Genomic DNA, 72,089 nt, shown 5'->3' with positions numbered 1-72,089 from the left:
TGTACATCTTGCTCACTAGTCTCTATAGCATATGCATTTTGGCATAAGTTCCCCATTTCGTTAACAAGGAATATGACGTGTATCACACAAAAAGGGAATCCTCAACTTTTTCTCTAAAAGAAAAAACGTTGTGGCTAACAAGACACATCAAAACGTCATTATTTATAACAAGACTAACTGATTAAACATCACCCATTATGTACGCTGATCGCGGAGCAGAAAATTATAACGAGCAATTAACATTAAAGGATTGGCTTTGCTAGGAATAATATAGTAGTTTTGCAGTTTCCCCTAGCATAACAAGATAGGATTAATACGAATATTAGTGGAGCAGTTGGCGTATGTGGGCTTGATAATCTGCTTTGTGTACGTAGTGGGGATTGATATGATATATCGAAGAAAAACTACATTATTTTGCAGATTAAAAGTAGTGAAGTAGCAAGTCTAGCCTCAGAAATCACAATCACGAAGACAAGGATGCTTTTAGAACATCTATCCTTATCCCAAAAGGAAGAAAGGAAAAAAGCAAACTAAGGCGTCATCACCAACTTTCTTTTACTCATGCATGCATCCAAATGAACAGTCATATTCATAAGTCATAGCCTAATGAGTTTAAGTTATATCCTCCGTCACTATAAAAAAAAGAGATTATAATAGATTATTACTCTATTTTTCACATAGCCAAATCAAGTTTAACGTAAAGAGTTATACTTGATATTATAGGGTAATTAGTACAATGATTCTTTATATTGTAGTTGTAAACTATGTACGTGGAATCTCCAAAAAAATATTATCGCATCCGTGTTGGATCCTCCAAAAATACACTATTTTTGGAGGACCCCGACAATATTTTTGCAGAGTCCGAGCAACATAAGCCGTAAGTGCAAAAAAACATAAAAATCATAGTACTCCCTCTGTCTCATTTTATATAGTAAATTTCATGGGCGGTCATTCAGCTTTGTGTTCATTACCCAAAAATTACTTTTCTTTTTTTTTGTTACGTAAAAGTTATTCAACTTTGTGTTTGTTACATAAAAGTCACTTTTCTTTCTTTGTTGCGCAAAAATTATTGTACTTTGTTCTAATTATCATAAAAGTGATTATAAATTATCTCATTAAAAATAAAATAAAAAATTTAAAGTTAAATTATTTTCAAATATAAAAATATAACCATTATTTTTTGTAATAAACTAAAAAGGAAAATGTTTCACCCATTGAATGAATATATAGAAGTCTTGAATGGGAAATGAGAGTACATAGGTGATTCTTTTTTCTTTTTCACCAATTGATGAAGTACATTCATTTTGTTGTTCTGTCCTCTCACTCTTTTGTGGATATATAATTCTAGCCAGTGAGAAAGTTTTTTGTAGAAAGCAAATTAAGCTTTTGAATAACTGCTTAATTCTCGTATGTCCTTAATTATTCTTGACTTTTGGTGGTTTTGCATGAGTTTGTGAATTGTGATGCACCGCGTGCCTGTCACCCAAATCATTTTGTCTTCCATTCAACTTTGTCTCCGTACCCAGTTAGTTAGCACGGAAAGAACGAGTAAAGCGGCTCTTTGCTTTTAGTGCAATAATACTACCTACATAGGTCGGGTTGATTCAAATTTTTCAATTATCAAATCAAATTAATGGTGTCGAATTTTTATATTTATAAACCAAACCAACAAAGTCGGGTTTTTCAATCTCGGATTTTTGGGTTGTTTTCCGGTAAAATCGTCATAGCATAAAATATGTAATTTCTGCTTCAAATATCTCTTAAGTGTTAGTAAAATACAACTATATAATGTGTTTTCCAAGAAACTAACACAATAAGTCGTAGCATTATACTAAAATATTCAATAACAAAGATAAAATAATAAAATTACATAAAACAAATATTGCTAATTAATAAGTCATAATGAAAATTAACATAATCTAAAAATATTATATATGTCATGCTAAAATAAGTATAGCTAATAAGTACTAATATTAATTATGTAACTAAGCACTAAAGAAAAAGATAAACTAAGTTATGCATTTCATTATAAACCAATATAAAACTAAAATAATTATCCAATATTATCGTCATTCCTAGTATCGCAAAAGGTTTAAGAAATATTTATAAATTACATTACAATAAATATTTATATGTATAAAATATTTTTAAAAATTATATAAATGTACTATCGGGTTGGTTTGGTTTCGGATTGACTTTTTTTAGTTAAAACCAAATTATACCAATTATGGTCGGGTTTTATTTTTTAATACCAAACCACATCGATTTTTTTTTTGATTTGACTCAGATTATCGATTTGTTACGATTTATCGATTTTGTTTGTAGGTCCCTAAATAGTACTATATCTAGCTAAGCAAATTGATATCTTCAAAAAAAAAAACTATTTTGACGTATTAGATCGAAAAGCTAGCTACGTTATGCTATGGTGGAGTGGCCGAAAGTTCTTATTCCTTTTTCCTTCCCTAGTAAAAGGAAAATTTTACTATTCTATGGGTAGCAGACTGTCGGCAGCAATTGCAACTGTAGCACTACTATTTACTTTAAAATGCATCATTTGACTAGGGCATCAACCAACAGTGAATGGTGCTTTTGTAACTAATCATTTATTCTGAAGTATAAACGATTTCTGTCTATCGTAATGGCAGAGAAGTAATTAGCATCAATGCAAAGCAAATTTGCATGTTTTTGTTGATGCTAATAATATCTAAATGGAGATCTTTTGCGTTGGCTTTTTGCATAGTGGTGATGAATTTTGTGAATCGTCTTATCTAAGAATTTTGATTATTAGAGACAAGATAATTTAATATATAGAATGGGTCTGCGGAAATTGCATTGTAAAACCTATTAGTGATGCCAAGGATGGTGGAGGCCACTCTAGGATTCACGCTTCTTAGGTTTGGACGGTTAGGTGCATTGCATTGGCATGGCGATATTGGTAAAACGTTCAATAAGATGATCACTTTTTTTTATTTATCGAAATGTTAAATTATATAAGGACAAAAAAATGTTAAAATTATTATAAGGATGTAACCTCACAAGTCGGGCCTGAAGAAAATAGTGCGTAAGCAACCTTACCCCTACCCTATGAAGGTAAAGAGTACCAAATTATTATAAGGATCAAATTGTTAAATTATTACTTCAATATTTTTTTCCCACTATCAGTAATAAAATATATGCACCAATTAAACATCCTAAACTTCATATTCAGCTCAAATATCATTATATAATTAAAAGCAGAAAACAGAGGTAGAGTCGTAGCTCATTATAGGAGTACATGAGTAAAATCTTGACTGTGGGAAGAACTTCCGCTTTTGATTCCTAATCTTGATCATATGTTATTAGGGCTCACTACTTTGAATAGAAGAATATCATACTCTATTTTTCACATGTTGAGTTTTGGTCCTACCACATATAATATTTATCCTTTTAGCAATGTTGAAAATATTTCCTGGCTTACGCAGACTTTGTGTTTAATACTATTACCTTTCACTGCCTCCATCTCTCTCCCCGTGTAAGCCACTATCATCCTAGGGGCGTGGGTGAAAAGCTCCCAATTAATTTGAGTTTTGCACACATTAAGGATGGGGTGAGGGTAAAGGGGTGAGGGAAACCAATAACCTTCTGAAATTTCACTTGATTTTGTTGGATAACACCAAAGACTGAACTGATTTGTTTTGGATAAGACATCACTGTCTCTCTATTCTCTCTCCCTAATGCCTATACCATTCACCAGCCTACTGCTGAGATGAACACCTCATCGCCAACAACAAAAAACATAGTGTAATTTCACAACTCATGAGATCTGGGAGGGGAATGTGTAAGTAGACCTTACTCCGCCATCAATCAAATAAGAACACATAGTACCTTGACTAAAGTGCAAAAAAAAAAAAAAAAAGGGAAGCGCAGGCAGCTAACATTGGCAGTTGACTGTACCTTTTGCACTTTTGAGTACTCGAAATAACTCGCTTATCAATATTCTCAACCTAAAGGGTGGCACGCAAATCTTAATGCAACTAATACACGACTTTAAACCATAAAACAATGACCTGCCCCATGGATCTTAATGCAATTAATAAATCACTGATCTATGACCTGCCCATATAGGCGCAGGAGTCACTGGGTCACCAGACAAGACACTTTCCCCCATGGAGCAATTAGAAAACAGGTCGCACATATTACAGTACAGATGGAATAAATCAGGAATAACATCTGCAGGATTCTTAATCATTTGAACAAATAAAAGTGTCCACAAAATTTAAACCACAAGTTTCTTTATTAATCACTTTTTAAGATGTGCATAGTTCAAAATTTTCCATGCGACAACCAAGTTGATTGAAGATTGCAAGTCACCAGCACAGGCAGGATAAATGGTAATGCCTTGTTTAACAACGAAAAAACAAGATAAAATCGTAATGGTTCAACAAATTATATCCTTGTTACTTGAGTTTCTCAAATAGCTTCGGGGCAACCTGGGTGAACAGTTCATGAAAAGATTAGAAAACAACAAACAAACAAAAACGACCACAAAACTTAAAAAATGCTTAAAACAGAGAGGAGAGAAGAAACAAGAGGCAGCACATCCCCACCCCCACCCCCCAACCCCAACAAAACCCCCCCAATAAAAAACTAGTCAAAGAAAATGCTAAACAGACCGACAATGGAGAATATAGAAATAGAGCTTACGCATTTGTCAATGCATTGCCAATAATCAAAATACTGTCCAGTGCAATGCTTGTGCCCTGATTCATCACCTTCTACCCTTCTACTACATGCCTGTAGGATGCAGATTCCCAATTAGAGCCAAGAAGAAGAAAACAACTATAAATTTTGAAGGCATTTGCAAAAAAATCAGGCAACTGAAAAAGCTGGTCTGCTTCAGACTTTATCATAACCTAAACCCCACACCCCCCAAAGGAAAGGAAGGAATGGGGGAGAAAGGGTTATAGCAAACAGAGAAAATTGTGGTTATGGATTATAGGGTAGCAAAAACAATCAAATATTGCAAGCTATATTGACCACAACTAATGACAATTATATATCCAATATCGTAAACATTAATGTGACAATTTGCCCAAAAGAATTGCCATATCAGATAAATAAAACAGATCAATAGATAACCATCACAGAGCAGTGAGAACGATGTCCACCGCCAAATAACCCTAACCAGTTGAAAACTGGAGTGCCAATATGGGTGGGGGTGGAGGGTGGGGGGCATAAACATGCTTTTTTGGCTACTTTGAAAGACCAAACAGTTACGGATTAAGTCCCTTAACATTAATCATATGTTGCTTCATCTATTCTGAGTAACATACAAAGAAAAACTTCCTGACTTACCATATTACTAGTTGATTTGGTATTGAGGGTAGTTGATCATTGAATTGATTGATATGTCAACGATAATATTTGATATTTTCAAAATACAAAATTTTCAGGTCTAACATAACATAATCCAAGATATTTTTGTGTCACTCTGAGTTCTTGTGGAGACCGTAGATCTTATAGTATTGAAAATATTAAAAATCGAACTAAACCAAATTCATGACAAATAGAGAAGGTAATAGCTTTCTTAATTTCATATTGGTGTTTGTGTTTGAAAACAATTTTTTTATTTGTTTTTTGGGAGAATTGTTTTAAGTCTGAGTTTTGGAAATTAATGTATTTGGGATTCTTATAAGAAATATATACTTATGTGTGTGTTTCGATTTAGTTCTGGAAGAATTGGTTTTAAGGGGGAAAAAAGTGAACTAAGACATTAATTAAAAAAAAATTGAGGCAGAAAAGGATTGAACAAGTTTGCTGTTTTGCACCAAAAAACTAATGGATAGTTAACAAAGACAGGCCCACTTCTGACAGTGAGGCCAGAGCTGTCCAAATTGAAGTTTGTTTCAGAACCTTGAAAACCATTGTTGTCAAAAACAGATACAGTGGTAACAAACATACTAAGGTTCCATTTAAAAGAACTTATCAACACTAGAATGCTTCAAATTCTCAAACTAAAACAAAATTCAACTACCATACCCATCTAGAAAATAAACATGATAAAGTTAAAATTTATATAAGTTAGACTTCCACTAACATAAACAATCAAGACCAGGTTATAGCTCATTCCACTAATTATCTTAATCAGCAGAAAACCCCCAAAAAAAAGGAATATTTAAGTAATTTTTTCCAATAATTATATAAGAATAAAAAAGGCCTCTGAAATAACTGAAAGCCTGTTTCACTTTGGTGGGAATCACCTGATACTCCTTTAGCTGCCTTACACACTTAGGCTTGCAAGTTACTTCCAGTGTCGCCTTTGGGTCAACAACTTCCTCGTCCGACCTGAACAAACGAAACCATCAGCAATGTTTTTCCTTAGAGATGAAAATATAAGCAAGATCCCACACTTGGAAGGATAAATCTTGCATGTAAAAGTCAAAATATAAACCGGGACTAAAAGAGTGAAGCAGACTTCAAAAAGTTCTTACGCATACAAAAGTACAAAACAACTAGAGAAGTGGTATTAGGGAATTGTGGACTAGCCAAAATAGCATTCCGGCCTTTTTCATGTATCTCAACGAAACAAACCTAATAGACTCAGAGTTGCCACTAGTCATTAATTACTGCGGTCTAACTCCATGCTTGTAATATGAGCTTAATATTTGTATATCATTGAGATAATTATCGTCTGAGAATAACAATAAGATGCTTCTGACATAAATTAGTTATTACGAAAGTCAGCATGAAAATGTCTATCTGGCTACCATTCTTCAACAAATACAAGTTTATGCCTTATGAAGAGGGCCGACACAGGGCCGACACACTGATCACAAACATCCCATTGTGGTGCTTCTTTGGTTAATCTAAATGTAAGCTAAGTAAAAAAATGGACATCCTTAGTGTTTTTCGCCAGCTAGAGAACGTCAACAGACACACTGCATGAATAAAGAAGAATAGGGGAGATCAACAGCAAATGTTTGTGCACTGAAAAACACCAATCGAAGTTGAGCATTTGACCAAGCACCACTAGGACTTATTTAAAGTTTGAATAGGGAATGTACACTCAAGAACGTTGCTTCTCACTAAAACCCAATCTATAATACTACCCTCTACGGGCCAATAAATGGACAGGAGAATAGAGATAGTTTAAGCTTTACTTTTCCTCATTAAAAAATAGGATATAGCAGGCTAGCATGGTTGAAATATTTTAGCCCCATGACATTGAAGTTGGTTGTTGAAATTTGGAAAAGATTTGAGTTTAAATGTAACAGATAACACCAAGTTAGTTACGCGATGAAGCTGGGGCTTTATTCGTAGTTTAGATATACAGTCAACTAAATGTAACTGGTAATATTAGATTATGGTGAGTAAGCTAAGCTTCTAACTGTTAAAGGCTAAAGTGAAGCCCCAAAACTAGTAACCGAATAAAATATAACAGGATATGTTTGGTTCTAGGACACTCACTCCCACTCTCCACTAAAACCCTGTGAAGGTATTTCCGGCCAAGACACAGCGCTTCTCCAAGAGATACATAATTCATCATGTCTACTTAGAAACTATTAGGTCGCCAGTAAATGTGTTTTGTACAGGTGTGTTAAATTGATATTATTTGCATATCAGAAGACTAATATGATATTGTAGGTAATCAAACTATTGGTTTTTCTATACCAAATAAACAAAAGAAAATTGCGGGGAAATTATTTTACAACAGGATTATCAAATTTACTTCTCAACATAGGTTCCAATTAAAAAACCAACCTCAGATCGGGATAGTCAAACACTTGGCTCTTTTGTTAGGTTTAGGGCAAAAGACCAAATATGTTATCTTTTGATATACATTAAGGACCATATCTGTTAAGGGTAATACAGTAAGGACCAAGATAAAGCAGCCTCCATACATTAAGGACCATTTTGATCATTTCCTCCACATAAATCACATCAAAAGTAAACCTAAAATTAAATTACTAAAGAAGAGAGAATAGTTTCATTATCAATAGATCAACAGGACTCACATGGAAAATAGATATTTGGAGACGAAGACTTCGATACAGCAAATTCACCTGCAAATGCAACTTTTACACTAATCAATACAAAATTAGCCAGCTAATAAGTAGAAAAGGATACAAAATTGCTCAAATTTCTCCATACATAAAACCAAAATTTGCAGATCGGAAAAAACGCGAAAGAGGAAACAGATCAAATGCGAAGAACAGGAGCAAAGGCTAAACCTGAGTCTTGTAGAATCAATGATGAGCTGCGGATGGGAAAGAGGAGACAGAATAGGAAGTCTTAAAAGGGCTTTTATTGGGCTGTTATGCTAATTGGGCTTTTTTGGCGCGTATGTAGGCCAATTGGGGAATTACTAACAAAAAATTTAAAATTCTTTTTACTGAAATGTAACTAGAGAATATTTGTCAAGAAGACCTCCTCAACACTTCAATTGGTCAAGTGACCTCCCATTTTCTTTCTCAATTTTTTTTGGGTTGAAAAATGGTTAAATGAGTAAGTTAGGGTGGATGGGATCTTTTTAACATTTTAAAAACTTGTGGGTCACCTATAAGGTTTGAAAAACATTACCTCTCTCTCATTTTTTCGCCCAATTTCTCTCTCTACTCTCTCTTCTCTCTATCACTCAACCCCATCTACCACGGTGGTTTCCGGCAGGAAGGGACAAGAATCAAGCTCCGATTTTGGGTGTAATCGTCTCTATAGACCCATCAGGCACTGTATTAAAGCTCAGAACGCGTCAACTTTGGTAAATCCTAAATTCTTCGTTTTTCATTTTTTATATTTTAAATTTTGGGTTTTGTAGGTGATTCGTCCATGTGCATGTTCAAGACCGATTGGGTTGTGTATAACCATATCTTATATGGCGTGGGTGGTTATATTTGCTTCTTGGATGTGCGCTGTATTTTAGAATTTCGTCATAACTGGCGACCTAATGTTTATTGATAAACATATGGTCAATTATTTTCTGATCATAGATGGTTGTTGGAATTGGGGCTTATTTTTCTTATTCTGATCATAAGTTTAAAATTATTAAATATGATATTGCATATTTGCATATAGGTAACATGAGGAGGAAATCAGCTGCTGAGAAGAATATTCCTCTGACAAAGAAGGCAATTGCACAGCCTTCAAACAGGAAAGAAAATGCAGAAAAAGAAACATCGCCAAGTAAAGCAATTGATGAGCCTTCAAAAATTGCTATTAGAAAACTAAATGTATATACTTCTAAAGCTTCCCCTAGTAAAGAAAATGCTGAGATTTCTAAGCGTGATAGGAGAAAAATTAACAAAGAGCCATCAAAGTCTATCGATAAAAAAAGAATAAGATCAAGGTCTAGATTAGTTGACGAGGACATACATGTTAGTAAAAAATCTGTTTCAAGGAGGTTAGCATTAGAGGGTGTTGATGAGGAAGAGGAAGAAGACTTGGACATAAATGCATCACAAACGCAAATGGAAGAATAGGTTTCTAAAAAAATAATTGTCAAAGAAGAAAATGACATTGATAATGAAGCTTTAGGTGGGGAGGATGATGAAAATGGTGATGTTGCTGCTCAGGAGGTTGATAAAGATGTTGAAGAAGAAGAAGAAGAAGAAGAAGAAGAAGAAGAAGAAGAAGAAGAAGAAGAAGAAGAAGAAGATGATGATGATGATGATGAAGAAGAAGATTATGAAGATGATGAACAACTTGAAGATTGACTGAAAAGTGAAACACATGCAGCAGTTGAAGGTGACCAGGTTGCTCTGTCAATTCATGTATTTGTAAGGGCGATCGAAGCATCCAAATATAAATTCAGAACTTTTCCAAGAAATCATAGGCATTTCCTAGGCAAGATTAATGTGAGGTCTAGGATCAATGTATTCCATGAGTCCAAGGATAAACTTAGAATAATCAAATTGATGAAAAAGTTTAATAGTAGTTGTTTTGGACAGTTTGCAAAACTTTGAGAGCACTAGACACAGTTCAATGGACAACTTGTCCATTCCCTGCTGATTCGCCAAATTTATTGCGCGAAGAAACGTGAGTTGTGGTTTTTAATTGGAGACAAGCCTGTTCACTTTGTATTGAAGGAGTTTGCTATGATTACTGGATTGAACTGTGGTGCCAAACCCAATAAAAAGTCTATGAAGAAAGTGATGGATAATGGCGAAACATTATGCGATAAAGTTTGCCAGTTTAGTAAGAAGGGGGTAGATGAAGAGCTGCTTTTGAAACAGTTGAAATCCAAGAGGTTTGACATGGTTGAGAGGTTTAAGATTACATTGGCGTGGTTTGTCCATTCAGTCTTGCTTGCAAGGGATAACATAGCGCGCTTCGATAAGAAGTGGATTCGTATGGCTAACAGTCTGGAAGTTTTCATGAAATATCCATTATTTCATGGGGCAAGGAGTGTTTTGAGACAATTGAGTACTTGAAGAAGAATATGTTGCCAATGTACAAATCATATGTGAGCAAGAGGAGGGAAAATAAAATCTCTGGTAAAAATTCCAAATCGTCTAGTTATGCTATGTACGGCTTCCCATGAGCATTCATGGTAAGTATTAAAACTACCTTCTTAAAATTTTTTTGCAGTTGAGTACTATCTATTATTTTATTTACTTCAAACAGAAATTAATACTTTTTGGTTCATGAAAAAATGTAGGCATGGGCGTACGAAACAATTCCGTTATTTGGTCGTAGTGTCGAGAAATCAAAGGTCGTACCATTGTCGCTGCCAAGGATGTTGAGATGGCACAACAAAAAAGTGATATATGACCCTGATTGGGATCCCTTTAAGCAGAGAGTTAATGACCCTTGTATGGTAAGATAGAGAGTGCAATAACCCTTCACCAGTAGATTAGAATTAACCAAAGTAGGAGATTATCATAGACCATGTGTCTATTATTTTGTATTGCTTGTCTATTGACTTCTATCTATGCTATATTTTAGGAGGTGCACCCTTACCTTATTCCTACCCTACGTGAGATGGATATGGACTACATAAAGAATTTGGTACCACACGGCGATGAGGTAGAGATTCTATAATCGACCAGCTAGCGATTGATTTGGAATGGGTGACTGTCATTAAAAAGGCACTTGGTGCAGTGAGCTTAGGGGCTAATGATGAAGCTGACATTGATGATGATGACCCTTTAGGCGGGAGTATTCTTGGTTCACCACTAGTTGGTAGTTTTTCAGCCACCTTCATCTGCAGAACGATCTTTTCGCGCTTAAGAACGTCCTTTTCACACTTCAAAATACTGATAAGGTCATAAATCATTGGATCTAGCAGATCATCGTCCCATACCCAAAATTGACATCTTTTACCCTATCGAATCAAATGGGAAAATAATTTATTTGTAAAATTAAATCCCTAAAATTAAAAAAGAGGTGAATCTATGGAATTTATCTTACCTTAATTTTGGAACATTTTGAGAAACGTCAACCAGCATTTACTGGAGTTGTAGCTGTAAATTGACCGGCAGCCTTGCCGCAGTGACAATTTTTTCTCAACCCAAATGATGCACTCGACCCTTGACTCATTTTTCTTCAATTGTTTGAGTAATGTTTTTCAGAAGTATAAATTGGATTGAAATATGATCAATTTTGTTTTGAGATGGCAGGTGAAATAGGTAATTTAAAATGGGTCAAATGGGTTAATTTGAACGGGATAAAAAAATATGGTTGAAATGTGATTAATTTTATTTTGATTACATGGCCAATCAAATGGGTAATTTTAAAAGGGTCAAATGGGTAATTTCAACTGGTCAAAAAAAGTATGGTTAGGGATAGGCCACGTGGACATATTTTAATTTAGCTGTATTCCATCAACCACTAGTCGCTGATAAACTTCTTTAATAGTCTATGAATCCCGAACCCTAACCCTAACCCTGAACCCCAACCCTGGACATTCAGCATAAATCAATAGACTTCTTTAATGGGGCAAGTGTCAACTTGAGGTTTTGTCCTCAACTCTTATTGCGGTCGAGGGTAACTAATGGTCGAGAATTCACTAAAATAAGGATTACACCACGTTCGACCTTGGAATTTTTTATTTTTAAACGTTTAAACATCTTATTAAACATCATGGAACAATTAAAGTTATTATACATGGCAATATATTTCATACCATTAAGAGTTGGTCATTCTAGAATATGTAATAACTCAAGAAGCAAGACCTCTAAGTATAAGAGTATTGTCTAGTGAAGTATTGTCAACAAGTAATGCCTCTAAGTATGAATATTGTATATTAAATATTGGGTTGTAATATCAACATGTGTTGATATTAAATAATGTTGTGATCGATTATAATAGGTAATTAGTCTTCAAATTGCATACATTGCCTTAATATTATGTTGTAATAATATTCATTGACTATGTAATGAATGTTATTTTCACCAATTATAGGCTTAGGTTGATACCGATATAATTGATATGTTATAGTAATCCATTTTATCCAATTTAAAGTTTGTAATTTGTTGAATTAGATGTTTACAACTTTAAGTTATTCACAAAGAATTGTCATTTTTTGATTTAAGGTAACTAAATTAATACTTTACACTAACGAACAACTAATAATCGAGGAATTACCCATATGCACGTCCAATTTATGACTGATACGCTGTTATTAATTCTTCACTATGAAATTCTATTGATTATATTTTACAATGGATTTATAGACCACCAATATGGTAGATGATATACTGTAGGTTTATTCAACAACTCTTGCGGAAAATTCAAATATTTGGAAGACTGAAATTTATATCCCCTGAGTTTTATGTTTCTATTGGAACCTCTTTATTTCGTTTTGGGACCTTTTTTCTCTTAAGTGTTGCCAAATAGAAAAAAAAAAAGCAAAAAAATAAAAAACAGGGCAACAAAATTTAAAAAATATGGCAGAAAATTAAATAGACAAAAACTTATGTTAAATATTTTTATTAAATAACTCCCGTCATGACAACATACATTTTTTCTCTATTAACTAAATAAAAAAAATAAACTGTATGGGGGGTGGGGAGGGGGGAAAGATCACGGGGAGGGAAATTTCTTGGGCTACCATAGTGGTGAATATTTGCATCAGCTCTACGAAGGAGAATCTGTAACTTACGTGTGATACGACAAATGTTCCTCCCTTGCCTCACATTGTCTTCTTAGATCTCTCGGATGAGCTTATTAGTGATTTCCTGATGAAAATGGCATCTGCTTGGCCTTGGCCTCGGAGGTATTTCTCTGTTAAGTGATTGGGCTATTTGGAAGAATGATGAATAAATATTTCCGTCAGATCTAATGTATTTATAGGCAGAATTTGACACTAAATGATGCATTTCCATATGACTTCTTGTAAATGACGTGACTATTAAGAGTTTTGAGAAACGAATTGATGCTTTGAATTAGACACCACCCATTTCTCTTATGTAGGGATTGTGTGAATGGTTCCTTCATATGCGGCCAAATATGTTGAAACCTTATAGAATGGAGAGGGGTGATCGTAAATTGAGGAACCATATCCATACCCAAAACTCAATCTCACAGCTACTATTGCATGTGGGCAGGGTATTTTTTTCAAATCAAACTGACAACAAGAACATGTGTTCAAATCCAGATCAACTACTGCATATGTGCCGTGCCCGACGGCGCTAAACCGGTTATTTTCTAATTGATACACCCGGAGCACGTCGTTGACAACCATATTATTCCTAATTTTCTTTTCAGCAGAAGGAACAAAGAAGGTCAAAATATTTTTCATTTCATTACGCTGCTCCTCGAATTTTTCTGCAAACTTTCAAATAATATGATTGAATATGCCAATGATCGGGAAGTCTCTTTGATCCTTAAGCATTGCGTTAAGCGATTCTGCAATGTTTGTTGTCAACGCACCGTATCAGTTTCCTAGAAAGAAAGCCCTGCTCCACTTTTCGAACCCAATTTCATTCACGAGGCAATTAGCTACTTCCCCCTTTTTCAGCAATGTGACGCGTGCAAAAATCATAATGAGTGACAGTAAAAACGTTTTTGAAGCCATTCCCAATAGATAGATGCTGATCAGAGATAATGCACAATTCATCATTGTCGTCAACAATGTGTTGCAATTGTTCAAAAAAATAGGTCCAAGAATCATCACACTCTTTATCGACTACACATAACGCAATTGAAAAAATGTGATTCTCTGTATCTTGTGCCATTAGAAAATAAGCAGCCTCCATACTTGCGACTCTGAAATGTCCCATCAATAACAATAACATTTCTCATATGCGCGAATCCCTTAATGAAAGCTCCAACAGATAAGAAAAAATATCTAAAATGCAATTTATCATCAACCTTCAAATCAACAATACTTCCTTCATTATAGGACAACATAACATGGTGATATGTTTCCAACAAAGCATACCTCTCTTCCCTAGTACCCCTGATCATAGCCTTAGCTATTTCACCTACCTTTCAGCTCCTCCAATAAGTAAGATTTTGATTACAATTTGCAAAAATAACATCCTTCGATTCTGACGAGGATGGACTTTGCCATTAACATACCGTTTCTCGTAATATGCACCCAAAGTCTTCGACGACGCGTTAGGATGATGACTTGATATGTGTCGTACCCTGCATGTGTGCTCGCCATGGTACTTGGTAATATAAAACCTATCAGAGTCTCATACTTTAAAGCGCGTAACTTCCACGGGCAACTCACATATCGGCATGCCACTGCAGATAATGTATTGCTACTCTTCCTCATACGAGACGTAAAATGCATTTTCACATAAGCAATCTCCAACTATTTCATTAGATCCAATTTGTTGTCAAAACATTTTCCAAGGAAAAAACCTGTACCATCAGGGTGGTTGTGTTGTGTAGCTAACGAGTCCACCAAGACTTCATCTCCAGCTACCCGACTGACAATATCAGGGAGCTCTTCCGCTCTATCTGCATCTTTCGGACCATACGAGTTCATTTCATTGTCATCAAAATCATGCAAGTCATCACTAAATCCACGGAAGCCATCTTTCACCATTCTTTCCTCCTCTACTTCTAAAATTGGTGGATGTGTTGGTGGTGGTGGCGATGCAGCTACGACATTTGAACCTTGATGAGACCTTTCAACAGGAACTTCAACCCCTTCTTCAAATTTATTTTCAGCCACAAATATATTTAAACAAGGCCTCATACCATCAATTGTAACATCAAGGAGGTACGATTGCAAATCATTGTCATTCTTAATGAAGGAAGGAGGAATCTTGTCCCTCTTCAGTCCAGAGCTAAGCATATATGTAATATTCAAATTCCTCAGAGAACATGTTAGTTTTTCACGTTTAATGATGACGTCAACAAATTTGCCAAATGTACAATTGTTATGTACACGAATAGGTATTGTAACCTTTGTATAAGAATTTCAATTCCAGCTAGTTAGCCCCTCAACCCGTTCACCAGAATATAGAACGCGTAATAATATATAATCTCCCATCAGTCTATTGTGAACTATTGATCTATTCTAACAGTGGTCTATTGTACATTAGTGATCGAGCACTGTGCAGAATGTTTTTGCAGAAACCCAAATTAACAATGACGAAGAAGATGAGATGAAAACACTTACCAGATGAAGGAGGTACACAATATACCACATGGAATGAATTATCAATCCAATGTATCACCAGTTTCTTCCCCAAATTCGATAGATTCAAAAAAACCCCAATTTTTTTGATTTCTTCAAAGTAAATGATAAATAAAAAGAATGAAGTTTTGAGAGGAATGAGGAAGATGAGAGATGATCTTTGTGTGTTGATTGCAAGAAAAACAAGCTGCAATGGAAGAATTAGCCGTGGGAAATGGGGATTGGGGAGGTAGACGAGGCGGAAAGGGATGGGATTTTTTTTTTAAATTTGGTAATATTACAATTATATAGGTTGGAGCCAAAGTGTAGTAACTGAAACTTTGGGGATTAAAACTGAACTTTTTCCCTTCACTTTATAATCCCACTTAACCATTAATTAAGGATGAAGGTCAATCCTATAATAATTAAAACCTGAAGGTCACTTGGCTAATTCAAGTTTAAAAAGAGGTCACCTCGCCAACTACCCCATGTAACTATGCCCGAATTAAAATGTAACAATTCTAATATGATTATCAATAATTATTTGGCTTCTTTGGTTTTTGGAATTGAATACTTCGTCATTTATAGTAAAATATAAATATGTCAAGACCCAAAATATAACTAGTCGTGATGGCACCTAACCTCACCCGCTAGGTAAGTCAAATAACAACAATCCAATTCAATTAATATTTAACTAAGTCTAATACACTCCCCGATGACTGGTAGTATAAATCATGAGCTTCTAAAAGTAAAATTTACAAAACTGGTATGAAATAAAAATAGTCATCTGTTTGAAAAATACATGAACAGATTTAAAAATTGTAAAGCTACCTAGAACGAGAGGCAGACGTGACTAGATCGCAGGTACATCTTCAATGCTAGCTCCCGCCATGTACAGCAGCATCAACATCCAAAATCTGCACGCAAGGTGCAAAAGTGTAGTATGAGTACAACTGACTCCATCTACTCAATAAGTAACAAACCTAACCTTAGGTTGAAAGTAGTGTTGAACTGGGACAAGGGTCAGAGTCCAACTCCAATAACTAATAACATCTCATAACAACACAATTTAAAGCAGCACAAATAATAACTCAATAATAAAATGCTCAGCTCGTATAAAATTCCAAAAAAATAAATATTTTCTTTTAAATATAACAGTAAAACTCAAATCTTTTACCGAAAATCACCAAAAATATGAGTAAGTCTGAAATCTGTGTTTTTTCTCAAAAAAACTTCAAACGACAGATAAGAAGTCTCATGATCAGATGGTATGAGGAAAAATGCTTCTCTATGCCTACATATCAAGTATACATGTCTAATGCAATGCACCACAGAAATGAACTCATGTACTCACACTCTCAAAGTACTCAATTACTAAGTACTGTGCGGGGCGGATCCAGCACAGAGAAGATCCATCACTCAATATAAAATGCAACTGACAGTCAGTGACTTAGTACTATATAGGGCCAATCCAGCCCAAGAAAATTCATCACAATTATAAATAAATAAGACAACCCCATGCCCAGGGAAGTCCATCCCAAATATAAATAATTAAGGCAACTCCATGCCATGGGAAGTCCATCCCAAATATAAATAAATAAGGCAACTCCATGCCTAGGAAGTCCATCCCATATATAAATAAATAAGGCAACTCCATGCCCTAGGAAATCCATCCCAAATATAATATCATCAGCGCTCCCAAATATAAGTCAATTTGGCCTGCTGCGGCGTGCAGCCCGATCCCATAATAATAAAACCTATAAAGTCTGTTGGGGCGTGTAACCTGATCCATAAATAATAAAGCTTATAAGGCCTACTGCGGCGTGCATCCCGATCCCATAAATATCCTCACAATCGGATGAACATGATTGAGTATGAAATTATAATTTAAACAAATAATTCAACACCAATACGACCTCTGCGGGTCTCAATAATACCAGCATATAGCCTCAACCTGATTTTTAACATGATTCTCATCTCAATTTCTTTAACACATGAAAGTACATGGACAATGCCAAGATTATTTGACTACACAATTCCACAGAATTAATTGCGTCACAGTTTCTACGGTGCACGCCCACACGCCCGTCACCTAGCATGTGCGTCACCCCCAAATAAATTATATAACACGTATTTTCGGTTTTATACCCTCAACTCCAAGTTTAGAAATGTTACTTACCTCGGACAAGCCGAGTCCATTATCGAGCAAGCTAACCAATGCTCCAGAAATTCTATTATGCGCGTATCAACCTCCGAACGACTCAAATCCCAATGATTTCCTTAAAAATCCCTCGAAAATAAGATCGCCACAAATCGAGCTTTCTTAATTCAGATTTTTAGTGATATTAAAACCTTCCACTACTCTTACAACTTCAATCTACATCAACATAATTCAATTGGACCAATATTAGTAAACAAATTTCCAGATTTTTGGTCATTTCGGCATTTTATCAAACACCTAGAGTACATAGCATTTTACTACCTCTAATAATGGTGTTTCTCCATCCAACAATCCCTCCTTACTACCAACAAGAGACACTAAACCATCCTTTGTCTACAAACAACCTTCTTTAGCACCATTAAAATCATCAATGAACTCACATCTACTCAATTGTTACTAATTAATTAATTACAAAATCTCTACAACACCCAATAATCTAGTTTAAGTATTTATAGATTCCAAGCACCATCCAATAAGTGCTAATACTTATTTCTTCCTCACATACTCATAATAAATCCATGCATATATGCCAAAGGGTGTAGGATTACCTTTTGAAAAAAATCTTGCCCAAAACCTCTTTTGAGTTCTTGAAGAAATTTCTTGAAGATCTAAGAATTTTATGGTGGATTGAGTTAGTTCTAGAGTGGAAATGATAGAATGAAACACCAAATTAGTAGAGATTTCTCACCTTGGAGATAGGGGAGTTGGAGGTCTTGAAAGAGTGGAGGAAACCCCCAAAATTCGGCCAAGAGGAATGGGAAAAAATGAACCCTGAAGTAAGTATTTAATATTTCGAGCACCACAGGTGGCGTGGGGTGCTACCTGTGGCCCTGTTTCCATAACCTCAAAAATCCCAACGCCAGGGCTAGCTCCCCATGCTACCCTGGGCGCTGGTGACGGGAAATTTTTTTTATTTCGCCCGGGTCAAGATTATTTCGGTAACCACCACTTTCACACAAGATTTATTCAAGAATTTCCCCGAGGTACCAAACCTCAAAATCACGCATCGATTCAAGCTTAAGAAACTTATGAACTTTCGAATTCCAAATTTTATATTCGATGCCGAAACCTATCAAATCAAGTCCGATTGACATCAAATTTTGCACACAAGTCATAAATAATATAACAGACCTATAAAAATTTCCAGAACTGGATTCTGACCCGATATCAATAAAGTTAATTCCCGGTCAAATTTCCATACCTTCAATTTTCAACTTTTGCCATTTCAAGCCAAAATCAACTCGGACTTCCAAATAAATATCCGGACACATTCCTAAGTCCAAAATTATCATACATAGCTATTGGAACCATCAAAACTCTATTCCGGAGTAGTTTGCACAAAAATAAACTCTGGTCAACCCTTTTCATTTAAGTTTCCAACATGAAATTTATTCCTCCGAACTAATCCCGAAACACCTGAAACATCAAAACCGACGATTCACGCACGTCATAATATATCATATGAAGCTATTCAAGACTTCAAATAGTGAAAGGAGCGTAAATGTTCAAAACGACAAGTCGGGTCGTTACATTCTCCCCCACTTAAACATGCGTTCGTCCTCGAACGTGCCAAAAGTTGTTCCTAAACCTTCAAATCTCTATTCCACCTTACCACGCACATACCCGAGGGTGATCCGACGCCACCCTATTCCATATAGGCCTGGCAACATAACAAAATTGAAGATCATTACTTTAACCTTAATCTGTAAATCTTAGAACCCAATTTTCAACATCCAGAATTTTCTTACAAGACCCGAGTCTCACATTTACATACTGTATAAGTTTGAACAAGTTGTATCAAGCCATAACCATAACCCCAAATATAATCACATAACATACTACACAACTCGCATACTCGCAGCACCATTCCCGACCACAGCAACTACTCAAAACCAACCCGGTACTAGTATTAAACCTCATATCAAATAAAACCTCGTTCCAAAAGCTCCGTACACTGTTGATAATGAAAGAAACACGCGGAATCTCATAACCCCTTATCAGATCAACAAGCCATAGAGCTCTCTTGCTCCAACCAGAATCATAATCACTTTTTAAGCCAACTTTCAATATTATCCTCCGAAATATACCGTAATCAAACATGATAGTAGCCATTCTAGGTCAAGGGACCTTATATTATTAAACACAACTATACCACAGACATGCCAAACCAAAATAAATCAAGCCACAACTGCACAATCCGTGTACCCAAAAATGGAAAATGTCTCAAATAAGAGAACCGTTTCGCAAGTTCAACAAGCACCACTACAACCACAATACTATGAGCTCATCATACATAGTAGAACCAAGACACCCGAATCTAATAATGGTAACAGGCTCTCATAGATCTCATATTAACATCAATCGCACGGACAACTCACGTGTTATAGTATCAATATCTGGACCCGCACAGACAACTCACGTGCCAATAAAATAAATGTCTGGATTCACACTGATAACTCACGTGCTAATAATATAAATAGTCTGGCATGGTCACAGGCCTCCAGTCCAAGCATATCATACAGGAGCAATCAAACAAGTACACATGTATATACTAAATAAAATAAGATTCTCATTCTCCTAGACTGGTATAAATAACACGTGATAGTGTAGGCGTGTGCAAATTGTGCTAATACTACTCAAATCGGCAAGTTAATGCAGAAATAGTAACTAGCAAGTTTATTCAGGGAATTAGACTCATTGTAACCTCAAATATAGCCCAGATAGTTCTCAACAAAGGTACGAATACGAGAAGGTTATAACTTTACACTTAGCAGTCATCTCTAGGCATATCATAGCCTAAGCATTTTTCCGAGCACGAATAATTGCCCTGGTGCTCGCACATGGGTTCAAACCCCATACATATGCGCATTCATAGTGCGTAGCTATCGCAAATAATTAACGCAATTAGTGCCTCCACTGAGTTTAAATAAAATACTCATCTCAAACAGGCCGCAACCCTGAAACAATATGCTTCTGAGAACTCCCAGTCTCCAAATTCATAGAATACATGAATCACCGTAATTGGTCCCAACTCCAGCACTCGAATGACTAACACATATTTCATGCACGATCATCCCACGAGGAATACTTCCATAATTCTTCCGTACCACATAGCAATAATTAGAATATGATAAGTCTATCAACCAAGTGAGTACTACAATACATATGAACATCCATAAGTAAAAACACAATGTGCCTTCTGAAATGCGCACCCTTCTCAGGGATTACCGAGCAGTTATAACATTCATCTAAATATCTGAAATTGACCATTCTGTCCAAAATTTGTGACCTTCCCTTCAAGACTGAACTACCACCTTGTACATGTAAATCTTAAACCCACATACCACACCACATCTATCATGCCATCATATGACAAGCACAAGAATCTCATTATCTACTCTAGGTAACCAGCAAATTACATACCCGGTCAGTTAGAAATATTTCTCTTACTTCCTTCCACGGGGAAATCACCATACACAACACGCTCCCCACACCGGTAGAAAATATCCGGTTCAAACCATGGTAGAAACCATCAAGAATACTTTGAAATCCATTTGCACATAACCTAGCTATAAGAACTAAATTCCTCTAACTCGACCAAGACACGCAGGTCACCAAACCCAAGAATATTGCCACCAAAATATCTGTAAAGTCTCACCACATCATAATTACCCCCCTCCCCATATAAATACCACAACCGAAATACCCACTCTGAAAATACCTTATGTGAATTTAAAATTGTTCTCTTTACCTTTCTTATACTAGAATGTAGAATCTATAGTCATACAGAATTACTGCAAATCCCGTCACCATCAAATGCAAATCTCAGATTCTATCCACACAAGTCTGAAAAAATTCTCAATTGCTATATATAATTCTCGAACCCATTAGAACCTACTCGGGAGTCACCCATTTTGCTCAAATCTAAATTGCACCGCCCAAACAGGCCGAAAGACACATGCCCCATTAGCACAACAACACTCAAAAAAGTAACCCTTCTTTAACACCACCGATCAAGTTCATACTTCGTGCACACTACATATTTCGCAAATAACGACTCACTCATCCCATGATTTTCATACACTCATAAAAGTGAAATGTAACCCGTTCTCAGGAATTTCCTTGCTTGATTCATCCCTGATCTCAACCTCTGCAGTCATAACTGATCCACAAGTATGTCTCAGACCAAAACTAAAATTTAACATATAACCATGAAATCAAACTGTCAATAGTAGGCTCCCCCACTTGGCTCAAAGCCATAGATCATGACATTCAATAACTCACAATACCCATACAGTATTACTGCCATGATACTGCAGTGAGATTCAACTAAATTCTTCACAAACTCATGCAACGCAACCCGTATAGTACCTCAATTCATCTACTAAGCTCGCCTTCATTCTCGTGACGGTCAGGTCAACTTCCTTGACCATTTCAAATTCAAATTTCAACACATACACCCGCTGGTAGAAAAGAAAGCCTCCACATAACATCATAATGATCGCACATCCATAGTTTACCCCCGCGTGTGATAATTCACCTGCTTAGCTTCAAACTGACATCTCTCCATAACCTTTCACAGCCACAACTACTACGCCATCACTTAATCTTTCCGGGTCTGAACTCACCACAAGACATGAAAAATCTACTTCGTTCCACAATTAAACAACATGAAATATCTTTCAACACACTCATAACTCGAGACTATACGTCACATCAAGACATAAATCAAGCACCCAATAGTCCTTTTCACATCCCAAATAAACCCTTCCCGTCATATTCAAACCATCTGGACACATCCCGGAGTCATCGATCCACAATTCCACTAGTAGGGACACTAACAGACTTATAAGTCCAAAAGCACGTGCTCCCACAACTGAAACTACCGAGCCTAAGTTGCGGTCCTAACCGAGCCCCAAGTCCTCCAGACTAGCCCATCATCAGCACACTAAAATTACATCCCGCACCTCATCCGTAGAATCACAAGATGTCGACGTACAACCAATACTGAGCGCTCACATGCGCATACGAATGCGTGGAAAGAATTTAAAGAGTTATGTTTCAAGCTGAATCAATGCCGCACGATAAGAAAAGAAAGATGGAAAAGTTATCCTAAATGCCATGTAGCCTCTCGAAGATAGGTATGGACATCATCATACCGATCCGCAAGACTTTACTAGACACTTGCTCATGACTCATAGAACCTAGAGCTCTGATACCAACTTGTCACGACCCAAAATTCAACTAGTCGTGATGGCACCTAACCTCACCCGCTAGGTAAGCCAAATAACAATAATCAAATTCAATTAATATTTAACTGACTCTAATATACTCCCCAAAAACTGGTAGTACAAATCATGAGCTTCTAAGATTAAAATTTACAAAACTGGTGTGAAATAAAACTACGTTATCCGTTTGAAATATACATGAACAGATTTAAAAATTGTAAAACTACCTAGAATAAGAAGCAGATGTGACTGGATCACAGGTACATATTCAATGCTAGCTCCCACCATGTACAACAACATCAACATCCAAAATCTGCACGCAAGGTGCAGAAGTGTAGTAAGAGTACAATCGACCCTATGTACTTAATAAGTAACAAACCTAACCTTAGGTTGAAAGTAGTGACGAGCTAGGACAAGGGTCAGAGTCCAACTCCAATAACTAATAACATCACATAACAGTACAATTTAAAGCAGCACAAGTAATAACTCAATAATAAAATGCTCAGCTCGTATAAAATTCCAAAAAAATAAACATTTTCTTTTCAATATAACAGTAAAACTCAAATCTTTTGCCGAAAATCACCGAAAATATGAGTAAGTCTGAAATCAATGATTTTTCTCAAAATAACTTTACCGATAGATAAGAAGTCTCATGATCAGATTGCATGAGGAAAAATGCTTCTCTATGCCTACATATCAAGTATACATGTCTAATGCAATGCACCACAGAGATAAACTCATGTACTCACACTCTCAGAGTACTCAATTACTCAGTACTGTGCGGGGCGGATCCAACACGGGGAAGATCCATCCCTCAATATAAAATGCAACTGATAGTCAGTCACTCAGCAACTGACAGTCAATCACTCAGCAACTGACAATCAGTCACTCAAAAATTTCTTGAAGATTGATCACGCCCAACTATGCCTTATAAAAAGGACTAAGCGGTCATTGCAAATATAATCCGGTTTACAAGTCCGAAGTCGAATCCCATAGAGAACTAAAGCTTAGCTACAACTATTCAATATTGTTAAGAAACACAAGTCCAAACAATTTCCTAATTATAGAGATTATAATATTTATTTCTAACTAATTAACTAACAACTATTATAAAGCAGTAAAATTATCAACTAACAAGGATAAAATTTGAAACAAGACTAAGGAGGTCGAGAGTTATGATTTCCCCAATTATCGGAATCCTTCCCGCTATGCCTTTTATAATTTTGCCTAAGTATTCTCTACCGATTGTGAGTACTTCGGGTGTCATAATTCTCTTTCGAGCAACTACCACAATTTACTAGATATATTCTTCCAAACTACGCTAGCTGGCACTAGTTTACTGCTCACTAAGATCGCACCAAGGTTTCATTATTCCTAATCCCACCTTTAAACTCTTCGTATTGATTACTCACATACGTCATGAATGATGTTGTTCAACAACTACCTAAATATGTACCATTTTCCAAGCAATACATACTAAATAGGCACAGTCAATTGATGGGCATTCAATCAACAACAATAAACACGTAGTTGAACAAGTAGAGAAATCCAATGACTCAATTATATAAAAACATAACAAGAATTTATCCTACAAAGGGTTCTATCAAAACTCTAGAATGAAGAGTTTAGCTACTCATAATTGTTTTAACAATCACAACATAAGAATTTATCATCAATGATAAAAAAGGGAGAAAGAAAGACAAAAACTCATTCCGAATCTTCCGTCTTGCTCCTTGCCTGTTCTTGCCTTCAAAATTCTTCTAAAAACCAAGATACCCTCTTTTTGGGCGAGCTGGGCTTCATATAGGTCAAGGACAGTCGCCTCTAAAATTATAATTTTAGCCATGGAATAATTTTTCTCGGAAGGACGTGCGCGGCCGCGCACCTGGGCAGGTGACCGCGCATCTGGCCGCGCACTTTGGCCAGTTTTTGCCTGACTTGCGCGGCCGCGCACCTAGGCAATTTTTTGTACTCTTATTTGTTCTTTTTTTTAAATGCGCTAACCTCCTTCGATCCTCGAACAAACTCCCAATTTACTCCATAAGCCTTTACTTGTCCTTCAACGCTCCATATTATCTCAAAACGCTCCTTAACCTCATTGTATCCCGGAATTGCTCCTGCAAAGCATAAAATACTCAATCAGAGCAATTTACTATTATTTAATGCTCAAACATCAGTGAAGTGCAGCCAATTTAGAGTGCAAATAGTGGCCAAACTACATAGTTATAACCTACTATCAATACGCCACACTTAAACCATTGCTCGTCCCCGAGCAAACAAACCACACTTTACATAGGCACAACCTCACTAAGCGACTTTCCTAACTCATGATACCAAGAATATTTCAAATAGACCCAGCACAGTAGTGTAATATCTTCACCTCAAGAATTGACTCACAAGCATCACGCATTATTCACAACTTACTCACTTACTCTAACACAGAGGTTAAGAATTACCTTTCCTTCATGAATCAAGTGCCCTCCCACAACAAAAGAGAATCGTTCCACAATTAATAAAATTCACGAACAATTAGGAACTTTAAGATAGACAGAATTCACTCACTCTCATAAACGACATTCATGCGCCACAAAAAAATGCACCATAGGCTTGCCCGTAGTGTACCACTCTACTAATTGAGTTTATTCAGTCAAGGATCAAGTAGGACTTTTAACTAGTTGTAATGTAGGCTGCGGGACGGGTATGATACATTTAGATATAAGAGTGACGACACCTCCTTAAGTACTTTAATACATACACTTTAGCAGTCGGAACCCCATACTTATGTCAAACCATACTCCGCCTTCAAATCAATATACATTAACTCCCAATTATTTAAGCACACTTACATCAAGCTTCACCACTTATCAAGGAATACTTTTTTTTCACAGCAATACAACTATTTTGTTTTCTTTTCTTTCTTTTTCAATTCAAGTGGCTCTTACTTTTTCAAAACAGTGCACCTTTCTCCTTATTTTATTAGTTCCACTCAAAATCCAAACCAACCACCCCACACTTTAACTTTTACAAAGTTCATAATAATTCAAGTGCTCATGAGAGGTTAAAAGATTCAAATAGATGGTTAACTCAAACAAAGGGGTAAGGCTTGTAATGTGGTTGTCAAAGAAACAAGATTACAGGCTCAAAGGGTTTAACTACGATACATAACAATTAGGCGGGTAAAATATACATATCTGGCTCAACAAAGAAACGCCTATATAACTTCCAAGACTGAACAAAACTACTATTTCGCTTTGCAAACACACGGGGCAAGTTCTAGACATCAAATGCAATGCACATAATATAACAAACCTCACACACACATGGCACATGACTCATCAAGATTGGATCATCAAAACACTCTAGTCAAAGCACTTAAGCCAAGTTAAGAACATATAATTTAAGGCATATATACAAGAGTCAACAACTGAGTCTAAGCGTCACACTACATCACTCGCTATTCCCAAGGCATAACGAAGTTGAGAGACCCTGTTTTCATTTTAGCCCATAGCCCACGGGTTCCTACTTCTAAAAAACAAAAAATTAACTACACCTGGTTCAAACGAAACCCTTGGAAAAGAACCACGACACAAAGAAAAACCAAGGGGAAACTACTACACAACCTATAAAGAAAATCTTTTTGTCCTTTTCTTTAGACTTAAATCCCTCAAGAAAACTGTCTAGGAGATCCATCGTCGGGAAAGGTCCAATTTTTTTCTACTTTTTTTTCAATTTTTCATAGCTACTAAAATACTACACAACTACAAAAATAAAAATAAGAAGTTAACATCTTTCTATATCCTACTACTAATTATCTAGAGAATTCTCCCACCCTACACTTAAAAGAGTGCAGTATGTCCAATGCACAAATAAAGCAAAACAATAATGAGGGTGGATAAGAAACTCCCTGAAAGGCCAAAGGCCGATGCAATAATGGCTCACGGGTACTCAGACTTCCCCCAAGCATGATCATTTGTGTGGGCACCCCACACTTAGTTCTCACCATCTAACTCGCTTTTGCACTCTTCCAATGGATTTGCCTCCTATGCTTACAATCCTACAAAACAAAAATAAACACTACAACAATAATAAGATAAAAAATAAAAATAAGAGAAAGCAGTAAAGATGGGTTGCCTCCCAACAAGCTCCCGATTTAACGTCGCGGCACGACTTGAACTACTTTTTGCCTCCACCTTGAACTTATGAATTGGACCCCAAGTTTTGATTCTTCTCTATGATCATGCTCTTGGGGCGATACAAATTGTTGCGATCCAAAAATCAAATGATTCTTTATGAACTTTTTGGCTTTCAACCGAGGGGTGTCACTTTGCCTAGACAGCCTTGAAAATTTCAGAATATAGAGCTCATCTACCTCTTCCTTTGACTCTTGCATTGGCTCATACAGATCAATTTCCATTTCACCATCCGAACATAATGTAGAGAAGTGTTTGGAATGAGGTCCAACGTGCTCAAATACATGAACTTCAAGATTTTTAACCTCTTCATCACCAATCACACTAGAGGCAACTAAATTTTTATCTTCAATGTCCCCGGTTGACTTTAGTAATACTTCTTCAACATCGACATCTTCAAATTCTAGTTGGTTAGATTGTTGGTTTTCTACTCTAACCTTCTCCATTTGCACCTCAATTTCAGCATCTAATTCATGCTCTTCTTGGCTACTATCCACAATATTGTCTTGTTGAGTATTAAATGCTTCAACTAGTTGACTTACTTGTGCCTCCAAGTTGCGAATAGCAGCATCTTGCCTTTGTATGTGCAGTTGTTTCTCATTATCTTGTTCCACAAGGCACCTTAGTATATCCTTGATCTCTTTTAGATCATCATCCCTGGGTTCTTTGTTCCTATTAACTTTACAAGAAAAAGAAGAACTTGCAAAGTAAGGGGTTGGGGGAAGATAAGAAATATAAGCACAATCATGAAACTGACCATCTTGACCACCACACATATCACACACATTCCACACATAAGATTTAGTGGGTGCACATTACTCGCTCTCGAAAATATTTTGATAATTTTGCAATGGGTGGTTTCCTCCACAATATGCATAAGGATCAATAGTAGAATTACCAACACCTAAACTCCCATAATTCCAAGATGTCATGTTTCTCAAATCAACAAGTAGAATAAAATAAAAAAATAAAAAAAATAAAATAAAAAATAAAACAAAATAAAGTTCAAACTTGAAACCTAGCAATATGTACACCTACAGCCATACCGTTAGCTCCCCGGCAACGGCGATAAAATTTGATCACGCCCAACTATGCCTTATAAAAAGGACTAAGCGGTTGTTGCAAATATAATCCAGTTTACAAGTCCGGAGTCGAATCCCACAGATAACTAAGGCTTAGCTACAGCTCTTCAATATTGCTAAGAAATACAAGTCCAAACAATTTTCTAATTATAGAGATTATAATATTTATTTCTAACTAATTAACTAACAACTATTATAAAGCAGTAAAATTATCAACTAACAAGGATGAAATTTGAGACAAGATTAAAGAGGTCAAGAGTTATGATTTCTCCAATTGTCGAAATCCTTCCCGCTATGCCTTCTATAATTTCACCTAAGTATTCTCTACGGATCGTGAGTACTTCGGGTGTCATAATTCTCTTCCGAGCAACTACCACAATTTACTAGATATATTCTTCAAACTACATTAGTTGGCACTAGTTTACTGGTCACTAAGATCGCACCAAGGTTTAGTCATTCCTATTCCTACCTTTAAACCCTTCGTATTGATTCCTCACATACGTTAGGAGTGATATTGTTCAACAACTACCTAAATATGTACCATTTTCCAAGCAATACATACTAAATAGGCACAGTCAATTGATGGACATTCAATCAACAACAATAAACACGTAGTTGAACAAGTAGAGAAATCCAATGACTCAATTATATAAAAACATAACAAGAATTTATCCTACAAAAGGTTCTATCAAAACTCTAGAATGAAGAGTTTAGCTACTCATAATTGTTTTAACAATCACAACATAAGAATTTATCATCAATGATAAAAAAGGGAGAAAGAAAGATAAAAACTCGTTTCCGAATCTTCCGTCTTGATCCTTGCCTGTTCTTGCCTTCAAAATTCTTCTAAAAACCAAGATACCCTCTTTTTGGGCGAGCTGGGCTTCATATAGATCAAGGACAGTCGCCTCTAAAATTATAATTTTAGCCCTGGAATAAATTTTCTCGGAAGGACATGCGCGGCTGCGCACCTGGGCAGGTGACCGCGCATCTAGCCGCGCACTTTGTCCAGTTTCTGCCTGACTTGCGCGGCCCAGTGCGCGGCCGCGTACCTGGGCGATTTTCTGCACTCTTCTTTGTTCTTCTTTTTAAATGCGCTAACCTCCTTCGATCCTCGAACAAACTCCCAATTTACTCCATAAGCCTTTACTTGGCCTTCAACGCTCCATATTATCTCAAAACGCTCCTTAACCTTATTGTAGCCCAGAATTGCTCTTGCAAAGCATAAAAAATACTCAATCAGAGCAATTTACTATCATTTAACGCTCAAACATCAGTGAAGTGCAGCCAATTTAGAGTGCAAATAGTGGCCAAACTACATAGTTATAGCCTACTATCAAAGATCTAAGGATTTCATGGTGGATTGTGTTAGTTCTTGAGTAGAAATGATAGAATGAAACACAAAATTAGTAGGGATTACTCACCTTGGAGATGTGAGGAGTTGGAGCATGGAGGTCTTAAGAGAGTGGAGGAAACTCCCAAAATTCGGCCAAGAGGAATGAGAAAAAATGAACCCCGAAGTGAGTATTTAATATTTCGAGCACCACAGATGGCGTAGGGCGCTACATGTGCCCCTGTTTCCAGAACCTCAAAAATCCCAGCGTTGGGGCTAGCGCCCCACGCTACCCTGGGCGCTGGTAACGGGAAATCTTTTCTATTTCACCTTGGTCAAGGTTATTTCGGCAACCACCACTTTCACACAAGATTTATTCAAGAATTACCCCAAGGTACCAAATCTCAAAATCATAAATCACGCATCTATTCAAGCCTAAGAAACTTATGAACTTCCGAATTTCAAATTCTACATTTGATGCCGAAACCTATCAAATCAAGTTCGATTGACCTCAAATTTTGTACACAAGTCATAAATAACATAACAGACTTATCAGAATTTTCAGAACTGTATTCCGACCCCGATATCAATAAAGTCAATTCCCGGTCAAACTTTCAAACCTTATATTTCCAACTTTCACCATTTCAAGCCAAAATTAACTACTGACTTCCAAATAAATATCCGGACACACTCCTAAGTCCAAAATCACTATACAGAGTAATTGGAACCATCAAAACTCCATTACGGAGTCGTTTGTATAAAAGTCAAACTTCGGTCAACCCTTTTCATTTAAGCTTCCAACATGAAATTTGTTCTTCCGAACTAATTCTGAAACACCTAAAACATCAAATCCGACGATTCACACACGTCATAATATATCATATGAAGCTATTCAAGACTTAAAATAGGTGAAAGGAGGGTAAATGTTCAAAACGACAAGTCGGGTCGTTACAAAATAGATGATGTATAATCTAAAATATATATTTAAATTTTAATAGGATAAATATATATTTTTCCAATAATACTTGTGATCGATACTAAAAGTTTATCCAGTCCAAGATTGATTTTGTTATTTCATGTGGTAAAAAATAATTAATGTAAGAAATAAATAAATTTTATAATCTTCTAGTTATAAGTATCAAGTAAGGAAATATTGTAGAGGAAAAAAATCAAAGCGAGAAAACTTAAATATGAGATGTACAAATGAAAATCTCAAAATTCATATTTTAAAAATCAAATATATAAAAACTCATCTTTTACCTAAATAAGTCTAAAGGATCATGTTATTCATTTAAATTAGTAGTCGTACCCGCGCGATGCACGAATAATATTAATTTAATTAAATTATGATCGGGCTTGTTTGAACATATTATATCGTATTGCTTTAATAAATTTTAATTGTCATCTTATTTGTCAATATGATATACCCAATAATAAAATCTCTATTAAATTAAAGGGACTTATATAGTCATTGAATAACCCTTTTGTTCTATATTTTTCTTTATTCTATTATCCAATGTTTAGTATTTTTACATTGTTAATAGAAATTTTTATTACCAAATTACTTTGTTTAATATTTTTGTCTGCTCGCTTTCTTTTTATAATATAAGAGAAGATATATATATATATATATATATATATATATATATATATATATATATATATATATATTTTATTAATATTGAAATATTTTTTATTTTAAATTTTATTATGTTGTTGTCAGTAATATTATCTGAATTTTAATGAATAAAATCTCTATTAAATTAAAGAGACTTATATAGTCATTGAATAACCTTTTTGTTCTATATTTTTCTTTATTATACTTATCCAATATTTAGTATTTTTACATTGTTAATAGAAATTTTTATTAGCATATTACTTTGTTTAATGTTTTTGTCTACGACTTTCTTTTTGTAATATAATAGAAGATATATATTTTATTACTCTTGAAATATTTTTTATTTTAAATTTCATCCTATTGTTCTCAATAATATTATTTGAATTTTAATGAATAAAATCTCTATTAAATTAAAAAGAGTTGTATAGTCATTGAATAGCTACTTTGTTCTGCATTTTTCTTTATTATATTATCCAATATTTAGTATTATTGCATTGTAAATAGAATATTATCATATTACTTAGTTTAATATTTTTGTCTACTACTTTCTTTTTATAATAAAATAGAAGATATATATTTTATTACTCTTGAAATATTTTTTTATTTTAAATTTTATCCTATTGTTCTCGATAAAATTATTTGAATTTTAATGAATAAATTTTCTATTAAATTAAAGAGACTTATATAGGCATCAAATAACTTTTTTGTTTTGTATTTTTTTTATTATATTATCCAATATTTAGTATTATTGCATTGTTAATAGAAACTTTTATTAGCATATTACTTTATTTAAATTTTTGTATGCTATTTTCTTTTTATAATATAATAGAAGATATATGTTTTTATATTTTATATTTTATTCTATTATTCTCAATAATAGATTTTAAATAAATAAACTTTATACATTTGAAAATAAAAACAAAAATTAATAAAAAACAAATAGATTTTGAATTGGCAATTTTTTATTTTTTGTAATTTTAATTTTTTATTTTAAAATAATCTAAAAACTCCAACTTGAAACTACTCTCTAATTTGAATGGACACTTTTTTTTAACTTTTGTTTTTTTATTATAAAATATTTTATTTTATTATTTTATAGATATTTAAATTCAAAAATAATAACCAATAACTAATTATTAACTACTTATGCCATGTGACTTTTTTTTAGGCTGCCACTTGGCTTAAGGAGATGACTTTTTCCTCTCTTTTTAATAATATATAGATATATATATTTTTATTATTCTCAATAATATTTTCCGAATAAATAAACTTTTTATTTTAAAAAAGAAAAAAAATTATTTAAAAAAAAAACAAAGAAATTTTGAATTGGCAGTTTTTTATTTTTTGTAATTTTAGTTTTTTATTTAAATTAATTTAAAAACTTCAAGTTGAAACTACTCTCCAATTTTATAAAATATTTTATTTTATTATTTTATAGATATTTAAATTCAAAAACAATAGCCAATAACTAATTATTATCTAAATAACTAATTATTAACTACTTATGCAATGTGGCTTTTTTCTAGGATGCCACTTGGCTTAAGGAGACAACTTTTTTCTCTCCTTTTAATAATATATATATATATATATATATATATATATATATATATATAGAATATAGATGATCCAATGCATATCTTGTTAATATATGTATCATTATTTGATATTAAATTGAGTGTAAAATAGAATAGAGATTACAACAAAATTCATACATAGTTATGGAGAAAACATTTGTATGGTGATTGTCTTTTAATTTTTAATTATAAACTTCCTTATATAAAAGTATTTAAATTAATTAAGTTCTCTACACTGAGGATACATAAAATTTTCACATCAGTTGAATCATAACAACTCTTTATAGCAAATATCATATAGTAACTTGAAAACTTGAGTAATAATTTATTATAATTAATTAAACTGAATTACGTAATATGTGTATAATCTAACACTTTGTTTGGATGGTTGTTACCTGTCGTATTGTATCGTATTGTTATTTTAAATATAATGTTTGTTTTGATTGTTACTTTAATTCTATTATATCGTATCGTTAAATCCATAATTATGTAACAACGAAAAATGTCACTTTATGAAACGACGGATTTGATATGGTGGCGTCGTTTCTTTACTTTTTTCCTCTCATCTTGCTCTTCTTTATTGTTAAATAATCATATTTTTATTCCTTATCCTACTTTTTATATAATAATTTTGCTCTGTATCCTATTTTTTCTTAGTAATGTTGCAAGTTTATTATTCATATTATTAGTGCGTGCCATCATGAAACGACGGCAAACGATACAATCTATTCAAATATTTTATTAATCAAACAATACAATATAATGCAATACAATACAATACTATATATTATAAAACGAAATATAAGTACCATACAAACAAGCTGTAAATTCATATTATAAACCCTTTTTATGAAAGCCACACGAAGTCCAGGCGTAGTGCGTATGGATAAACTGAGTCGTGGGCTGCTTATGCAATGAAATCTGGACATGGCCACTGCAACTCTTGCCTCTCACCACCTCCATTTCTGCTTTTCTTCATCTACCAAATTCTCAATTACTAACAGAAGAAGACAAGTATGGCTAAATTATCCTAACAGAAATAGTTTCTCACTAGTTTTTTGTTCTTCTCCTACTTCGCCCCCTCCGCCACCATCGTCGGCCCAAGTCAGCGAACCCAGTACTCCCACTGCTGAGTCTTGCGTCAACGTGGGCCTTGACCTGTTTTCGAGAGGACGGGTATTTTTCTACTTCTCTCTCATTTTCATGGCTGTAATTCGTCTAATTGTTTCATGGTTGCAGACATCAAATAACAGTTTCCTAACTGTTTTAAGTCTTATGATGCAATTCAATTTGATAGTAAATGTTTCAATTTCCAGTCATACTCTCCTCATTACTTGGTATGTGGAAAAGAAGAAGTACCGGCTTGTTGTAGACATAAAATAAATCGATATATCTAACAGCTTAAATTTTTAGAGTGGCGGTTCGCACCGTTCCGTACTCGTTACTTGTTGTATTTGTCTATCAATGTGTGACTCTTTTTGAGAGCCTCCTGAATTGGTTGGTCAAATTATTTTTGCTAACTCTACCCTATCTTAGCCAATTTTCATTGGTGGTATCTTTGTTTACCCGAAAAATCGGATAACGTTGAATTTGTATATGGTTCTAAGGGTACGTAAAATCTTTTGATACAAAGACAACAATACAAGAATTTTGGCTATGAGAGCAGAAAAGATGAACAGGAAAATTTTTGGTAGGATGCCGTGAACACAGGCTTAAGTATATCTCTTTTTTGTATGAGTCCCCAGTTGCTTTTTTGTCTACAAGGATGCCCTTTTTATAAGAGAGGGTCATTGCTCTATCTACAACAAAATATAAAATAATACATATAGTGGAGGACCCATGATGATTTGTCTCCTCCTTGATTCCCGTTAAGATTCTCTACCTTGGTGCGGTTGCAATGACTTTTGTCCGCGAGCTCGATACTGGTTCGAGCTCGATACTGGACCGAGCCATCGGCCTTGGTCGAGGCTCGATTCTGACCTGGGGATCTCGGTGTTTGGCGTGCAAGTTGGTCGGTCTCTGTATCCTCGATGATCTCTACCTTGCTTCGTAGTCTGATTTGGGTATGAGCTCGATAATGATATCGAGCTACCATAGGTCGTTCTCGATACTCAATAAAGATATCGAACAGGTCATTGACCGGTCTTGAAGTTCGGAGCTCGACGTCCCTATTTCGTACTTTGACCGGGCATGTTATGCAGATGTCCTTTGATCGATACACCATTATCTTCGACCAGCCCGTATGAATGACTAAAATCGGTTTTAACCGTATACAGATAGTCTCCTCGTTTCTCGGAGAAGAATTTAATGAGAAACTATATGATTTCCCAACATCTCGATTAAATATATACTGACGTTTTCATCGATATCGACCATGATGTAAATGATAGCTATCCCGTCAGTTTGGTTTTACCGAGGCATTTAATGTGTCAGGCGGCGGTCGGCCACATCTGATACTGAACTGTTATTGCTTCAATATATAAATGGCCTTTTCTTCCACCATTCGTTATTTTCATGTCTTCAAACTTCCCAATTTTTCAAGTTCCCCAGAATTCTTCCTTAGAGCACCAAAATACCCTCATTCTTTGTCTACGACATTTTCAAATGGCAAAAATGTCTAAGTTTGTTCCGCAAAAAGAGACCGCTTGTTCTTCTCGACCTTCTGGTGGTGAGGATGTGGGAGAGCCCCGCCTTGAGGAATTCGTTCCGATTGGGTGTTCGACTGTAGGTGATTTTAAGATTGAAAAACCTTCTCCGATACCGGGTCGGTGTGAGCCGATGTCGAGGTACCAATGTTTGATTACCGAAAAAGTTCTTGATAAAGTTATACATGAATGTAATTGGGATAATAAACTCGTGGTAATCCCATCGCCCGATGAATCAATTATTACCCACGTCGAAGGTTTCTTAAGTGTTTATACTTATCCTTTCACGTTGGGACCCCTGGACCCTGTCGTCGTTGCCTTTTGTAAGAGGTACGACGTGACACTCGGCCAAATTCACCCTTCCTTTTGGAGGATAGTGATTCTTCTTCGATTTTTTTCGAGCAAGATCGAGGGGCGTATCTTCACCCTCGACCATCTTATGCGCCTTTACAGTCCCCGACTTTATCGAGGAGGGTTGATCAAGCTTGCTCGCCGAGCAACCAAAGCGCCATTCTCGAGTATTGATGAGACTCGGGATCGGGGTTGGATGGGCCGCTTTGTTCAGGTCAGAACCTCGGACCTGATACCAGCCGATGACTTGCCGTTTCCTGAGAAATGGAATATGAGCCGTGAGCAAAAGTTTTCCTTTGCCTGTTTTGATTTCGCTGATTGCCTTCTATTTTGTTGATCCATTTTTCGTTCCTAATCGCAGCCATAGCTCGAGTGCCGGAACCGATCCCGGACCTTAGGCAATGGGTTGAAAGCCTGGTGTTGCAGAGACCATACTCCGAGCGTGCTTGGGTAGAATTATCAAAGGGTCGATGGGAGGGCCGTAGTCATGGTAAATCCTTTTTAGACTTGCTTTTCCATCGATTCGTATGGTAAATCCCCATTTTCCTTTTTGTAGGACTTGGGAAAGATGTAGTCATGAGAGCCCCATCTGGTGACGAAAACGTTCCTGTCTTGAAGCAGGTAAAGGAAAAGAAGAGAAAAGACGTACCTAGTCCCCCGATCTCGGAGAAGAGGAAACCGGCTAAAAGATCTCGAAATCCGAAGGGGGGCTCTGGTGTTGTGCTTCCGGAAGCGGTCCGCCATTCAAGGGGCGAACCCGAAAAAGGAGAGGAGAATTTAGCCTGCGTAAAGGCTAGTGTTGTGATTCAACAGTTTTCCGATTCGGTGGAAGCAAATCAGGGAAACTTGGCCATAATCCTCGAACAAAATGAAGCCGAGATTATTCCATCTCGAACCAAGCTGATAGAGAGGAAAGCCGAGGGTGGATCTTCTCGGGCAGCAGAGGATATTTTAAGAGAGGAATTCGGGACAGTTGACATTGGCGGATCCCCTCAGATTTCGGATGCCATGATTCGAGACGCCGTCTTGTTGGAGGATCGGTCCTATGAGGGTATTCAGGAGTCGACCTATATTCATGGTTTTCTGGAGGGGCTCGAATCAGGTGCCTCGGAGGAGGTTACTGGTATTGGTGGAATGGCGGTTCCCAAAAAGGCATCGTGGTCGGGTTCTAACGCCTCCGTTGGTTTATAAACTGGTGGACCGATTTCCAACCCCAAGTATTGATCCTGACCGGAGGCGGAAGATAGAGTTTTCCGTACCTGCGGATACCCGAATTTTTTCTTCCCCCGTGGGGGTCGCCAGTTACCTTCGGCCCATAATGACCGAAGAGGATCAATCAGTGATGAATGCGGTGGGGCCTGGTTGTCTCTTCAACGAGGCCCAACATGCTTTGAATCGGGTAAATCTAATGGTAATTAGGTTTACATTAGAGTTTGTTGGTAATTTTAATGCTTCTTCTTTTGTTCGCAGGCTTCAGTGTTGCATCACGAAGCCTTTCTTCGCATCCGGGAGGAGCATGATGCCGAGTTTCGGAGCCTTACTGAGAAAAGTGACTCGTACAGACACCTTAGTGAAAATCTTCGAGCGGACTTGTCAGCGGCTCGGGAAGGACATGAGGAAATGGCCGAGCAGGTATTCCGAATGTTCCATGATAGTGAAGATGAAGAAGAGATAACTACTAATGATCCGGTTCTGCAGGTTCGGCAGCGGATCGAGCAGGTTGGACGGCTTAACTCGCAGGTAGAAGCGCTACTGGCCGAGGCAGCTGAATTCAAAAAGTGTATGGATATACTTGCCTCGAAAAAGGAAGCCGTTGAAGCTCAGTTGGAGCTGTCCGATGCCCAACTTCGATCGGCGAAAGATAACGCCTCGGGGCTGATCGAAAAGATGAAAGATCTTCAGCACCGATTGGATTTGGCCACTTCCGACAAGGCAAATTCGGCCAAAGAACTTGAGGTGGCTAGATCTGAGGCGATCGAGGCCAATAAAAGAGCTGATGCCAAAGTGGCTCAGTTCCGGATTGATGTCGAGGTTAACCAAACCAAAGCTGAGAGCATGGTCGAACATGCAAGATGGCAAGCTCGAAGAGAGGCTCTCGAGGAGGTAAGAGTACAGGGCTTCGATGTTGGGATCGAGATTGAAGTTGCCAGGGCGGAAGAGAACAAAGCTCGGAGGTTGGCCTTTCCCGAAGAGGACTCCGATGATTCGGGGGAGTCTGAAGATGAGGACGGTGCTGCAAATACAACCTCCGGTGAAGATTGAGTCACTTAAGTGCTTAGGTCGTCTGCGTTCTTTTGGTATCGTTTTTTGGTTTTCGCATAAAGAACCTTTTGGCAGAGTAGATGTCTCTGTAAATATAAATTTCTCTTCTTTTGAAGCAAAATAGCCTCACGGGCTAAGTAGATAGCTTGAATTTTAATCTCTGTTGCCTTGTGGGTAGTCCCCTTTGTTTTGAAAGGCTCGAACATCCTTCAGTTTTAAATAGTCAGCTGTTCGTTTGAATTCGGAGATATGAGTATCTTCACTTGAAATAATGTGGCCCGTAGGTGTAATGGTCGAGTAAGTGCTGATCTTGAGGTAAAAGCAGCCCGTAGGCTTTGCAGTCGAGTGAAGGATTCGAACTTGATGCAATGTAGCCCATAGGCATAATAGTCGAGTGAGCGCTTTGCTTGAACTCGAAATAGAAAGAGCCCGTAGGCTTGGTGGTCGAGTGAATGCTTGTTCGAACTCGATACAAAATAGCCCGTAGGCATAATAGTCGAGTGAGCGCTTTGCTCGAACTCGAAATAGAAAGAGCCCGTAGGCTTGGTGGTCGAGTGAATGCTTGTTCGAACTCGATACAAAATAGCCCATAGGCATAATAGTCGAGTGAGCGCTTTGCTCGAACTCGAAATAGAAAGAGTCCGTAGGCTCGGTGGTCGAGTGAATGCTTGTTCAAACTCGATACAAAATAGCCCGTAGGCGTAATAGTCGAGTGAGCGCTTTGCTCGAACTCGAAATAAAAAGAGCCCGTAGGCTTGGTGGTCGAGTGAATGCTTGATCGAACTCGATACAAAATAGCCCGTAGGCGTAATAGTCGAGTGAGCGCTTTGCTCGAACTCGAAATAAAAAGAGCCCGTAGGCTCGGTGGTCGAGTGAATGCTTGTTCGAACTCGATGCTGTTTGCATAATTAATCGTAAAATATCGATAAAGAAGATTGATTACTCAAGTCATTATACATGTGTTCATGTTTTGCATCAGGCTCGGGCCAACTACATAAGCATTGTTTGTTTTGTTGAGACACTGTTTGTCGTGAAATAACGAAGTAACATCCTTTGCTCTGAACCTTGATAATCATCACAGATGTGTTCAGTGGTAAAGCCCCCCATGCGAGGTTGATTTTAAAGAGGCCTCGGATACTTAGCAATAGCATTGTTTCCGCTATATGGCTGGTATCGATCTCCGGCCGATTTTTGTTCGGTAGTTCTTTTTGTAGCTGACCTGGACATCGACTAGTCATCTTCGACTCTTATTTTGGCTTGATATCGATTGTGCACATCGGTCCAAGTAATAGCTGGGTACTCGATCAGACTTTGTTTCAGCCGTCGTGACGCCATCAAGCCCCGCTCGTTTAGACCTTGAGTGAAAGCTTGAACAACCCAATCGTCTGTGACCGGTGGCAGATCCATTCGTTCCCTTTGAAAACGAGATACGAACTCCCTTAGCAACTCGTTATCCTTTTGTGGGTTACCTTGAACAGGTCCGACTTTCTGGTTTCGACTTTAATGGCTCCGGCGTGCGCTTTTACGAAGCAATCCGCAAGCATAGCAAAAGAGTCAATAGAGTTAGATGGTAAATTATGATATCATACCATAGCCCCTTTTGACAGGGTTTCACCGAATTTTTCAATAACACTGATTCAATCTTATCATCTTCCAAATCATTGCCCTTGACGGCAAACATGTAAGAAGTGACGTGCTCGTTGGGGTCAGTCGTTCCGTTATATTTGGGTATTTCGGGCATACGAAATCTCTTGGGGATTGGGTTTGGGGCCGCACTCGAAGGGAAAGGCTTTTGAATGAATTTTTTCGAATCTAGCCCTTTTATCATTGGTGGAGCTCCCGGGATTTGATCGATCCTGGAATTGTACGTTTCTACGATTTTTTCGTTGGCCTCGACTCGTTTAGTGAGTTCCTCGAACATCTTGGTAATTTCGGGAGTAGTCCCCGATTCCTGTTCATTCGACTTCTCTACGGCTGGTTCCGTTCTCGGGGTGATTTCTCGAAGTGGGTTGGATTCCGGTGTGCTACGTATGTGATTTTGGCTCTGTAGCTGGGTTATCGCTGCTTGTTGGGCTTGTAACATCTCGAAGATCATCCGTAAGCTGACTCCGATCTCCTCCCCGTTATGGGTGTCTCGAGCTATAGATCGAATGTCGCCCTGAGCGCTTTTTTCCGGTTCGGAATGTTTGTTTGCCTCAAGAGCCACTTGTGAATTGACATCTAACGGTACTTCGACTTGAGCTTTGGTGACATCGTTAATTTGCCTTCCGGCCCTGGGTGTCAAGTTATTGATTTCATCTTGAAGGCCGACATCGAGGTTGATAGGCATAGCCATTGTTGACTTTCAAGTTGCAAGCTGGAGTGTACTGTAGATTTATATCAAACAATTACTATTATCCTTAGCCCCACGGGGGGCGCCAAACTGTTTACCTGAAAAATCGGATAACGTTGAATTTGTATATGGTTCTAAGGGTACGTAAAATCTTTTGATACAAAGACAACAATACAAGAATTTTGGCTATGAGAGCAGAAAAGATGAACAGGAAAATTTTTGGTAGGATGCCGTGAACACAGGCTTAAGTATATCTCTTTTTTGTATGAGTCCCCAGTTGCTTTTTTGTCTACAAGGATGCCCTTTTTATAAGAGAGGGTCATTGCTCTATCTACAACAAAATATAAAATAATACATATAGTGGAGGACCCATGATGATTTGTCTCCTCCTTGATTCCCGTTAAGATTCTCTACCTTGGTGCGGTTGCAATGACTTTTGTCCGCGAGCTCGATACTGGTTCGAGCTCGATACTGGACCGAGCCATCGGCCTTGGTCGAGGCTCGATTCTGACCTGGGGATCTCGGTGTTTGGTGTGCAAGTTGGTCGGTCTCCGAATCCTCGATGATCTCTACCTTGCTTCGTAGTCTGATTTGGGTATGAGCTCGATAATGATATCGAGCTACCATAGGTCGTTCTCGATGCTCGATAAAGATATCGAACAGGTCACTGACCGGTCTTGAAGCTCGGAGCTCGACGTCCCTATTTCGTACTTTGACCGGGTATGTTATGCAGATGTCCTTTGATCGATACACCATTATCTTCGACCAGCCCGTATGAATGACTAAAATCGGTTTTAACCGTATACAATCTTAGAGTCCTATAATCAGTGCAAAATTAGTTTTACTCGTGCAAGTTAATTAGTACTATTTTGTCTTGTATTCCGAAATATGTTCAAAATTTTCCCATTCCGAGTAAATCTAATGGTAATAGTTGCACTTATGCTGAGCTGAATTAACACTAAACACTCACCCTCACATTCATTGTGTCACAAATGTATGTCTATTCTTGGGCATAGCTAAAGAATGATGCTCAAAAGATTAGCCTACTCAATGAGTTTTTCTATTTATAATCTTGTACTCATTGTATGTCTGAGTTGTAGTTTCTTGCATATCTCTATTTGATCCTGCATCCCAAGCTTAAGGATAACAGCTGGTAGGTTGATTCCTAGTAGGTTGATTCACCGTTATTACTGTAAAAACAATTTGCTAATGTCTTGTCAATTATTTGATTGAATTTTCTTTTTTCCTTTTAATCAACAGTTTTTCTTTTGCCAATTCCCTAATTTTAAACCTATTCATTTTGCCTTTCTTTTTATTTCCCGCTTAATTGTGTCCTCAATGTTCTGTGTTTTGGTTCGTGTAACAAACTTTCCTGCAAGTTGGTTACAGACCCTTTTAGGTTGGATTTCAGTCTGCAATATGGGCAACACATACCATCTTGATTCATTAATTTTGAACTTTCCAGGTTAAAGATGCTCTTGTGCAGTTTGACACGGCGCTTACTTTAGATCCCACCCCTATCGAGGCTCAAGCTGCTCTTTATAATAAAGCATGCTGCCATGCCTACAGGTAGATTTCTCCTTTGCCTCTTTCGTGGTTGATCTGGATAAACATTAATTTGTTTGAAGCCATGTTGAGGAAAAACATACTCCTGAGTTTCTTCTCTTGTAAACTGCAAGTAAAGGAACCTAAAATTTCTTAATCACAGTTATTAGCTTAATTGTTTCATTGGAAGGATCACAAAGAACAATGTTGAAACTTCAAAGAGCATCTCAAAGGAGCTTACTTTTTTAATTCTTCTTTGTCACTCTTTTATTATTTGTTTATATGTTTATTTATTTTCTTTATTTACTAAGAGGGGAAGGAAAGAAAGCTGCTGACTGTTTACGCACGGCTTTGAAAGAGTATAACCTAAAGTTTGGCACAATCCTTAATGATCCGGATTTGGCTTCCTTCAGATCATTGCCTGAATTTAAGGAACTACAGGAAGAGGTTTGTTTCCCGCTGATGAATATAGTGCTTTATTTATCATCATGCTTGGATGTATGAATTCGTTTCAGTTCTTTATCAAATTGATTATGTGATTATGTTATCGGTATCTTAACTTAGCAAGGCTCTAGCTTTACTTCATTATTTCTGAATCTCATAGTCTTTTATTACCTCACAGGCTAGGTTAGGAGGGGAAGACGTAGGGTACAGTTTCCGTAGAGACCTTAAGCTCATCAGCGAGGTACAAGCACCATTTAGAGGGGTCAGAAGATTCTTCTATGTGGCATTCACCGCTGCTGCTGGAATTTCTACATTTTTCACTATACCCAGGTTAATCCGTGCAATTCAAGGTGGAGAGGGTGCTCCTGATGTTGGGGAGACTGCAGGAAATGTTGCTATAAATGTCGTTGGTAAATAATGACTGCATTTGCTATGGATTGTATAGTTCACTTCTGAAGTTCTGTAAAATGATGTTTACTTGGTATATTAATTAACGCTTCTTAATGGAAACGAACTGTTTCTTAAAAATGATTAAGCTCTTGAACCAGCACTCTGCAGGTATTATTGTTTTTGTGGCTTTGTTTCTTTGGGAGAACAAAAAAGAGGAGGAACAGCTTGCACAAATATCACGTGATGAAACACTATCAAGGTTGCCTTTGCGCCTTTCAACTAATAGGATTGTTGAACTGGTCCAGCTAAGAGACACCGTGAGGCCTGTTAGTGAGACCACTTCCCCTTTACTCTTCTTGTTTTCAATTTCCAGAAGTAAGCAGAAGTTGAGTGGAAAACATCAGTAGGAGTCCTTCAATTTGTCACTTAAAGAATGACAAGTCCTGTACAACTCTTACTAGGGTCACATGTCTAGTTCTTGTTGCCACATATTCTGCTTAATAGATCAAAAGATATGGTTTGCCTCTCCTCTTAAACAAAGAAGAAAGCTTTTCCATCACATTTATATTGCCGGAAGGATGATGACAGAAAAGTTAGTTCCACATTTTGCTAAGTTTGCAACAAATGCCTTTTTTTAATGAGCAAAAAGATATCCCATTACGTATTTGTTCTATCTTTTTTTGAAATTCCTGACTTGGAACATACTTTCTCCTCTTATATGGAGTTTGACCAGTTGCTTGTTAGGTTATTTTGGCTGGGAAGAAGGAGACAGTCTCTCTGGCTATGAGAAATGCTGAGAGATTCCGCTCTGAGCTTCTTAAACGCGGAGTCCTTCTAGTTCCTGTTATTTGGGGTGAAGGTAGGGAAACAAAAATAGAGAAGAAAGGTTTTGGTCTTCCTCAAAAGGCAGCCGCTTCTCTCCCATCAATAGGGGTAAGATTGAAGATTTTTAATAGCACTTAATGATCATTATAAACAACATGATGCTATAGCATGCACGTCAAGTTCATGATTCTTGCTTACTTTTTGCTCAAAGTCCAGAAGAATCTTTTTACCCGCTACCAGTGGCAGAGGCAGGATTTCCACTAAGGGGTTCAAAAAAGAAAAAAAGTTCAAAAATTAAAAGAGATTGTGGCCAATAGGAATTGAACTAGTGACTTCACAAAGATTTTGAACCCCCTTGACCATTAAGCTATACTTTTGAGCTATGTCAAGGGGCTTCAAAACATAATATATAGAGGTAAAAAAACAGATTTCGGCGAAGGGCGTTCGGGTGAACCCCCTTCCACCGCCCTAAATCCGCCCCTGCCCGCTACTGATTATTGAAAGTCGTTTCATGTTGCTCAAAAAAGCATGATACAATAATAATCTTAATGTTGCATGTATCTGTTTATGTTTTCTTATTTTTCTCCCATTGCTACTGTAGGAAGATTTTGACCAAAGAACTCAGTCAGTAATTGCAAAATCAAAATTGAAGTCAGAGATCCGGTTCAAGGCGGAGACCGTTTCACCTGTAGAGTGGGAAAGGTATCAACCTTTTCTTAATACACTTGAAACTACTTATCATCTTCTTGGACATTTATGTTTGTGGCATTTTTATCTTAAGGACATCCTGGCGCGCTCAGTTTGATCGACTGAAATTTTTCTTTGTGCCCATACGGGAAAGACCTATTTCTTATTGATTAATTATGTTTAACCTCACTCTGTTTCAGGTGGATAAGGGATCAACAGAAGTCTGAAGGTGTTACTCCTGGTGAAGATGTCTACATTATACTTCGTCTAGATGGTCGTGTTCGACGATCAGGAAAGGTCAGTCAGTGCGTGTAAAATTCTTTGTGCTGCAATTCTTTTCTCTGCTCCGTTGATTATGAACCAATTATGTGCTTATTCGCATATGTAATTAGCAAAAAAAAAGTCATTGATGACTCTAAAATCCACCAGTCAAGTAAGATGCCTTTGCAGTGGCGTACAAATATTCGTGTCTGTGTTGTTTATAATTTACTTTTTCCTTTCTGGTTTAATTCTTTGTGAGATTTTAATATTGACCAACTCTGCAGGGGATACCTGACTGGTCTCAAATTGTGAAGGAACTACCTCCAATGGAAGCAATATTAAGCAAGCTAGAAAGATAATACAAGTTTCTCCGGTTGTGTGCTAAAAGCTTTTCACTACCTGTTGTATTTTGTGTCAGTTTCCTTTCTTGAAATATACAAGGCGCTGATTGATGCTTGTCGAGCTCTAACTTACTTACTCTTGTTTGATCTATACATATTGATATAGTTATTTAATTTTGAAGTCAGAGGTGGAGGTGGATTCATGATTTTAAATCAATGGACACGAAATACCAGTGTAGTCATCAATTTTTATGACAATAAATAACTGTGGACTTAGTACTTATGTATATATTTGAAAAAATTAAAATCTGATACTATATAGTTTCAATAGCACTTTTGGTCGTAAAAGGTGCATCTGCCTATGCTTGAAGTCTTTGTTTTCCCGTTTCCTTAATGAATGTTGGCACAATCAACTGGACAAAGAAGAGAAACAAGAGAAGCATTTCTAAGGAGTTGGCTGGGGGAGTAATCTCTGCTTTGGTAGTTGACTTCTTTTGGAAATAATAATATGGTTTCTTGCATACGTTAAAACTGAGTTTGGTTCAGAAATTGTTGAAGGGTCGATCTATTTTTAATTATTAACTAAGTAATTTTTAATCAAAACGAGGAGATTTAAGCTTGAATTATTCCAACAAGAAGATATTCTAAACCTACTTCAACAAAAAAATAATAACTCTGCCGGGAAGACTTCTGCATAAACTATAAGGTGAAGGGACCAAGGTCCAAGATGATTGCCCATTTTATTATGATCTATTCCTCCGACAATTTGCGTCCCTCCTTTGCCTGCACGGTCACTCTACTTAAATGCATTTATTTAAAACTAGAATACTCATAATTTCAGCAATTTCTTATGGATTATGAAGTATTTAACTGTTACTTGTAAATTAAAACACAACATACTTAAAACCTTAAGGATAATTGACTTACATATATGTGATGATTTAATTGCTTGAAATAATATTTTACATATTTGAAATCAATAAAAAGACTAGTCTATTAATCACAATAATATTTTAAAATTAGTCAGGAATAAATTGTTTGAGGGAAGGATGCCGAGGGTCTATTGGAAACAGTCTCTCTATCCCAGGGTAGGGGTAAGGTCTGCGTACACATTACTCTCCCCAAACCCCACTAGTGGGATTATACTGGGTTGTTGTTGTTGTTGTTGTTGTTTGAATAAATTGTTTGACTCCGTTAATAGTTGTGGTATATATAAGTCAGGAGTAAGGGTGCACATAGGTCGGGTTAGTTCGGATTTTTTAATTATCAAATCAAATCAATGATGTCGGGTTTTTAAATTTATAAACCAAACCAAACCAACAAAGTTGGGTTTTTTAATCTCGGGTTTTTCGGGTTTTTTTCCGGTAAAGTCTTCATAGCATAAAATATATAACTTGTGCTCCAAATATTTCTTAAGTCCTAGTAAAATACAACTATATAATGTGTTTTCCAAAAAACTAACACAATAATATGAGATTAGTTATAGCATTATACTAAAAAATATTCAATAACAAAGATAAAATAATAAAATTATATAAAATAAATATTGCTAATTAATAAGCCATAATAAAAATTAACATAATCTGAAAATACTATATAGGTCATGCTAAAATAAGTATAGCTAATAAGTACTAATATTAATTACATAACTAAGCACTAAAGAAAAAGATAAACTAAGTTATGCATTTTCATTATAAACCGATGTAAAACTAAAATAATTATCCAACACTTTCGTCATTCCTAGTATTGAATTGAATTTCTTTTGTTAGCATTAGTATTGATTTGAACTTTGTTTGAGTTATTACATTTATGTGCTATAAAATTTATTTACCATTCAAGAATGTTAAGTTTAAACTTGAAATAATACGTTAAAAGATAAAACTGTAAAAAAGTTTAAGAAATATTTATAAATTACATTACAATAAATATTTATATGTATAAAATATTTTTAAAAATTATATAAATGTATTATATATCGGGTTGGTTTGATTTCGGTTTGACTTTTTTTAGTTAAAACTAAACCAAACTGTTTACCGAAAAAATCAGATAACGTTAAATTTGTAGATTGTTCTAAGGATATGCGATACAATTTGATATAAATCGCGTAGAGAAATGAAAATATGTGTATTGTTGACTGTAAGAACGAAAATAATAAGCAAAAAGAATGAATAAGTAAAACAAGCATAAGGGGATTACTATCAATATCTAGAGGAAGTGATCTTTTTTATGTTCAACCTCCTCTAACTTACAAGGATTCCCCCTTTTATAGAAGAGGGTCATTACCAAAAAATAATAAAATAAAACATGTAGTGGAAGACCCATGATGACTTGTCTCTTCCTTGATTCCCGCCAAGATTCTCTTTGTTGATGTGGTTGCAACGGCTCTTGTCTGTGAGCTCGATACTAGCTCGAACTCGTTACTGGGTCTGGCCCTTCGGTCTTGGATCGAGTTCGACCTTCGAGATGGGCGTCGCGCATTTTCGACCTCGAAGCAGTGCCTTGCGAATCGATTCGGTCACGGGCTCGATAGGATTATCGAGCCGCCTCCTCGGGCAACCTTCGGGCTCGAGGTTCGTTAGTACCGACCTCAGAGCTCACTCCCAAAATCTCATTCCGACTTCTTAACACTCGAACTCGATCGAACGTAGGAAGGCCGAAATCTATTTCGACCGTATATAAATAGTCCCTTCGTTTCTCGAAAAAGGATGTGGCGAGAAACGATATGATTTCCCAGCAGCTCGATCAGATATACACTGATATTTTTATCGATCCCGACCATGAAGTATGTAATGCTCGATCATCTTATGTGTCTTTATAGTCCCCGACTTTATCGAGGATACCCGATTTTTTTCTTCCCCGGTGGGAATTGCCAGTTACCTTCGGTCTTTGGTGACCGGAGAAGATCAATCAGTGATGAATGCGGAGGGGCTTCCTGTCTTTTCAACGAGACCCAACATGCTTTGAATCGGATAACTTCTGATGGCGTTTTCGCCGCTTCTGTACAAAATTTTTGTAAATACAAATCTTTCTTCTTCTTTTTTGAAGAGAAATGGCCTTTCAAACTAAATAGACAGTTTGAATTTAAATCTTTGTTGCCTTTGGGCCTCATGGGTAGTCCCCTTTGCTTTATCGGGTTCGAGCGTCCTTCAGCTTAAATAGTCAAGTGTTTGTTTTAATTCGAAGAAATAAGTAGTTTTGCTCGAAATAATGTAGCCCGTAGGCGTAATAGTCGAGCGAGTGATGGCTCGAACTCAAAATAAAGGTAGCCCGTAGTCTTAGCAGTCGAGTGAATGATTCGAACTTGATGCAATGTAGCCCGCAGGCGTAATAGTCAAAGTAGCCCGTAGGCTTAATGGTCGAGTGAGGGATCGCTCGAACTCAAAATAAAGGTAGCCCGTAGACTTGGCAGTCGAGCGAATAATTCAAACTCGATGCAATATAGCCCGTAGGCGTAATAGTCAAAGTAGCCCATAGGCTTAATGGTCGAGTGAGTGATTGCTCGAACTCGAAATAAAGGTGGCCCGTAGGCTTGGCAATCGAGCGAATGATTCGAACTCGATGCAATGTAGCCCGTAGGCGTAATAGTTAAAGTAGCCCGTAGGCTTAATGGTCGAGTGAGTGATTGCTCGAACTCAAAATAAATGTGGCCCGTAGGCTTGGAAATCGAGCGAATGATTCGAACTCGATGCAATGTAGCCCGTAGGCGTAATAGTTAAAGTATCCCGTAGGCTTAATGGTCGAGTGAGTGATTGCTCGAACTCAAAATAAAGGTGGCCCGTAGGCTTGGAAATCGAGCGAATGATTCGAACTCGATGCAATGTAGCCCGTAGGCGTAATAGTTAAAGTAGCCCGCAGGCTTAATGGTCGAGTGAGTGATTGCTCGAACTCGAAATAAAGGTAGCCCGTAGGCTTGGAAATCGAGTGAATGATTCGAACTCGATGCAATGTAGCCCGTAGGCGTAATAGTTAAAGTAACCCGTAGGCTTAATGGTCGAGTGAGTGATTGCTCGAACTCGAAATAAAGGTAGCTCGTAGGCTTGGCAATCGAGTGAATGATTCGAACTCGATACAATGTAGCCCGTAGGCATAATAGTTAAAGTAGCCCGTAGGCTTAATGGTCGAGTGAGTGATTGCTCGAAATCGAAATAAAGGTGGCCCGTAGGCTTGGAAATCGAGCGAATGATTCGAACTCGATGCAATGTAGCCCGTAGGCGTAATAGTTAAAGTAGCTCGTAGGCTTAATGGTCGAGTGAGTGATTGCTCGAACTTGAAATAAAGGTAGCCCGTAGGCTTGGCAATCGAGTGAATGATTCAAACTCGATGCAATGTAGCCCGTAGGCGTAATAGTTAAAGTTGCCCGTAGGCTTAATGGTCGAGTGAGTGATTGCTCGAACTCGAAATAAAGGTAGCCCGTAGGCTTGGAAATCGAGTGAATGATTCGAATTCGATGCAATGTAGCCCGTAGGCGTAATAGTTAAAGTAGCCCGTAGGCTTAATGGTCAAGTGAGTGATTGCTTGAACTCAAATTAAAGGTAGCCCGTAGGCTTGGCAATCGAGTGAATGATTCGAACTCGATCCTGTTTGCATAATAAATCTTGAACATAGAATATCGGTAAAGAGGAGAGCTTTCTTTGCAGGTCATTATACATGGATTCATGTTTTGCGTCAGGGCTCGGGCCAACTATATAAGCATGGTTCATTTTGACCGTTTGGCCCTTACAACGTTTCCCGCTGAGACACTGTTTGTCATGAAATAACGAAGTAACTTCCTTTGTACCGAACTTGATAATCATCACAGATGCATTCAATGATAAATCCCCCCTGTGTACGAGATTGATTTTAAGGAGGCCTCGAATTCTCAGTAGTAGAATCGTTTCCGCTATATGGCTGGTATCGATCTCTGGTCGACTTTTGCTTTTTCGTAATAGTCCTAGAAGTCAACTGGTCATCTTCGACTCTTATTTTGGATTGATATCGATTGTGCATATCGGTCAAAGTAATAACTGGGAACTCGATCAGATTTTGCTTCAGCCGCCGCGAAGCCCTCGAGCTCCGCTCATTTAGACCTTGAGTGAAAGCTTGAACAACCCAATCGTCTGTGACTGGTGGTAGATCCATTCGTTCCATTTGAAAACGAGCTACGAACTCCCTTAGCATCTCGTTATCCTTTTGCATTACCTTGAACATTTCCGACTTTCTGGTTTCGACCTTTATGGCTCCGGCATGAGCTTTTACGAAGCAATCTGCAAGCATAGCAAAAGAATCAATGGAGTAAGATGGTAAATTATGATACCATATCATTGCCCCTTTTGACAGGGTTTCACCGAATTTTTTTTAATAATACAGATTCGATCTCATCATCTTCCAAATCATTGCCCTTGATGGCACACGTGTAAGAAGTGATGTGCTCGTTGGGGTCAGTCGTTCCGTTATATTTGGGTATTTCGGGCATACAGAATTTTTTGGGGATTGGTTTGGGGCTGCACTCGAGGGAAAAGGCTTTTGAATGAATTTTTTCGAATCTAGCCCTTTTATCATTGGTGGAGCCCCAGGATCTGGTCGACCCTGGAATTATATGTTTCTACTTTTTTATCGTTGGCTTCTACTTGTTTTGTGAGTTCCTCGAGCAATTTAGTAATTTCGGGAGTAGTCCCCGATTCTTGCTCATTTGGCTTCTCTATGGCTAGTTCCGTTCTGTGGGTGACTTCTTGAAGCGGATTGGGCTCCGGCCTGCTTTGTACCTGAGTTTGGCTCTGCAACTGAGCTGTCGCTATTTGCTGGGCTTGTAACATCTCGAAGATCATCCGTAAGCTGACTCCGATCTCCTCCACGTTATGGGTGTCTCGAGCTACGGATCGAGTACCACCCTGAATGCTCTTTTTCGGTTCGGAACGCTGATTCGCCTCTAGAGCTATTTGTGAATTGACATCCAATGATACTTCGGCTCGAATTTCGGGTGCTTCGATTCGAGCCTCAACGCCTTCATCGAGTGGCCTTCCGGCCCAGGGTGCCAAGTTGTTGGTTTCATCTTGAAGGCCGGCTTCGTGGTCGATAGGTGAAGCCATTGCTGATTTGAAGTTGCAAACTGGCGTGTACTTTAGGTTTATATCAAACGATCACTGTTACCCTTAGCCCCACGGTGGGAGCCAAACTGTTTACCGGAAAAATCGGATAACGTTAGATTTGTGGATGGTTCTAAGGATATGCGATACAATTTGATATAAATCGCGTAGAGAAATAGAAATATGTGTATTGTTGACTGTAAGAACGAAAATAATAAGCAAAAAGAATGAATAAGTAAAACAAGCATAAGGGGATTACTATTAATATCTAGAGGAAGTGTTCTTTTTTATGTTCAACCTCCTCTAGCTTACAAGGATTCCCCCTTTTATAGAAGATAGTCATTACCAAAAAATAATAAAATAAAATATATAGTGGAAGACCCATGATGACTTGTCTCTTCCTTGATTCCCGCCAAGATTCTCTTTGTTGGTGTAGTTGCAATGGCTCTTGTTTGTGAGCTCGATACTAGCTCGAACTCGTTACTGGGTCGGGCCCTTCGGTCTTGGATCGAGTTCGACCTTCGAGATGGGCGTCACGCATTTTCGACCTCGAAGCAGTGCCTTGCGGATCGATTCGGTCACGGGCTCGATAGGATTATCGAGTCGCCTCCTTGGGCGACCTTCGGCTCGAGGTTCGTTAGTACCGACCTCAGAGGTCACTCCCAAAATCTCATTCCGACTTCTTAACACTCGAACTCGATCGAACGTAGGAAGGCCGAAATCTATTTCGACCGTATACACAAACCAATTAGGTCGGGATTTATTTTCCAATACTAAACCAAATCAAACCAAACCACATCGGGTTTTTTTTGGTTTGACTCGAATTATTAATTTGGTGGGATTTATCGATTTTCTTTGTACACCCCTAGTTAGGAGCTAAAACTAAAACTTAAGAGACAAAGAGTTGGAACCAAAATATTGACTTGAATTAAACCAAACAGCTCTGAAGAAGAAAATTAGATGAGAAGAAGACACGAGTTGCTTATCATATAATAATATAGAAAGATTGACATCATTTTCTTTGGTAGGTTTTGAAAGGTTCATCTGTTTGAGGATGACTAAACTTTCCAACAGCAATGAGGATGCGGTTGAACTGGTAAAAAGGAAATCCATTAGGAAAGAAGGTTCTTTGAATGTACCAATATCTCATTATAATCTTATGTCAATTGAAATTATTTTTTATAACCGTAATGCCCGAGTTAATTTGCCGGTATTTTAACTAATTCCAGGGCACCTATTTACTTCCACAAGCACAAATATTGAGTATTTTAACTGTACCAATATCTCATTATAATCTTATGTCAATTGAAATTAGTTTTTATAACCGTAGTGTTCGGATTTGTTTGCCGGTATTTTAACTAATTTCAGGGCACCTATTACTTCCACCGGTACAAATATTGGTTAACTCTATCCATCAAAGCGTGGATAGACGGAAGAAATCCCTTAGTATTTTTACACTATTGAATTTGGACATAAAATCTCATGATTCTCAATTCACTTCATTCATGAACACTGTACATACACTTGTTCAATTAAAATTATTTTTCTCCAACCACAATCCTTGATTTGGCTTACTTCAAATATTATTATTATTGGTTCTAAGACTAGGACAACTGAACTGAACTTGTGCTAGATCAACACTATACTTCTAATACACTCCGGTTTCCCCGAAATATCCTTTATTATTATTATTATTATTATTATTATTATTATTATTATTATTACTATTATTTATTTATTTATTTTTCGAATTTTAGCCAAAATAACTTCAAGTGCCCTTAGTTTACCATTTCTTTTTGTAATTAGCAACACATTATTGATACAAGTGGTCCATGTGGATTCAGATGGTGAAAATGTTTTCGAGAATATTGGGATTAGAAGTTTGAGAGTGAAGCCTTTAGATCAAAATATTTTCTATTTCACAAACAATATCTTTATTTTCTCCTCCTCACTTTTCTTTTTAAATTATGGTACTAACCTCGAAGCAAAACAACTTTCGAAGTTAAGCATATGAAATCAAGTTATGTATTACCGCGCTCCTTTTCTTTCCCAGTAGATTAGTTATTCCATATCAAAGCATAAATAAATATATATATATATATATATATATATATATATATATATATTACAAAACTTAAATGTGGGTTCAAATGTAGTCGATAGTCATTTTTTCTCCTTTCTTTACCTCCCTTTGTTACAACTTACAAGCTTTTCCCACCCCCAGAAAAGTTTTTAAATAAAAAAGGACAAATAAAGAATCACTTTATGCTTTATCCATTCCTGCCCGACAATAACTAAGTATAAATACTTTTTAGGTTCCAAAAAGAATAACGAGCCTTAGAATAGATGACCAATCATTTAATTGTAGTGTAAAGTTAGACGTAAATTGTTAAATCTTTCTAACAAAATACATGTGCAGAAAATACATAAAAATTACAAACAAAAATTTTCTTTTAATATCTAAAATAATTTAGAAAACATTCAATAGTTAAATTTGGACAGACATTATTTTGTGGCAATGGTAGTTTGGTAAATACTGGCAACATGAACACCATTTCACGAAAAAGCCAAAAATACTTAAAATCCATTGTATCCCGCGCTATTGTGAGTCGTCGAACTAAAATAGTGGTATGGTAGTAGTAGTTAGAACTTACAAGAAAGAGAAAGCAACTTGTTATTTTTTCTCTATATATATATAACTAGGAGAAGAAGAAATATACCAATTACCATTGACAAAGTTGTAAGCAATGGCGAAGTCGTTTAGTTCCATTTTCATCATCTCTTCGCTATTAATCACGCTATTGATTATCTCCGGTGAATCTACCGGCGGCGACTTCGACATGAGCGGATGGATTCCGATGAAATCAGCCGACAGCTGTCAAGGTTCGATAGCAGAGTGCATGGCCGCCGGTGAATTCGAAATGGATTCAGAGAGCAACCGGCGCATTTTAGCAACTGATGATTACATAAGCTATGGTGCTCTGCAGAGGAACACTGTACCCTGTTCTAGAAGAGGTGCTTCCTATTATAACTGCCAGACAGGTGCTGAAGCTAATCCCTATACCCGTGGCTGCAGTGCTATTACTCGTTGCCGGAGTTAACGGTTATATCGGTTTATAAATCTTTTTTTATGATTTATCTGCTCTTTGTTAATTAATTAGTATGTAATTGTTTTGATTTTACTGTTTTTGTTAGAATAAATCTTGTATGCGTATTAAAATCCTGTGTTTATAGTTTATATATAGTGGTTTCTTTTCAGTTGCTTCTAATAAAGTGATAGTGATGCTCGGGCTGTAATTCTGTTTAATGCAATGTTCATTGGTACTTGTTAAATTCATTCTGGAACTGATTGCTTGTGAGTTCTCTATCAAAATCGAATAATTTTTTTTTTAACTATGGTTTTAAATATTTCGAAACTATAACAGTTGTCTTGGTACATTTTATTTAGTTTTAAATCTTTAAATTTCTTTTGAAGATAAATTAAACGATTGATGTCAAGAGTTACAAAAATTAGATACACTAGTTTGTCAATTGCCCTGTCTTTTTTTATTTTATTTATGTCAAATAGTTTAGCTAAGGGATTCAACCTGCAGGTTCAGCGACACATCTGTTTGCTTTATCGCCTTATAGCTTTAGAAGTAGTGATGCTCTTATGTAATAGCGTGTGCACATCACGAGTTCGAATCCTAAGTTGATATTTAATTGGAGATTGCGAGGCATATTTTCCACCAAACTTCAAACTGTTATAAAAGAAAAGAATTACGTATTAGGAAGGATAACTTAGGGAACATAATTATCTTTTTAAGGGCTATCGAGCTTCTAAATTTTAGCCCAAGATTTGACTTTTCGAAACATCACAAAAAAGGTCATATATTTTGACAGAGAATTAGGAAAGTGGAGTAACCTTTGGCATAACATATGAAGATTTTGAATTAATTTTTATATCTTCCACCAACATAAGTTTTAAATAATTCTATCTATCAAAACTTAGGTAGATGCTAATAAGTCGCAGGCAAAACGCAGGCGGATTTAGGGATGCAAGGGTGTTCACCCGAACACACTGTGTATATAAGAAAAAATTTGATTTTTACCTGGTCGCGTTCAAAACCATTATGAGATCATTGGTTCCATTCCCATTAGCTACAATCACTTTAAATTTTTTAACTTATTCCTTTTTTGAACCCCTTAGCAGAAGTTCTGGCCGGAGCACCTACAACAGAAGGGAAAAAGAGAAAAGGAATTCTGAGCTGCGACGCCTGAATGACACAACCTTCAAATCTTTACAGAAATCTTGTTTATCCAAAATAAGAAACCCTTGTAGATTCTATCAAAGCAAATAAGTTTTTACTAGTTTTACAGCGTATCTATCAGATTAATGCATTTTCTGAAGATTTCATCACAGCTCGTGTTAGAAATTCGATAATAAAAGAAAAAGAAATATAGAAAACAGAAGTTTTGAAGCCTGATATTATCACTGGCTCAAAAGAGTGGTTGTTTGACCTTTTGAATTAACCTAGCTAGAATACTAAACCTATTATCATTGCTTTTAAAAATGTTTGATTTGAAGTGAACCATAACAGTTAATTAGGTTCTGTTATATAGTGAATGGATAATAGCCTGTTTGGCCGAGCTTCTCCTCTTAGAAGCACTTTTTTTTTTCGAAATTAAAGTTTTTGGCCAAGCTTTTAAAAGAAAAAAAATGTTTTTGAAGAGAAGCAGAAGCAGTTTCGAAGAATCAGGAAAAAATACCTTCTCTCCAAAAGCATTTTTGAGAAAAATACTCTTAGAAGCAGTTTTTAAAAGTTTGGTCAAACACTAATTGTTGCTCAAAAGTGTTTTTCAAATTAATTCGTTAAACACAAACTGTTTCTCACCAAAGTAAACACTTTAAAAAAAAAAAAAACACTTCCCAAAATAAGTTATTTTTTGCATCTATATAAATTTGATCCTTTTTCCTTGTGCTAAAAAATCACGTGTTGAAAAACTTAATTAATCAATAAGTGCAAATTTATTCCCATTTTGTAACAGCAAGGGTAAATCTAAACCCAAATAGTTACGAATCAAATATGAACCACTTCACAAATTTGGACATTTAAATCCGTTATTTCGTGGGTAGCGTATAATATTAAAAAAATTGGATACCGGCTGAAATTTGGATTTCAAAGCTACGTAGTTATGAAAATTCCCCTTAAGATTACGACGGTTAAGCCTTAAGGAAGAGATATACACAACAGTCCAATAGGAAAGAAGGATAAAATGGCATCAACGACGCCCAGCATGCTATAATTAACCAAAAACGGACTTGATACAATTAAACCCCACACATAAATAAAAAGAAAGAAGGCTGACCTTTTGAAATTTCAAGTCTAATTCAGATTTATGCTAATGAATCCTCAAATGAAAAAAACACCGTAGAATATTTCATCCTTAATTCCATGGGCCATGATCAATGAGGGGTGGTCATTTGCATGTATTTTAGAATCTAAGATGGTGGTTGTGACCAGCTTTGTAGCTTTGTTGTATGCTACCTAAACAAAGTAAGGATTTAAAATTATACTAGCAATTTAACAGAATAACCAAAAACTCCTCTCAGTAAAACCAAACGACGCCTTTCTGGTTAGAGCATCAGATTTCAACACTCTGGTGGTCAGGGATGAGGGCAGGTAATTCTGTCATTCGCAGGCATAACCAGTTCTCTGAGAGAAAGCATGTAGTGCTTCATCTGGTCTTCTTCTCAGATGATGATTTATCGGTTGTTTTTCCAACATATGGATATTCCGGAGAACTGATCCATAAACCGCCCAGTATGATTAAATGAACACAGAGGAGGAGTATTGATGAGTAACTGTTGGAGGGAAAGATATTCCAGCAAAACTCAACAGCTGCGAACAACATTAAACTGCAGAACAGCACTAAACTTGTATAAACCTGGAACACAAATTACCATAAAACTAAAGCAAATAAAGAAGCTTGAGTATCAAATTGAATACCGTAGGAGGGTTGGAAATGGCGTTTTCCACAATAAATATGGTAAGCTATAAAAGTACCTGCAAACAAGATCTAGGTCAAACATCAATGGTTTTCTCTTAATTCAACTGAAACCTGACATAGAATCCAGGAAACCAATGCAAAAGGGAGCAATTTTCTATCTGCTTGGCTAATGTTAATCAAGGCTTTTTATGCCTTGTTTTGGTTCCATGCTAGTAGGTGGAGTTGGGGGCTGAGTTTTGGGATCTTCTTCTTTTCCTCTAGAACAGCGTGACTGATTCACCAGAAAAAAAGTAGATAAAAGATGGCTGAATTACTCAATGAGCAGTTCAAAAATTAAAAATTTATCCCTCAAGTTAAATGCAAGCTGCATGTCCCCAACGCTTCGGTCGAGTGGTAAGAGCGCAGCGCATTATGTGTGAGTTAGACCCACGTCAGGGTTTGAACCTTGCCGCAGACAAAAAGCCTGCTATTTAAGTGGAAAAGGGTAAAACGGCGGTCCCACATCATCCGCCGAGTTTCAAACCCTGCGCCACTGACCCTTGGAGATTTCTCGATTATCAAAAAAGAAAAAGGTACATGCTGGCAGTTCCGTTAACACCTTATAAATGTATCCCAAAGTTCTCCATTCTGCAAAGGGATACTGAGGAATCTAAAGTTATTACTAGGCTGGTCTGGAAAGCGGAAAGCTCTATTCATTTTAGTATCTCACAATAATTAAGTTAGAATATGACAGTTTATCATTAAAATAAATTCCAATAATACATTTCGGTTAGTGTTTGGTTCCTCACAAAAGGAGGTTGATATTGGTCCTCTTGAAATATGTGATGTACTTTTACGCCAGCACCTAGCTCAATAGAAACATGAGATCATAAAAGCATTGCATCTATCATAAGCTGAATGTTAACAGTTCAAAGAGTCAAACTAATGTATCATTTACTAAAGCTTTTCAAATATTTCCTTATAAAAAAAACTATTAAAGCTTTTCAAGTATTTAAAATGTGAAAAGTTGCATGTTTTAATACTTTATGTAGTTTATTTTATTTTAAACAAACAATTTAGTCATCTTCAAATTCACTCTGGAGATTAGTTTAGTCGCCCCTTAATAACCACTTGAAGACATTTGATTTAGCAGGGAAGCTTCAAAGAAAAGATGTGTAAATGAAGGAGTATGAGATAGAATCCATAACCTAAAGAAAAAATAACAAGCTGCAGAACCTACCAAGAGTAAAATTGGAAATGGAGGGATCGGGCACATATAATGCCAATGAAATTCCCGACAAACATAGTTGTCACAATATCTGAAAATAAAATAGACGTAGATTCAATTCCGGAACCATAACATGCCAAATCAAGCAAAAACTAGTGACACTTTAATAAACTCGATGGCCTTTAAGTAAAGAGAAACCAAAAACAGAATGAGCATATTACTTACGGTCAGTTTGAAGGACTCTGTTTGTCGGAGACATATTTCTGTGAGAAAATCTAAGCTTCAGTTGAATGATTTTAGAATGCACGACAGCAAACAGTCCATCTTCATGCCTGAAAAAGATGAAAAAAGAAAATTGCAGTCCAATGGCAGCTATCATTACCTGGGTGTAGAGAAGAAAAGGTCATGTGATGTTAACTTGCTTCTACAACTCAAAATATGTCAGGAAGTTCTGAATTTATATTATGGTTCCTGAGCATACACTTGAAATAAAAATGGTTATCATATTATGACATTTCTTCTCCCGGTTCAACACTTGGAATAGCATTATAGTAATGCTACTACATTCGCTGTAATAATAACATGAGAAATACTCACCTACACCATCTGTAATGAGCAAAAATCAACAGCAGACTGAGATGAGCAACTAGCAAGGAGAGAGCAAAAGCTTTAGAAACAAAGATTTCTTCAGGAACAAATTTGAAGTTAACAGACCTGCAACAAAGCAGAGTTACGATAAGCAGTATTTTCTGAAGGAATAGAAGAAAAGCGCGAAATGAGCATAATCTTGTAGAACGCAGATGGTAGAAATACAGTTCTCAATGTCAGATTATTTTAAAGGTGCGCCAAAGCAACTTAAAATCCAATTAGAATCAGACAAAACTTAGTTTGAAGATAATGGTAGGTTTAGGGTGAGAAGTGGCCTATTAAGAGGAAATGGGGCAAATATCCTTTTGCTGTCTATGTCAAGCGAAAGAAAATGAGCCTCAAACTCAACAGGGATGAGATAGACAAGAAACTACACCAGCAAGAACATGCATCTCCTACATTTAGCAAACAAGACCAATGTGTTGTTTAATGGCGTTTGAGGTAAAATTTGCATGTAATACGACAATGCTGTTTCACATGATGATAATGCATGTTGATACAAAGGCTTGTCAAGTTGATAGTTCCATAATCTCTCATCACCATAGTTTTCCAAAAATAATTCCAGAAGTAATATTATGGGGGATGTCATAAAATATCCTGGGGCAAACTGTTTATTTGTCTTGCACAACAAAAGAGATTTATCGAAATATAAATAAATAGATAAATAAATCAAGAAAGGGAAGCCAGCAATTTTAAAGTGCATGATATTTTCAAATGGTGCCTCAGAGTACCAAATTTGCAAACATAATGTATTTAAAATGTACCAGAAGTGGATGAAAACACGACCAAGATCGAAAGCTTTTGATATATATGAAGCTGGATGTGACAGGATAAAAGGCAGCCCGAGGAGAATCTGCACCAATCACCAATCATCATGGTCATTGGTAAGCAATTTGATCAGAAGATGCTCCATTCAACAGAATTATACTTGTCGCTTGACTCACCTACGCATATGAACCACAAACTCATAAGAGGATCTCTGAGGAAAAAACAGAAAACAATTATAACAATTAGAAAAATGCTCAAGAGCATCAAGGATGGAACATATAGATCAAGCAAATGTTAAAAGTTACAACATCATGTGATTCATGAGTAGCAAAGGAAAATGATTCCTTGATCCCGGTGCAATCATAAAGCTTCCCTACCAAAATAAGGGAACATGCTAAAACTATTTCTCAAACATTAACAAAGAAGTGAAGAACACAACTGCAGTACTGAAGACAATAATAAGAGTAAAGATGATAAATATAATTCAGAAATAGTAAGCAATTCCATAAGGGATTTCTGATATTTATCATATTATGTTATTATTAATCAAGGATTTCTTATATAGCTAGAATGACACTCACAAATTGTGAATAGTAATTTCTTAATAATTAATCGGATTGAGGATATGGCGTCATCATTCGCTGGAATTGAAATATTTGCGAGACAAATAAATCCCTCCTAGAATTTTTTGTTCCATGCGTCTGTCCCCCCGCTTCCTTGTCTAGTATTTAGACAAATTAGACTTTCTTTCTATTTGAAAACTATTGATACGTCTTATGGCACTGAAATCTGTCAATAGTAACATAGTTACACTACTTCAATTAAAAAAACGCTACACCGCTGAACATCATGGCATTAGGAATTAGAAAGGAAACTTGGAGAATACCCACCTGCACTAATGCAGCACCTGCTAAAGCAGATATCACTCCAACAATATCCATTGCCTGTATTTCAAGTTTCCACATATAACACAAAAGGTTACTCAGAAATGCAGTTCATAGTCATACTGAGATTGCTAATAACCTTAACTGTCCCAATATTATACCTTCACCATCAGGAGCAACAGAGGTGGTGCATACAGGAGCACATTCATCTTTATAGAAACAGCTCCACTGTACTAAAGAGAGGATCATTGATCAATCTTAACTGATGGCTAATCCACTGATACAAAGCAAAATTAATCCAAAATAAAAATCTCAAAGCTGCGCAAGAATATACCTGAAAATTACCAACCCTAGATGCCATTTTTGACAAATAATTGAGACCAATGCAGCATGGAGGAGAGTAGTGGCTAAACAATCATTAAATAATCGAAGAACAAAGATAGAGTGAACTCTTTTAGACAGAGAAAGCAAGGAGAGAGCCCACCAAGGTACCTGCAGCGCAGTCTAATCGTCAACTCTATTGCCAATTACTTATAGCATATCTATCTCTATCGTCAACTCTATTGCCAATTACTTATAGCATATCTAACTCCAACGAAAAGTGATTTGTCCATTTAAAAGATATTCTACCAAGTGAATGAATTCTGAAATTTACTAAAAGTTCATAAAATACAAGTTTCAAGGAAAAAGCTAAATCAGAAAAAGAGAGAGAAAATGGTAGAAGAAAGTAAGACATATTGCAGACATTTTTTTCACAATAGTAAAAACCAATCCTGATTCATTATGAAAAGATATAGATCCCGACAATTTGGTCAAGACTCCCCTTTATGAGAGATGTTTAGACAGATTTTCACAGATGTCCTTATACTAGAACTTTCTCTGAAGTAAGCATAATTAATTGTGGAAATAACTTAGCAAAAACTCCTGATCTCCTGGTATAAGATTTGGATGATATCGATAAAAGATCTCCGTAGTCTCAAGATTGACTTGTTTCTTTCTTTCTTTTTTCTCAGAAATACCTCCCAGCAACATAATAACCTCTTGGCTTCATCAAATTTTTCCTCCAGAATCCCGTTGAAGTTCAATTTTGATTTACAGATATCTCCAAAAAATAGCCATCTGTTGATCAGCAGCTTAAAGAAGATGCCTTGTGTCACCAGTCTCAAGTTGTTGTCTAGAAACTCTTTCTTTTTCTTTTCTTTTTGAAATGATAAGGTTTTATTCATAACAGCACTAAGATTGTGTTGGAGACCAGTACATTGTGGCAAAAGTGAGAAGACAAAAGTACATCCCTGTCTAAAACTGTAGGGATCTAGAAACTCATTCTTCTTGAAGTACAATTTCAGTGACATGAATAAAAATAGACAGTCAACACTAACAAATTTCACCACTGTTCAAGTCTTACAACAGTCACAATAACAACTCATTTCAGGAATATATTAGCTTAAAAGGTTACCCACAAAACTTGGAAGAGCCACTCATACATGAAGAGGACACCTACCACATCAGTCTTCAAGTAGATGAACACGACAATTGCTAGATCCAGCATGTAGAGAAAGCCAAAAAGAATCTGCACTGACATGAAAAGATAGAAATCAATAAACTTGCATGCAAGTCTAAGTGACCATGTACTGAAGGACAAAATAGTGTGCAAGGATTATCCAATGACAAGCTGAATATGCCCACATTTTTTTGAATAGGAAATATGCCCACATTATTTCAAAAGTCTTCTACTAGAGTACTAGTTAACTTTTTCCCTCATTCTGGAATCTACTTTAGGTTCCACCATCCAAACAAGCATAGAAGGTATGTTATTGCATTTTTTCTAATTAGTATAGAGTTAGAGGAAATGCAAATATTTGCTTCAGACTATAACTGTCAGGAAAAACTCTCCAGCAGATGGTATACTGCCCAAAGTAATCAGCGGCCTCAAAGAAAAGTGCATCACGATTCACGAGCATGAAGAGCTAGCTAGAGTTCCAAAATTATGAGTTAAGGTCGAAGCTAAGCAAAAGTCCAGCTTGTTAGATATAAGATAATTGCAAAGAAATCCAACACTGGCAAACACTTTCCTGAGCCGAAAACTTCGAGATGGATTGCTGGTGGTGGTTGGGATCGGTGTTGTATCCCGGCATTTGGAGAGATACAAATCCAAAAGCTATTGTACCAAATCTAGAAAGATTGGTGAATGTTTAAAAGTCCAACACAAATATCTTTCAACCAGGCACCACTATGCCTTCGATTAGGATTGACCTGTTAGGTGCATGATGCTCTATATTATTGCACTCTATTCAGGACCATTTCATTCCAATATTAAAGAATTTTCAAGGTAAATTAGAGGTTTTGTAATCTCACACTTATCCCTACACGGGTAACTAGTTGTTGTTGTAGTCTATCAGGATGCCATGCTTCCATCCTATACATCTGTCTGTTGTTGTTTCTAAAATAGAGTCTGTCGTTTCACTTCAAATTCAGTAACAAAATCTGTTCAATGTTGAGCAGGGACCATCAATTAATTGCATTTGCATTCTCTTTCAAATTAATTTTTTTCTTTTTTTTAAATCACGCTAGTACCTCCTCATGTAAGTTTACTAGCAATCACTGAAACAAGGATTGTACCTCCTTGAAATGGAGAAAATAGGAAAATTACCTGAGCAGGAAAGACTTGACCTCCGGTAACATATTGTATAGCAGAGTAAACATAAAGAAAGCCTGCTGGGTAAACCAGAGGTCCCGTATCACCTTTCAAGTTACTATAGTCCCTCTCTCCTCCGAGAAAGCCAGTAACCTATTCACCAAAAAACAATCAATAAATCAAATCAATAAGCAAAATATCAATCAACCATGCTACAATAGACTCCCTCCGTATTTTATCCGAACCTGTTTGACTTAAAAAAGAAATAACTTCTGAAACTTGTAGTTTTAAACATGTCATGACATTTGTTAAATGTAAAGTTTAAGTTAAATGTTTCCAATTACATAGGAAAGTGTTATTTTTTAAAACAAATTTAAAAATAAAGAGTGTCACATAAAATGTTGAAACAGAGGGATTATTTCATTCCAATACTGGTAAATTTAACTCAAATCTGTGCAGCATTACTGAACAAGAGAAACATAAAGATCAAAATGTTGAATTTGATTGAACTCTCACCTGAGACATATAAGCATCCCAATCAATTTTTGTATCTAAAAAAAAGTAACGAATCACCTCACTAATTAAATTATGATTTGATATACATATAAGAAAATAATTGGAAAGGAAGTTGTGAAAAAGCTGAAAATTTACATGGAACGTAGGCGATGATCAGCGCAACGAGGATGGAATCAGCGAAGAGTAAAGCGAAAGCGAAAGGTATTTTAGGATTTTTAATAAGTATTTGGAAGAAATGGTCCGATCTATGTGAATTTTTGCGTATAGCAGCAGCTGATTTGGCTGCCATGGCTGCTGGCGCACGAGAACTGCGAACTGACAATCTTGACAAAGACGAAAGAGATTTCTTTTCCTGTTTAAACGCAGCGTTTCATCGGGTATAGAAGTATAAATTGCTTTGACACCCCTTGAACTAGGGTAAATACGATTCGGCCACTTAACGTTTTATTTTTTATTTTGGATCCCCAACTTTTACTATTGGGAGTGTAAGATGATTCCACTTTTTCCGTTTCTCTCCTCCTTCTCCCCCCCCCCCCCCCCCCCTTCCTTTTTTTTATACGAAATCTCTGAGGGAGGGGTCTCTCATTGGCTTTGTGCCATGCTCCGAAATGCAACGAGACGTCGCAACTCATACCGAATGAACCATTGTAATTACTTCTACTCATTTCATGTTAGTACACATTGTTCGCCATTTATATTATTAAAAGATATAACGGTCAAATATATTCCTCTACTTTCATATATTGTCTATATTTAACCTTCGTTATACTATCGGACCAAATCTAATTTCTGTCTTAGTCCTTGTAGCTTGTACTCATTTCAAATCTTGGGCTTTGAGTTGGTTTGATTGGCTCAGCTAAGTATCAACTTTGGACTGGGCCAAGCATAGACTATTGTTTGGTCCATCCTCATCCTTGGCCAATTTTAAAAGAGAAAATGACACTCTATGGCCCCTATAAGAGTTTTTTACGCACTTGATCATTTTTTAACTATTATTTAAAAAAATAGCATCATTTATTGTTTATTCCATAAAGAGTATTTTTTTTTTTCATTATTAGCATATTACAAAAATTAAGCCCAACATTCATCTTCTTCACTCTATTTTTAAAATCTGATGCATATGTGAATGCCACCTAAATTCAAGATGTATTGATTTATACGTCTTTTATACTTTGTATATCAAGTATCACATTAATTCAAAATGTATTTTTATGTATATTTATTTTTGAAGTGCCATCTTATTTTAAGATGTATTTTTAATGTATATTTCAAATATATTTTATATGTCAAGTGCCATTTTAATTTATGATGTATTTTTTATATATATGTTTTTTGTATATTTATATGCCATCTTAATTAAATTTAAGATATATTTTTTATGTATATTTCACATGTCTAAGTGTCATCTTAATGGAAGATGTATTTTTTATGTATATTTTATATGTGTTAATTCAATATATATATTTTTTATATACATTTTGTATATATTAACATATATTATTATCGAATTAAGATCTTTATGTTAAGAAAGGAAGAAAGAAGGAAGAGAAAAACTTAAGAAAGAAAATTAAAAAGAAAACGAATGGAACAAATTTAGAAAATAAGTTGACATCAACAGAAAATAAAATTAAGAAGATGAAGAAAAAGAAGGAAAGCTAATAGATTAAGAGAAAAAAGGCATGATTTTTGTACAAAGAATTATTGACTTTCCATTCAAATTGCTTATATTTAGAGATTAATAATTAATATTCTTATTTTAATAGAACTGTGTGCTATAAATATAAATAATTCCCTTCCCAATGTAACCTCTTTTTTTTTTCTCTTTCTACGTTTCCCCTAGAATTTTTTCTTTTCCCCACACCTTTTACTTCTCTCTCTCTCTCTCTCTTCCATTTGCATTTATATTTTTTTTTTGGTTACTTAGTAGTTAGCAAGTGGCTTTTACAAAGACACTTGTATAAACCTGGATATGCATTTTTTCACTAGCTCAAATCATTTAACATCATCCCCTTTCCTTATATTCATTTCTTTTCTTATTGATTCATTTTGTAAGTTTGAGCTTCTAGTTAAAAAAAAATGAAGGAACGCAATAATTTTGCTTCTTATTATTATTATGTACAAATGTTTGCTTTTTCTTCTTATTTTTGTTTATGTGATTGCTTCTTCTTTATCGTCTTCCTTTTCGGGTCCTAATGATATTTTATAAGTACAGATCTTTTGAAGTGGGTATTGGTGATGATTTATATTTTAATGGTGTTTGGAAGATACAATGTAATTTCATATAAAAATTTTATATACACAGTGTATAAAACTTGTATATGCACTGTTATATGTATATAACTATATTATGTATAATAATGTTATTATAAAAATTATATATATACTATTTTACAATGTATAAAAATTATATATATACTATTACATTGTATAAATTTTATATATAAATTGTATCATGTATTTTTCAGTGTATATTATAAAAATTATATATAAACTATTATAAAATGTATAAAAATTATATACATACTATTACATTGTATAAATTTTGTATATAAAGCGCATCCTCTATATTTTAGTGTATTCCTAATGTGTTGTTAGTGTATATTCATGGCTCCGACTTCTTTGCAGCAACCTTATATAATGTATATATGTTATATAATAGGTATATATGTACAATTATATAATTTATATATATTATTTATACAATATAAATATTGTGTGTCATTTAATAGTGTTTTTCTAGCCATATTGGAGGTTGAAACTCCATGATTCTTGTGGGATGAATTTATGTGCATTTGCTGTGAAGAAGTGAAGGGTAAAGTGTATTTCTACAGATTCGTCTTCTTCTTCTTCTTCTTCTTCTTCTTCTTCTTCTTCTTCTTCTTCTTCTTCTTCTTCTTCTTCTTTGTATATAAGATATAAAATTAGTGTATCTCATATATAATAAATTCATATTTAGTGTATCTGTTACATAAGCTGTGTATCTATATACACTTTGAGTTTTTATAAAGTATACACTAACTATATAATATATATACATTCGTTATACAATATTAACCATGAGAATTTTTAGTCTTTGGGTCATTTTCGGTGAGTAAAAAAAAAGAAAGAGATTTGTATGTGTTGATTAGTGATCGACAATGGCTACGGTCGTCAAGGAGGAAGAGTTCTAGGTCCTTTGATTTTTCTATATTAGGTATTGATAGTGATATGCTTTCCTTTATTTTGGAGATTTAAAAGAAAGAATATTTTTGGAACAAAAGCATTTCAAAAAACAAATTAATTCCAATTTAAAGCAGAAAATTTATTTCATTTCCAGATTTAAAAAATATTTTCTTACCATCTCTGTTCCTAACACCCAAGTTCAAGTATAACGAACCCTAAACAGACCAAACCAAATACAAATTTTATTTTATTCAAAACTCACATGGCCAAGATAAGAAACCACCATATTATGAGCCAAACCCAAAGAATTAAGCACCAAATATGTAGATCTGCCATTAATCCTAGTTAAAAAAATGACAGAGACCCATGAAAAACAAAGAAAGGGTAGTTATTCAACTAGCGAAATTGAAAAAATACCTCAATAAAAAGAGGAGAAGAAGAAACCCAGCAGTGAACTGAACAAAAAAAAGAGGTTCTCACAAACGTTGAAAGGAGCAAACTTTTACCCCTTCAGAGAAAAACATATTTATATTTTTTAGTTCGCCAACTGCTTCCGGGTCTTAACATTTAGATTTCACATTTTAGGAAGTGGAGATTAATTTTTATTGAGTTTTACATGAATGACTAGAGAGTGAAGAAGGGACAAAGAGCCACTCAAAAACTAATTGTTGGTTAGCATATGTTATTTATTGTTGGCTATAAGTTATAATGTAAAATAATGGGCTAGCGAGTGATATACTTTTCGGCCGAACGACCAATTATGTCAGAAGCTCAATTTTAAAACCTTGTATTACTCTCACTAAACCTAGAAATTGTGAATCATAAAAGATTAGCATGAAGCTCGAAAAGAGATCGGGAAAGCAGGGATATAATGGTGTTTCTAAAAATATTTTTCAACTTTACGTTTAATTGGAGTATAACCGCTCCTTCCTTGAGTTGAATTGACATGAGGGTAAAAAGAAAAAGAAAAACTAACCTAAACTCTTAATGTTTCCTATTCAAGGATCTCATTATAAGATTGTTTTTTCAACAGCGACACATCTTGGATAGCTGAAATTTTGAGAGTACTTCGAGTAATGTTGAGGGAAAAAGAAATAGTTCGGTAAAAACAAGAGTTTTTAAAGTTTCTCTCTGTGAGGAGGGCCCAAGACCTGGACCAAGTGAAGTGCATCAAAGAAGAGGAAGGCCATATTTTGATGGAAGAGGCACGGATTAGACAGAAAATGCAGACATACTTCTATAAACTCTTGAATGAAGAGGAAACAAGATTATCGTGCTCGGTGACTTGGAATACTGCGAGAGTCGTCGGGACTTTGGATATTGTAGGCGTATCAAGGTCGAGGAGGTTGAAGGGGCTATGGTAAAATGAGCAGGGGAAGAGCAATCGGGCCGGACATGATCCCAAATCAATTTTGAAAGAGCACGGATAGGGAAGGTTTGGAGTGGCTATCTAGGTTAATCAATGTTATCTTCAAGATAACAAAGATGCTTGAGCAATGGATATGAAGTATGATGGCTCGGTTGTACAAGAACAAAGACAATATTCAAAATCACAACAACTATAGGGGTATGAAGGTGCTAAGCCACACTATGAAGTCTGCGAGCGGGTAATGGAGATAAGGGTGAGGAGGGTGTGTCTATTTTCAAGAACCAGCTCGAATTCACGCTGGGACGATCAACTACGGAAGCCATCCACCTTGTGAGGAGACTGGTTGAACAATATAGGGAAAGGAAGAGTGACTTACATATGGTATTCATTGACCTAGAAAAGGCATACTACAAAGTCCCAATAGAAGTTATTTGGAGATATATGGAGGCTAGAGGTATATATGTAGCATACATTGGGGTGATTAAGGATATATATGATGGAGCCAAGACCTAAGTGAAGATAGTGCGTGGAGACTCGGGTCACTTTCCAATTTTGATGGTATTGCACCAGGAATTCTGTACTTAGCCCGTTTTTATTTGCCTTGCTGATGGATAAATTGACGCGACACATTCAAGGGGAGGTACCTTGGTGTATGCTATTTGCGGATGACAAAGTATTGATTGACGAAACGAGGGGCGGTGTTAACACCGGGTTGGGGAACTGGAGACAAACCATGAAGTCTAAGGATTTCAGGTTGAGCAGGACTAAGACAGAGTACCTGGCGTGCAAGTTCAGTGATGCAACTCACAAAGGGGACGTAGAAGTGCGGCTTTATACACAAAAAGAGAGAGAGAGTTTCTAGTATTTTAGGTCTATAATCCAAGGTAATTGGGAGATTGACGAGGATGTCACTCATCATATTGGGGCGGGATGAATGAAATTGAGACTCGTTTCCGGTGTTCTATGTGATAAGAACATGCCATCTGGACTTAAAGATAAGTTCTATAAAGTGGTTGTTAGACAGACTATGATATATGGAGCAGAGTGTTGGCCAGTCAAGAGCTCGCATGTCAAAAAAGTTGCAAGTAATAGAGATGAGGATGTTGAGATAGATGTGTAAGCGTAATAAGAGAGGTACGATTAAGAATAAATATATTCGGGACAAGGTGGGAGTGCCCCTCATGGTAGATAAGTTGCGGGAAGCGAGGCTGAGATAGTTCGGACATGTAAAAAAGAGATGCCCAGATATCCAGTGAGAAGGTGTGGGAGGATGGCCATGGTGGGTCTGAGGAGGGGTAAAGATAAGCCTGAAAAGTATTGGAGAGGTGATAAGGCAAGATTTGGCACATCTCCAGCTTACCGAGAACATAGCACTTTAGAGTAACAGGCTAGTAGATAGTCGCGAGCGTATCCTTCTCTTATGTGTAAGATCAATAGCATTCTAATATTTTTAATACCTGAACCTGTATTATTACCAATTATTTTTTTTGCTTCAATTTTCTTGTTATATTAATGTTGTTGGTAATATGTCGTTTTAGTGTTCCTTTCCATTATTTGTACACTATTATTTTCTTTTCAATATGTGACGTGACTATGCTTCTCCTGAGTTGAGGGTCTATCGAAAACAACCTCCCTATCTTCACAAGGTAGGGGTAAGGTTGCGTACATACTACCCTCTCAGACTTCACTTATGGGATTACGCTGAATTTATTGTTATTGTTGTGTTATTCCTTCAAAATCTGTTGATTGTTCGATTTTATAGTTTTTTTATTGTTGGTTGGTTGCTTGTTATTGTAGTTATGCTCAATAGATATAGTAGATTTCTCTACTACTTTTTCTTATTCTGCAAATTGTGTATTTCTCCTCACCGTGTAACTCTTTCGGTTGTTAAATGAAAGCATACAGATGGTATACGATGTTTAAGTATATTTTCATTTTGAGTTATGTTCTTTATGCTTTTAAATTAGGGGTGACAATTTGAGCCCAAACTCATCCAATCCGTTCAGAGATTAACGGGTTGGGTTAGAAATATTTTAGCTCATGGGTATAATTGGACTGAGCCTAAATTAACCCATCATTTTTTATAGCTCATTATGACCCATGAAGTAGTTCAATTACAACCTATAAAGCTCACCCAAAATAAAGGGATTTCAACACAACTGAAGGCTTGTCTGAAAATTTACTTAGTTGCCCCATCATTAGTTTCTATATCTAAGTGAAAAAACGAGAATCAAAGTATCTAAGTTTTAATGTAAATATGAATAATTTTGTAACTGAGTTGTGGTGAAATTTATTTATTTAAAAATAACGAAAAAGATATATTTCAACTTACAAATTTTAAATATTAATTTGTTATTTAAGAAAAAAATACTAATAGATTTTTTTTTTTGGAAAGGAGGGAATAGTTCTTAAGTGGAGAGTAGGACTTCTTGTATTACATTGTAAAGAATAAATAATAACTACACAAATAGATATAAATCAAAGTTTGTACAGAAAATTATCTGGGTTGTTTTTCTCTAAAAGACTTTATCAACTAAGTTTTCTAAGAATTTGGTATGGCCGGAAGACTCTTTTCTAAATGAATTATTTTTGGAACAATTCCAACATCAGAAAAATAAAATAAAAAATCAACTAGCTAAACCTTTATCTTGCACAAAAATTTTCTTCATAATATTTTCTGAAACATTGTCCAACTGTTATTTTCTTTACTTTCCCCCCTCATTTTACCCTTTTAAATAATTGCTTAGTTTTAGAAAGTAATAAAAGCTCATGAATAGTTGAGAATAAAATTAATTCACATGTGTTTGTTAACTAAAAATTTAAAATTAGATATATAGCAATTCATTGCTAGTGCATGGAATGAATAAATTACGAGAAAAATAGAAAAGTAGGTAACATATATAAGTGTATAAATTATAAAAGGTTAAAAGCTTTGTTTATGGGAGATGGAATACAGTTCTAATTTGTAAAAACATGGGTCAAGACCCAAATCGGTTAGGTTATGACCTATTGTTTAGCCTATTTTGACCTAACCCATCTTAGCCCAAGTACACTTTGGGCTGGGTTGGGCAATGACACATTTATTGACTCAGCCCATCTTGACCCGCCCAAATTCAGCCCAACCCGCCCATTTACCACCCCTATTTTAAATGAATGAGATGTTTGTATCATGAAAAGTTGCGATCATATAATATGTGAGTTGAATAATAGATTGATCTGGCTATAAATAGACACTTAAGCATGTTTAGGGCTAAAGCTTGCATCTTTATTATTTTTAGCTTCTGTTATTGTTAACATAAGTTGTAAAAGCTTCATTGTGGATACTTGAGTTGCTAAAAATTATTTTACTATTAACAGTACTGATTTTGCAAGATTTGACTACTCTCGGTCAGATCTGTAATTTTAGTTTAAAATGGATAATTTATAAAGATGCTTGTGGCTATGGGTAAAATCATATCAGTGCATAAAAGTAAGCTAATCAGTAGCACAGCATAAAAGTGAGCTATTTTGCATATTTGGCCAAAAATAGCATTGGGTTTCTAAACGTTCAACAGCAGATTTCAGTACAACATGTTCTTAATTCTGCTAGACTTGGGCTTGTCCTTGTTCAGCCCCACAAATGGGCTAGTGTATGTGGATTATCACTGTCCATCCCAAACCTAATTAATACTAGGGATTTTTACCTAGATATACTATATTAGAAACGTATTAACTATTTTTTTTTATGTTTCTTAAAAATTACATTGTGTATTTATATTTATTATTTATGTACAAAATCATGATAAAAGAAAGATCCCTTAAATATAGGGATTAATTTGTAACTGTATCCCTCATCCCCATCTTCAGCTTAATTAACATCCAACAATCACGATTTTCTTTCCAATTTCAAAAGATTTTAGAGTCATTCTCTCTTTCATATAAATCAACCAATCTCTCTCTCTCTCTCTCTCTCTCTCTCTCTCTCT

At 36.1% G+C, this 72,089-nt stretch overlaps 5 protein-coding genes across 6 annotated transcripts; 3 read left to right on the top strand and 2 right to left on the bottom strand.

Annotated features, from left to right (window-relative positions):
* Positions 1-4,243: 4,243 nt before the first annotated feature.
* LOC104099026 (cytochrome b-c1 complex subunit 6) lies at positions 4,244-8,335 on the bottom strand. 2 transcript variants are annotated; one of them, XM_009605893.4, is made up of 5 exons: positions 8,211-8,335; positions 7,995-8,042; positions 6,240-6,324; positions 4,684-4,773; positions 4,244-4,469 (listed from the first exon to the last, which is right to left on the bottom strand). In XM_009605893.4, coding segments are annotated over exons 2-5 (210 nt in total). In that variant the 5' UTR covers positions 7,997-8,042; positions 8,211-8,335; the 3' UTR covers positions 4,244-4,436. The 2 variants fall into 2 exon arrangements, with proteins under 2 accessions (XP_009604188.1, XP_009604189.1); XM_009605894.4 differs by having other exon boundaries at positions 8,131-8,232.
* A 721-nt stretch (positions 8,336-9,056) lies between these two features.
* On the top strand, positions 9,057-9,689 carry LOC138907273 (uncharacterized). Its single transcript, XM_070197862.1, has 2 exons — positions 9,057-9,350; positions 9,456-9,689. Exons 1-2 carry the CDS (start codon positions 9,057-9,059, stop codon positions 9,687-9,689), a joined length of 528 nt encoding a protein of 175 aa, XP_070053963.1.
* Positions 9,690-33,641: 23,952 nt separating this feature from the next.
* On the top strand, positions 33,642-45,230 carry LOC104099173 (protein LOW PSII ACCUMULATION 1, chloroplastic). The gene is made up of 9 exons (XM_009606085.4): positions 33,642-33,975; positions 41,855-41,958; positions 42,246-42,381; positions 42,557-42,788; positions 42,937-43,094; positions 43,513-43,701; positions 44,195-44,295; positions 44,481-44,577; positions 44,826-45,230. Exons 1-9 carry the CDS (start codon positions 33,727-33,729, stop codon positions 44,898-44,900), a joined length of 1,341 nt encoding a protein of 446 aa, XP_009604380.1. The 5' UTR covers positions 33,642-33,726; the 3' UTR covers positions 44,901-45,230.
* Positions 45,231-53,614: 8,384 nt separating this feature from the next.
* LOC104099175 (rapid alkalinization factor) lies at positions 53,615-54,281 on the top strand. The gene has a single exon (XM_009606086.4). The coding sequence runs from the start codon at positions 53,692-53,694 to the stop codon at positions 54,043-54,045; it is 354 nt and encodes a 117-aa protein (XP_009604381.1). The 5' UTR covers positions 53,615-53,691; the 3' UTR covers positions 54,046-54,281.
* Positions 54,282-56,273: 1,992 nt separating this feature from the next.
* LOC104099176 (dol-P-Man:Man(5)GlcNAc(2)-PP-Dol alpha-1,3-mannosyltransferase) lies at positions 56,274-63,969 on the bottom strand. The gene is made up of 13 exons (XM_009606087.4): positions 63,729-63,969; positions 63,594-63,628; positions 63,093-63,230; positions 61,944-62,012; positions 60,777-60,934; positions 60,604-60,670; positions 60,449-60,502; positions 59,555-59,643; positions 58,740-58,856; positions 58,368-58,474; positions 58,155-58,233; positions 56,935-56,991; positions 56,274-56,843 (listed from the first exon to the last, which is right to left on the bottom strand). Exons 1-13 carry the CDS (start codon positions 63,880-63,882, stop codon positions 56,663-56,665), a joined length of 1,305 nt encoding a protein of 434 aa, XP_009604382.1. The 5' UTR covers positions 63,883-63,969; the 3' UTR covers positions 56,274-56,662.
* Between the last annotated feature and the right edge of the window lie 8,120 nt (positions 63,970-72,089).

Source organism: Nicotiana tomentosiformis, chromosome 1, assembly GCF_000390325.3.
Source record: "Nicotiana tomentosiformis chromosome 1, ASM39032v3, whole genome shotgun sequence".
Classification (NCBI taxonomy): domain Eukaryota; kingdom Viridiplantae; phylum Streptophyta; class Magnoliopsida; order Solanales; family Solanaceae; genus Nicotiana; species Nicotiana tomentosiformis.
This window is presented reverse-complemented; position numbering and strand designations above follow the sequence as displayed.

Excerpts from the sequence above, each read along its gene's own strand:
- LOC104099175 (XM_009606086.4), top strand. The coding sequence starts at position 53,692 with ATGGCGAAGTCGTTTAGTTCCATTTTCATCATCTCTTCGCTATTAATC.
- LOC104099026 (XM_009605893.4), bottom strand. Across the intron at positions 4,774-6,239 it reads GGCAGCTAAAGGAGTATCAG|GCATGTAGTAGAAGGGTAGA; the intron begins GTGATTCCCACC and ends TGCATCCTACAG. Across the intron at positions 4,470-4,683 it reads GGCAATGCATTGACAAATGC|GTTGCCCCGAAGCTATTTGA; the intron begins GTAAGCTCTATT and ends CTGTTCACCCAG.
- LOC104099173 (XM_009606085.4), top strand. The coding sequence starts at position 33,727 with ATGGCCACTGCAACTCTTGCCTCTCACCACCTCCATTTCTGCTTTTCT. Across the intron at positions 33,976-41,854 it reads ACCTGTTTTCGAGAGGACGG|GTTAAAGATGCTCTTGTGCA; the intron begins GTATTTTTCTAC and ends TGAACTTTCCAG. Across the intron at positions 42,789-42,936 it reads TGTTGCTATAAATGTCGTTG|GTATTATTGTTTTTGTGGCT; the intron begins GTAAATAATGAC and ends AGCACTCTGCAG.
- LOC104099176 (XM_009606087.4), bottom strand. The coding sequence starts at position 63,882 with ATGGCAGCCAAATCAGCTGCTGCTATACGCAAAAATTCACATAGATCG. Across the intron at positions 63,629-63,728 it reads GATCATCGCCTACGTTCCAT|ATACAAAAATTGATTGGGAT; the intron begins GTAAATTTTCAG and ends ACTTTTTTTTAG. Across the intron at positions 63,231-63,593 it reads GGGATGCTTATATGTCTCAG|GTTACTGGCTTTCTCGGAGG; the intron begins GTGAGAGTTCAA and ends TTTGGTGAATAG.
- LOC138907273 (XM_070197862.1), top strand. The coding sequence starts at position 9,057 with ATGAGGAGGAAATCAGCTGCTGAGAAGAATATTCCTCTGACAAAGAAG. Across the intron at positions 9,351-9,455 it reads TAGTTGACGAGGACATACAT|GTTTCTAAAAAAATAATTGT; the intron begins GTTAGTAAAAAA and ends ATGGAAGAATAG.